General features: G+C 31.8%; 5 protein-coding genes and 1 pseudogene across 5 annotated transcripts; 5 read left to right on the top strand and 1 right to left on the bottom strand.

Annotated features, from left to right (window-relative positions):
• The first annotated feature begins 19819 nt into the window (after positions 1 to 19819).
• Positions 19820 to 21653, top strand: LOC130824196 (leucine-rich repeat extensin-like protein 4). The gene has a single exon (XM_057689094.1). The coding sequence runs from the start codon at positions 19988 to 19990 to the stop codon at positions 21236 to 21238; it is 1251 nt and encodes a 416-aa protein (XP_057545077.1). The 5' UTR covers positions 19820 to 19987; the 3' UTR covers positions 21239 to 21653.
• Positions 21654 to 22104: 451 nt separating this feature from the next.
• Positions 22105 to 26198, bottom strand: LOC130824197 (acid phosphatase 1-like). Its single transcript, XM_057689095.1, has 3 exons — positions 25723 to 26198; positions 24019 to 24228; positions 22105 to 22938 (listed from the first exon to the last, which is right to left on the bottom strand). Exons 1-3 carry the CDS (start codon positions 26052 to 26054, stop codon positions 22761 to 22763), a joined length of 720 nt encoding a protein of 239 aa, XP_057545078.1. The 5' UTR covers positions 26055 to 26198; the 3' UTR covers positions 22105 to 22760.
• Positions 26199 to 30834: 4636 nt separating this feature from the next.
• LOC130823364 (derlin-1-like) lies at positions 30835 to 34885 on the top strand (annotated as a pseudogene).
• Positions 34886 to 56271: 21386 nt separating this feature from the next.
• LOC130824647 (class V chitinase-like) lies at positions 56272 to 58492 on the top strand. Its single transcript, XM_057689734.1, has 2 exons — positions 56272 to 57381; positions 58129 to 58492. The coding sequence occupies exons 1-2, from the start codon at positions 56304 to 56306 to the stop codon at positions 58149 to 58151; spliced, it is 1101 nt and encodes a 366-aa protein (XP_057545717.1). The 5' UTR covers positions 56272 to 56303; the 3' UTR covers positions 58152 to 58492.
• Positions 58493 to 59697: 1205 nt separating this feature from the next.
• Positions 59698 to 64619, top strand: LOC130824646 (class V chitinase-like). Its single transcript, XM_057689732.1, has 2 exons — positions 59698 to 63244; positions 63952 to 64619. The coding sequence occupies exons 1-2, from the start codon at positions 62164 to 62166 to the stop codon at positions 63972 to 63974; spliced, it is 1104 nt and encodes a 367-aa protein (XP_057545715.1). The 5' UTR covers positions 59698 to 62163; the 3' UTR covers positions 63975 to 64619.
• A 2664-nt stretch (positions 64620 to 67283) lies between these two features.
• On the top strand, positions 67284 to 69842 carry LOC130824648 (profilin Sal k 4.0201-like). The gene is made up of 3 exons (XM_057689735.1): positions 67284 to 67558; positions 68468 to 68605; positions 69406 to 69842. Exons 1-3 carry the CDS (start codon positions 67427 to 67429, stop codon positions 69538 to 69540), a joined length of 405 nt encoding a protein of 134 aa, XP_057545718.1. The 5' UTR covers positions 67284 to 67426; the 3' UTR covers positions 69541 to 69842.
• The last annotated feature ends 974 nt before the right edge of the window (positions 69843 to 70816 follow it).

Raw genomic sequence — 70816 nt, 5'->3', positions numbered from 1 at the left:
AGTATTACAATTGAGTAAGAGAATAACAACGACTATGTGTTTAGGTTTAGGGGTTTGTGTATGATATATTTGGATGAACAAATGAGCTCCCTATTTATAGGGGAGATCACACTAAGCAACATTCAATACATTAAAGCCATGAATTAATAACATTGAAACAACTCCAAAGACTTGAAAAGTCAAAAACAGCATCCTAGGAACATCAGAGGAACCGCTCGACCAAAACAGAGAGCTCGCTCGGTCGAGCGACCTGATAGAGCGAAATATTGGTGGCTACTGGAAGCAGTCAGATTGTCTGCTCGACCCACCAAAAAGCCCGCTCGATCGAGCGCCTAGGTTGAGCGATGTACAGGTGTCTTTTGGATAGATTATGCTCGACTCACGTAGTAAAGCATCTTCAAAAACCTTTTGCACTTCTTCATTAAACCTCATCATGACCCATAACTCCCATGATTACTTCAAGTATTAATTCACACTTTAAACACCAACATCAATTACAAACATTAAGTTTCTAACTTAATTCACCCATTAACCAATCCTATAGGATTCTATCCCATTACTTACACATATAAATGCACACATCAATTGTACACTCAAGTTACATTATTCGCAACAATCTCCACCTTGACTTGAGTTCACCCAAGTCAAAGCATTCATCACTCCACTTCATCTTACAAGAACATAAACAAGCATAAAATCACATACACACCTCACATACCCCAAAGGGCATCATTTCAAGCAAGGAGTTAGACCAACCAAATCAACACACAAATCAAACTTGATTGTAGGCAATGGCTTTGTCATCATGTCGGCCGAGTTATCTTTAGTATCAATCTTCTTCAAAATTACCCTTTTGTGCTCAACTTCATCCATGATGAAACTTTACTTGATGTCAATGTGTTTGGACCTTCTATGAAATGTATTTTGATTCCTAGCCAAATGAATTACACTTTTTACTATCACAATGCACACTTACCGAACACACTTTGTTGCACATCTCACCAACTAGACCTTTGAGCCAATTTGCTTCTTTGAATGACTCGACAACGGCTATGTACTCCCCTTCGGTTGAAAGAGCAACCACATCTTGTAACGATGATTGCCAACTTATCGCCAAAGCACCCGATGTGAACACAACTCCACTTGTCGATTTTCTAGCATCAAGATCTCCTCCATAGTCCGAGTCACAAAACCCGGTTAGCTTGCTTGAATCCTTCCCATACATGAGACAAACATTAGAAGTACATTTCAAATACCTCAATAACCACTTTAATGCCTCCCAATGTCCCTTTCCTGGATTAGACATGTATCCACTTATCAAACTCACCGCATGAGCTATATCGAGCCTAAAACATACCATGGCACACATCACACTACCAACGACACTAGTGTACGGAATTCTTACCATTTGCTCTTCTTCCGCCTTTGTTTGTGGACACAACCTCTTGGAAAATTTATAATGAGAGGCAAGAGGAGTAGACACACCTTTAGCATCTTTTATGGAGAAACGTTGCACAAATTTCTCAATATACTTTCTTTGGCTAAGGTATAAGACACCCTTAGCCCGGTCTCTCAAAATCTCCATCCCAAGAATCATGTGAAATTTTATATTCATATTTATCCCAATTAAAACGACTAGGTTGTAAAACATGTGAAATTTTATTTGCCTACCACATCTACTCCATATGCGACTTATATTTGGTTTAAGTTCAAAAATAGTTCAGCTCATCCAGAAACTCAGTTTGGGTGGACAAGTTTATCCAACACATTTGAAAAGATGAACAGAACCTAATAAGCCCACCTAAAATCGTAATCTGATTCCCAAAGTTCTTGGACCTAGTCTATAAATTTCAACCCACATGCTAAAAAGTCTGTTAGGCCAGATTTCGGGCCTATCAGTTTGAATATGGAGTAGTGTTATGGAAGATAGAATTATAAAGACTTTTGTTTTAATAAAAATTTTAAAAATAAATTTGGCCTTAAAATAATTCCTAAAAAAGTGTACGAGCCTACGATCAGATTGTTATTAATAGTGAACAAGAGAAGATCATGTTAAAAGTCAAAAAAAGAATTTACTACAATTTTGTTCGAGAACAAAAGAAAGACAAAGCCTTAATTTTTATAGGAAAAAAATTAACCAAAGATTAGTTTGCTGTTGATAACAATGAACCAATAACAAGATGACCAAATCATGACTTTGTTTTCCTTTTGTTCAAAGTTTTTATTTTCGATGACCAAATCACTCCCCTTCCTTTCCCTCCATTTTTCTCAAGCCAAATACATTGTAAATGATACACCATATTTTCAGAAAAGCAGTTTCCTTGAACTGATTCCTAAAACTCCTCTCAATAAAAGTTATCGACATTAAACCCTAATTTACACAAACATTTCGCACAATAATACATCAAATTCTTAGAAAAGCTAATCAAATATCAAGAAGGAACAAGATGGAAGGATTAATTCACCAAAAAGTTATTGAAATTAGGAAGGAATAAGAACAAACAACTATTACTTTTGGCTACAAAATCAAAAATTCTCTCTTCAATGGAGTTGACTTTCAATTTTTTGTAATGGCTCATAGTATGTAATTTTAAACAAAGCAACTATAGTGATAAATATAGTAGGCATTTTTATCAGTAAAAGTAGGTATTTTAATTAGTCATATTAGTGATTTTTACCAGTAGAGGTAGGTATTATAATCATTTGCAGTAGGTATTTTACATGTACAAGTAGACACTACAAAAAAAAACACATTTTCGACTAGACGAAATAGTCGGAATTTATACCGACTAAATTCCGACTGTCTTAGTCTAGTCAGCTCAGAATGGTCGGAAATCTCGTTTAGTTGGTATATTGGTCAGAATTCCGACTAAATATTTACTGGTAGGAATTTAGTCAGAATTACGACAAAATAAGCTGGTAGGAACTTGGTTGGAATTTCTGACTGATCACCTACTATATTTCAGTCAAAAATTTCCGACAAGATCTTAGTCGGAGATTAGTCGGTATGTTAGAAAATCAAAATTTCCTTGATTTTTCAGAAAAATGGATATTAAAATATTAATGTATTTTTCTGACTATTTTTCGACCAGATAGTAGTGGGTAATTAGTCGGAATTCAAAATTGACTTAATTTGACCAAAAAATGGCGGCTACGGATTCCGACTGATTTACTACTGGATTGTGGTCGGTAATTAGTTGGAAGAGTCAACCATGAAATTTGACTAAATAATACCAAGAAAAAGCAGCTAGATTTTTCGACTAAATTGCTACCACATATTTGTCGGAAAATATTATTGTTAAAATAATTAATCTGGTCAAATATGGTCAACATCATTGACCATATTTGACCAAAATTATTATTTAATCGATAAAATAAATTATCGATTAAACAAAACAATAAAACGATAAAAATAAGATCAAATACTGACAACACTAAATTTATATAGAAATTAACAAAAAAAATAAAAGTATCTGCCAAATAAATTATACAATTCCAAATTGTTTCGAACACAATTCAACTTTATGAAACTTAAAAACAATGGCTTAGGATGGTGGAGGTGGAGGAGGTTGTTGAAAAGTCGGGTTCTACTGAAACAGCGTGCGCACAAAGGATAGTAAATGGTTCACCTCTTCCCTCGTTTTGCGTTGCTCCTCCACAAGTCCAATATGCTCTTCCCTGGAAATGACATTGTTGAGGCGATCATCTATTTGATTCAGGACATGTTGAAGATGATCCAGCCTCTTATTAACCATTTAGGCCGGAGAATGAGCGACTTGGTGTTGGATTGCGGCGTCACAAACTCAGCATAATAATGTTATGCCGCATCACCAACACCAAAGACTGCCTTAGAAGGTTTTCTCTTCTTTGGCGCCTGTGATTCGATGGTTTTAGCGACCTAAAAATAGGCGTCGTTCAAACGTTCGACAGGCGCATTTACGGGGAGAGGTGCAATATGGCGCTTGCATTCATGCTACAAATCGAAATTATAAACATTTAAACAATGGATCTGTAAAAATTTCGGCAGAGTTTCCTCTGTAAATTAACAAAAGTCAAAACTTAAGTAACCCCTGAAATATAAACCAATATAGACATACTATGTATCTAATTCAAAACAGCTAAAAATCCAGCATTTCCTCAACATCAAACATCAACTATTCTAAAGAATGTTCTAAAATATATGTATATATAATATAATCTACAACAGCTAACCTACCAAAAGCTAATATAAATTTTTATGTTAACTAAAAATGCTAACAAAAAATAAGGTAGATAAGAAGTTAAACTTACACTTATAGCCTCGGACTTCTTGTTGACCCACTGCAAACCATCTCTGGTTCGCACTTTATGAGTGTGAAGAAACAACTCATAAGAAGGCGTCCATTGTTGCTCTTGCTCTTGAAATTAATTTCATGAATGATTATTATATTGAATCTCTTTCTCTCTCTCTATATATATATATATATATATATATATATATATATATATATATATATATATATATATATATATATATATGTATATGTATATGTATATGTATATGTATATGTATATGTATATGTATATGTATATGTATATGTATATGTATATGTATATGTATATGTATATGTATATGTATATGTATATGTATATGTATATGTATATATATATATATATATATATATATATATATATATATATATATATATATATATATATATATATATATATATATATATATATATATATATATATATATATATATATATATATATATATATATATATATATATATATATATAGCACCCTGTGGAATGTTTTCTCGATTGCTTGTGAGAATCAAAGCTCAGAATAAAATTGATGCACGCATTAGATTCCTCTTTGAACATGGTAGTTGTGACGTGTGGGTAAAGGAGAGCATCTGGTATAAGGGAAAACAACACAGAATGGATTTTGACAGTGCTCAAGAAGTAGAGGTTGCCTTTGAATCCATAACAAAAGAAAGTGCTTCTGTACTTGAGAATGCAAGAGTAAACAGTAGCAAACCTGCCTGTACCTCCTTCATTGACCCTCTGCTGGTAGAACTGTTGAATAGAACCAAATGGACTGATGAATATACGTGGTACGACCCCATTGTGGTGAACGAAAAAACCGGATGGCTTATGGCTAAATCAGATGCTGGACCTCGATCTTCATAGTCATCTATGTGAGGGGCTAGTTGAGCTCTGTGAGGATACCACGTCTTTGCGTAGTCAGACCAAAAACCCTCGAGGTAGAGGAAGGAAAAAAAGAAACCAACAATAGTGTGATACGCCAATACCGTCACTATCAAAGAGCTGCTTGGAGGCCATGGATACTTGGAATACCGCAAAGCTGTTAGGTATTTCATCATCTGATGAAGATGTTGTTATATCCGGTCTCAGGAAGTCGAAAAGGCTTCTGATCATGGATGGTAAATCCGATTGAAATGATAAAGATGGCTTGGTTTGTCCCTTTGGAGTCCTTCTGTGTCTGATTATTAGATGAATTGTCTTTTCTGGAATATACGTGGAATTGGAAAAGGTGAGAGGATATGTCTATTCGAAGGATCGTGGATAAAAAGAATGTATCATTCATGGGCCTTGTGGAGACAAAACATAAATGATCGATAGGAGCAGGATGAAGAGAATGTGGGGTAACGATGAATACGATATATGCGAAGTCTATGCTAGTAAAACGGAGGTGGGATGATTGCTACATGGGACACAAAAACCTTTAATGTCTCGAATAAACACTCGGGGAGTAGATGGATCCTGTTAGAAGGTCGTATAGAAAGTCACAACTTTGAATGTTGTGTGGGTGTGATTTATGGACACAATGATAGAGTAGGAAGATATGCTCTTTTTGAGGAAATTAAGCAAAAGGTAGTCGCTATCAATAAACCAATCCTACTAATGGGGGACTTTAATGTCGTGCTACACTCTAGAGAACGAATTGAATCCTTCAGGTGCAACCTGAGCATGAGAGAGTTCTCGGAATGGATAGAAGAATTGGGGTTGATTGATATACCATTACATGGATTGAAATTCACTTGGAGAAGGAATGAATCAAAAAGCAAATTAGATAGAGGCCTGTGCTGCCATGCTTGGCTAAGAATGTTCCCGAATTTGAATATGTTGGGTCTAGAAAGAAGCTTCTCTGATCACAATCCTCTACTCTTAACTTTAGAAACTGGAATTAACTGGGGTCCCAAACCTTTTAGATGCTATGATGCCTGGTTTTTGAATCCGAAATTTAAAGGCTTCCTGATCGATGAGTGGCGAAACATCCCGAATGAGTCCCTACATAACAAGTTGAAATTCCTTAAGGCTCCCCTGAGAACATGGCGAAAGGAAAATTTTGACTCCATGGATAATAAAATATCTGAGCTTAAATCAGTCATTCACGAACTGGAAAGTAGAAGCGATGACAGAGATCTTAATGAAATGGAGAGGGCAAGATTGAATGCGGCCAATAGCCTTCTGCACCAATGGCTTATAAAAAGAGAAAGAGTGTGGAGGCAAAGAGCCAGATTTTATGGTTTCAACTTGAAAGATCACAACACGAAAATTTTCCATGCTTCGACAATCTTTAAAAAAAAATAAAAAAGAGATTATCCAAACAATCATCAATGGCAGGAATGTACAGGGAGTCTCCATTCTCAAATACGAAGTCAGAAATTTCTTTTCACAGAGATTCACGCAAGAACATGTCCCGTCTTTTGACTTCAATATGAATAACCATCCGAAAATCACAGTCGCACAAGCAGCATTCCTAGAAACAATCCCATCCACTGAGGAAGTTAAGCAGGCGGTATGGGCATGTGGTATCGACAAAGCTCCGGGGTTCGATGGCTACAATTTCAAGTTCATTAGGGAGATGTGGGATATCCTCAAGGATGAAATCTACGAGTTCGTCATAGACTTCTTTGTTGTCGACTGCTCTGTGAGGCACCTGAACGTCACCTGGGTTACCCTGATTCCAAAGGTTGAAAACCCTTTTTCCATCGATGACTACAGGCCGATTAGCATGGTGGGTGCCCTCTACAAGATTATCTCCAAAATCCTATCCTCACGCCTCAAAGAAGTGATTGCTCCTCTGATTGATGAATCCCAGAGCGCTTTTGTGATGAACAGACAAATCCTAGATGGTGTATTGATTGCAAATGAATCCCTAAGATGGTTGAAAAAAAAGAAGATACCTGGTACTCTGATAAAGCTAGATTTCCAAAAGGCGTACGATTCGGTAAACTGGTCATTTTTGGAACTTGTCATGGAAAAGTTAGGTTTTGGTAGGACATGGATAAGATGGATTATGAATTGTGTCAGCTCTGCATCGATGTCTATCCTCCTAAATGGCTCACCCTTGAAACCATTCAAGATGGAAAAAGGCTTGAGACAAGGTGATCCCCTGTCACCGTATCTCTTTATCCTAGTTAGTGAAGCCCTGGTGTGCCTCCTGAAAAAAGCAGAAGACATGAATCTGATTGAGGCTGTTCATATTGGAAAGGAAAAGGTAAGTCTGAAACACCTTCAATTCGCTGACGATACACTTATCTTTGCTCCTAAAAAGTCCATGTGCATTACAAATTATTTCAGAATCCTTGATGTTTTTGCTTTGATGTCTGGTTTGAGTTTAAACTATAGCAAGTCTTCCTTCATATCTTGGCACTCAGTGATCATGAGTGGGCTAGGGCCATCGCTAGAGGTGTTGGATACCTCCATTCAACTTGTCCATTCACATACCTCGGCTTTCCCCTTGGAGATCATATGAATAAATGCTCTGCTTGGAAACCAGTGGTGGAGAAAATACAAAATAGGCTGGCCTCGTGGAAAGCAAAAATCTTATCTAAAGCGGGAAGATTAACTCTCATCAAAAGTGTTCTCAACGACTTATTATTATATGAGTATGTTTAAAATGCCAAAAGCCATTGCTCTGAAAATAGTTAAATTACAAAGAAGCTTCTTCTGGGGTGGGTCATCTGGTGAAAAGATGGGATGTTCTAGGATTAAATGGTCAGATATTCAACTTGCAAAAGAATTGGGAGGTCTTGGGGTAGGAAAATATTATGCATAAAAAACCGAGCCTTCTATTCAAATGGTGGTGGCGGTTCTCTGAATCCGATAATACTCTGTGGAAGAAAATACTGAAATCTGTATACGAAATCAAAGGGCTAAAAGCTTCTTCAGAAACATTTAATAGAGTAAGAGATGGTACATGGGCTCACTTGCTGAGTAATGAATCTGATCCTCCAAAATTAGATTGCTTATTGAAGAGGGCATGCTAGTTAAAATAGGAAACGGGAACTCCGTTCGCTTTTGGCACGATAGATGGTGTGAAGCAGGAATGCTAAAAATGGTCTTCCCAAGATTGTACTCAATATCAATGCAAAAGAACTTCCTCATAAGCCAAATGGGCAATTGGCACGAGGGATTGTGGACTTGGCATCTCACATGGCGTAGAAACCTGTACGACTGGGAAAATGACGAAGTCTTAAATCTCAAAATCCACATTGAACAGATAAGGTCGAACAGGGGAATGGAAGATGGTGTGATCTGGAAATACTCTGGGAGTTTGTGCTATCCTGTAAAGAGCATCGTTGCGAAAGTGAATGAAGCGTATGCCCCCACTCTACCCAAACCCATAATCAACATTGTATGGCAGAAATATATCCCTTCAAGAGCACAATTATATGTATGGTTGGCAAATCTGGAAAAACTTAAAACTGGTGATTTTCTTGCAGAAAAAGGGGATTATTGACTTCCACCAGGCCCTTTGCCTATTCTGTAACCTAGAAGCACAATCAAATTCTCACATTCTCTTTACATGTAGATTCTCTTAGAACTCTTGGATGAAAATGCTTGAATGGTGGAGTATTTCTGGGGCTCTCCATAATTGGTGTAGAAACTTCAGTGTGGAATGGTTTGGTCTGGTAAAAAGTCAAAAACGTCGAAAACTTTGGGGTCTTGTCCTAGGCTGCATTATATGGTCACTATGGTACGAAAGGAATAGAATAAAATTCGAAACGGGGTCTCCAAATATTCACAAGTTTGTTTACTCGTTGAAAATCAAGATAGGAATATGGGCTAAGGTGTAATGCCCCGAATTTTCTCTATGGCCTAATTTATTCCTCTTTCTAGTTACTTTTCTTTAAGTCTAGTCTTTAATTTAAAATAATTTATTATGATATTATTTGTGATTTATTATAACTATCTCTTTTATACTTTATAATGTGATTTAAAATGTGCGTAAGTTATTATTATTATTATTATTATTATTATTATTATGACTATTACTATTATTATTATTATTATTATTATTATTGTTGTTGTTGTTGTTGTTGTTGTTGTTGTTGTTGTTGTTGTTGTTGTTGTTGTTGTTGTTGTTGTTGAGTTAATATATTATTTTAATTAAATTTATGTACTATTATTATATGTCCTAGGTTATTTAATTTTTTTTTTGGACCAACTTGTGGTAACAAGTTTTAAATTAGAAGGACTATATATTTTTTTTAGTACATTATTATCATGATAGGCTTGTTAAATTAGTGTTTAATTAGGTTAATTGATTCTAATTCATGCTTAATTAATTGGTACATTCTAGAATGGAATGAATGCATGAACATCCTTCAAATCTTTTCATTTTCTTTTCCTCAAGTTGATTGAACTTCCTAATGCTCATAAATTTCAGCCATTATGAGAAGTCTTTTGGGATGGTTTTTCCCCTCCTATAAATACTAGCCTATTATTATGTAATTTTTCATTCATTCATAAACTAGCTCATAAACTTTCTTTCTCTCATTCTTTTCTCTTAAAAAAAAACATAATAAAATACTTGCTTTATTTTTTCTTCAAGTGCCAAAATATTATCATATTTTTGGGCTACCTTTGAAGACTTATTTTAAATTATTCAAGCTTACTTCAAAGAATTTATTTTGCAAATTATTTGGGAGATTTTCTTGGAGTTTTCTTTAATCTTCTAAAGATTATTACTTTCCTCCAATATCCAGGTAACTAGATTTTTCCTCACTTAGTTTCTTAATTAAACATAGAAGTCTTGTTTAGAATTAATTAAAATTTAAATTGATTAATTCGGTTTTAAATTGTAAATTTTGCTTTAATTATTTTCGTGCATATATTATTGTTATTTTAATCTTCTATGATGTGTTATAACATAGATTTAATTTAGGATTGGTTAAAATTTAATTTTCGTGATTTGAATAATTTTATTTTAAATTATTATGAAAATCTGAAAAATCTGCACTTTTTATTAATACTCCCTATGTTCTTTTTTGATATTCCACTTTGGGTTTTTCACACATATTAAGGAAGATAGAATCTTTGGGTTGTAGTGGGTATTATTTTAATTAAATAGTAGTGTGAAGTAATGATTGTATTGAAAGTATGAGAGAGAAAATAATTATAAAAGAAAGAAAAAAGGTACATTAAAAGAAAAGAGGGGGTTTTAAGGGGTAAAAGTGGGATAAAAACTTTCTAAAAATAGAATGTATTCTAAAGTGGAAGAACTTTTAAAACTACCCGTTATAGTAATGTGGAAGATAAAAAAAGAACGGAGGGAGTAGTAATTTGGCTGTAATTTATTGATTTTAATTTATTTCCACATTATTTTAACACTAAAATATGTTACAATCAGTAGGTAATAGTGTAAATTAATTTTGATGAATTTGGGTTTAATTTTACAAAATTATTACATAATAATGGCTTAAACTAGTTAATTTGAATTTTGTGAATTAATTAAGGTTAAGAGGAATTAAATCTGACTTAATTTATTAATTCATTAATTTTGATCATGTACCTAATTGCTTGGTTATGTGTTAATTTCATGTACTACTTATTTATTTTAGTTAAATAGTTTATGACCATTTGTTGTTAAAGTCATGTAAATAGAGAACTTGACTTTGGCATTAACTTGACCATGACCATTGACTTTTGTTGACTACTATAATGGTTATGTGATTTTATTGTGATGGTTAATAAAACTGTTTTGTTGCTTGTCGACAAGTTTATACTTAAGAATAAAATAACATTGTCTGTAGTATATTCTTGCCAAGAGTTGTTGTAAGGTGTATTCTTGATTAAGTTCGAATTATCCTTATTCCAAACTCAGACATTGCAACTTAAACTGTATGATTTTGATCTTGATTGGTTTTGAACTACTCCTTAGGAGATTTGGTATTTTGGAAATGGTCATTGTGGCCTTTGGGTTCTTAAGGGTAAATCCTTAGTGGTTCTTTATGAACATTTGATTTGGTTTTGGAATTTGACTTTTGGGTTCTTAAGGGTAAATCCATAGTGGTTCCTTATGAACATTGGTTTTGTTGTTATTTGGAAATCGTTGGGTAAGTCCATAGTGGTTCCTTCGATTGGACAGCACATCTATAGCAGATTGGTTTTAGATTTAGTTGTCGTTCTCGTTATGCTGGATCATTGGAAAACGAGAGAGATTAGCCATTCTTAGACAGGGTTATATCATTGTGGTTGACCCGAGGTTCGCCCTGACTTTATCTAGGCTTAGTGGGCCGCGAATTTGTTCACTGCGTCTGTTCCAAATACGACTTGAAAATATTGTTAACTTGACTTTGTTAAATTGTTTTCGAAACGTTATCTTTGGTATTAATTGATTTGGTTATCCTACGTTGGTATTAATTGAATTGATCAACATTATTTGACTCTATCGGTTTGGCTTGTATGGTTGGATCGTTGTTAATTGATTTGAATTTTAATTAAGCCTCACATTAGTTCTTTGTTTAAATTTGAATCTTGGTGTTAAGGACAGTCTAGTTACTTGCCACTAAGTGGTAATTTGTTGTTTAGTTGTTGCTGTTGGTGATTGAATTCACTCGGAGCGACTGGGGAATAAGACTGAGAGAGTGTAGGGTTACCTAGAACATTAAGTTGAAGTTTAGATGTTTTATCTTTTTATTTATGGGAGTGTTTTATTCCCTGGATTATTATGTTCTGACTTTTGATTTAGTTTATTCGAAGTTATAAAATAGTGACCCAACTTAATGTATTGTTTCCGTCAATACATCCTATATTAAGACGGGTCATTACATAAGGAGATGTTGGGATACTCTGGATTATCGCCTCATGATGTAACATATAATATACTCTGTTTTGATGCAGTTTTGAGGTCCTTGGAAAATACTACAGGAAAAAAAAGGTGTACGACAACACTTGAGGTGATTATTATATCCATAGACATGGTGTGTAAGGTGTAGATTTAGCCCATAGGTCTGTGGTGCTCAAACGCAGTGTTATGCCTCTTGTATTTTGCATAGCCCACCCCTATGCTGTTTCTGAGTGGCCTGTATCGAGCTCCCTTCTTCCCATGGCTTTTCCCCACCCGGGGTTTTTTATGCCGACGAGAGGGGTGCGACCTGGATACAGTGTGATGTCTTCGCTTCTTATATATATCATCCCTAATTTTCAAATATATATATATATATATATATATATATATATATATATATATATATATATATATATATATATATATATATATATATATATATATATATATATATATATATACATATATATATATATATGCATATATATATGTATATATATATATATACATATATATATATATATATATATATATATATATATATATATATATATATATATATATATATATATATATATACATATATATATATGCATATATATATATATATATATATATATATATATATATATATATATATATATATATATATATATATATATATATATATAAAATAATAAACTTAAAGAAATTAAAACTTATACCAAAATGCGCAACGTCCTGCACGCAAAAATCGAACCGCCGGTATGGGTGACTTCAGCCGCACCCTCTTTTTCCCCTCGGCGGCGGTTCCTCCTACCTCTGGACCGATGAGATTAAAACTCTCGGACTTCCAGAAACTGACCCACCATTCCAAAATCTCCTTCACCACTCAGCTGGGCTTGTAGTCATTATTTTTCTCATAGGTTTTCCTATGAGTAAAAATAATGTCCTTATGCCGGATCTTGGTCTCATTTTCCCACTCCTTATACACTAAGGGAGTAATAGAAGGATCCTAAGACCATTGTTTCTCAAACGATAAGATCAATTAGTATATTTATCAGAAGTTACAATGAAGTCAAATAGATAAATGATAAAGTAGTTATCCTTAGTTAAAACTTTTGCCAGTAGAACTCGATTGTTTGCATGTCTAGGTGCCTCCATGCCCATTCATTAGGATCTTGATAAGCCCCAAAGGACCTATGGATGGAGGTGACTAATTGGTTGCCACCGTCTGTGGCAGACCTTCAAAAATCAACAATTTTTAATTAGTTTATTGATTGAATATAACTATCAAAAAGCAACAAATAATAAAACGTACCCAGAATAATCAGGCATCCATGGGAGGCTCCGGTGTCCTAGACGGAAGTCACCAACCACATGACGTCACCGGAGAGGGAGTGACTTCCTCCCTCATAAATTCACTCATAATGTTGTCCAGTTCTTGGGTCAATCCTTTGTCCTTGGTTGTTTCTCATTCTAGGCATGGCTTGATAAAATAAAATTAATCATGTTAACAACTATTATTATTATTTTTATTACTTAATTAATTCACAAAACAAGTTAACATGTTTAACATAATCAACATAATATTTAACATAATTAACATATTAACATAATATGCAACAAAATTAACCCAACAAAAAACAGCCCACAACCGCCCCTTACAGCCCCCAAATCTGCCCCAATCACCCCCCACAATCGCCACCCAAACCACCCGCAAAACCTCCCAAAACCGCCCCCTAATATTTAACATAATTAACCCACCAAAAAACCCTAAAATTTAACATGTTTATGAATAAAAAAAAACCTAACAAGATTAATGACATACGCTTATCCAAAATAATCAATGGCATTTACAAAAATCATAAAAAAATTCATACATTTCGAAAATCATACATTTTGAAAATTCATACATTCAAAAATTCATACGAAAATCATAAAAAAAAAAACCAAAAACATTACCCATTCATACATATAATACAAGAAAATTCCAAAAAAAAAAAAAAATTCCAACATAAACATGAAAATCATCAACTAAGAATTGAAAAAAACCAAAAAAAAAAAATCCTATACATTTTGAAAATCATACAAAGATAAACCCTGATTTTCAATATTCATGTTCATAATCAACATTATATTCATTTTAAAAATCAAAATTAATCACTTAAAAAATTCAAAAAAAAAGACTAACCTTTCTGGTCGGAGAGTAGTATGAGATGTAATAGTCAGCAATCGTTGGAGTGTAGCCCAAAAACTCGTCGGAGAAGAAAAGAAACCAACAAATTCGTCGGAGAGGAAGAAGAGAAAGAGAGGTAAGTTAGAAAAGATTTAGGTTAAAATGAAAATGGCGTTTTTTGGGGAAATTTTCATAATTATATCATCAGCTTACCGACCAACCACCGACTAAATATTAGTCGGAATATAGTCGGTGAGATTTTTAACTGATTTTCCTCCTTTCACTCAATGCCCTCAGTAACTTTTCAGAAAGCCTTGGGAAGGAAAACGACCTTTTAGTATATCAACTAAATGTTAGTCGCAGGTCAGTCGGTACACTGAAAAGTTGTTTCACCTTTCCAAGGTTACAGTGATGTCAGTCCACCTCTCTAAGATTTTGAATTTCAAATTTCCGACTGAATTTCTACCAAAATGCAGTCGGTATACGGTCAGAAGTTTGAAAAAATATAAAAATACGCTCCTTTTGTTTTTCAGTTTATTAGAGTACTATTATTCAATATTATTATTATTAATTAAAACTTTGTTTTTCATTTATAATTAAAATTATTAATATTATTATAATTTAGTTAAAATAATAATAATAATAATAATAATAATAATAATAATAATAATAATAATTATTATTATTATTATTATTATTATTATTATTATTATTATTATTATTATTATTATTGTATTATACTTATAATTATTATTTTTTTTAATTTCAATAATTACTAAAATTGAAAATCGTACCAAATTTAAAAATAAATGTACTTAAATAAACATACGACTAAAAAAATATTGGATAACAAAATATTTATTGGGGTAAATATTTGTCATCGACATCATCGTTGTCAGATAATACAAGATCTTTGTCGGTGTCTTCATTTTCATCGACATCATCAACCATTTCTTGTAACACTAACAAATCACCAGCTGGATCACACAAAGGTGCAATTATTTCCTCTGAAACATCTTCATTTACCACAAAATTCGGTGATTTCTCTTCCAGTTGGAAAGCACTTTGCTCGAAATGCTTTGATCTGACTTTGCAAACAGCTCGCCAATCTTTCATGTTTTTCTTTAAACTCGGATAAGGTAGATAATAAACTTGGAAAGCTTGACTTGTTAGCACAAAAACATCGTATTTTCTATATGATCGATCAATATGATCGTCAACCAGCTTGTAACGTGGATGGATTCTCGTACCATGGCCATATCCGGTGGTAGTTTGATCATACCATTGACATTTGAACAGTGTGACCCTTTTAATTGGAAGTTCCTGATACTCAAGCTCAATAATGTCCTCTAACTTCCCATAAAATTCTGTTTCATTTGGATTGTTATCATTAGATTCAACGCACACCCCCCCTGTTTTCAGTAGATTTCTTTTTAGTAGAATAGGACATAGTGTGAAATCTATAACCATTCACCTAACAAACATCATAGCGACGTGCCTTTTGCAAAGGTCCCTCGACGATGTCCTTTAAAATGTCTTCATTCCCCACACCATCAAGAAACCCGTCTTTAGCCTGCACATTATTAATAATTTAAACTTAGTCTGTAATACTATTGACATTCAAAATTACAATGTTAAACGTATACTTACAATCTGTTGAAACCAACGTGCAAATTGGTTTTGGACCACATGGTCAACCTACTCTGGGTTTAAATTTAGTTCGTACTTTTTGATTAAGTGCACAAATTGATCATAAAAGTGATTGACTTTGGACAATTCGCAAAACATAAATCTGAGCAATGTTGAGATTTGCTTTATCCATTAGAAGAACCTTACCCCTCCCATGGAATTTGATTGGATGTGTGAATATGGACAAAACACCCGATCTAACGTTATTAAAGCCTCCGTCATCGTTTCTAGGAAGATCTCTAACTCTACATCGAACATCTTGCCCAAAGTAATGCGAGACAAAGTATGATGCTTCTTTTGTAAGATATGCATTACAGATCAAAGCCTCAACCTACGCTTTGTTTTTGACATTAAGCTTTAAATGTCGAAGGTACCTGTAATTTTGTTAAATAGTAATTATTAAGACTTGCGGACTCGTAAACTAAATAATAGTTAGTTTTAAAATTTACCTCTCAAATGGATACATCCACCTATATTGAACCGGACCAGTAATCCTTGCCTCATAAGCTAGATGAACAGGGAGATGTTCAATGACATTAAAGAAAGTTGAAGGAAATATAGTCTCTAATTTATGGAGCACCACAATCATTTCCTCATCCAACCTCCACATATCAACTGCAGAAATCTTTGGAGAAGTAAGATTCTAAAGAACATACTAACTTCTGTTAAAGCTTCCCATACTTTGGCTAGCAGCAATTCCCGAAATGCTATGGGAATTAGTCGTTGCATGAACACATAACAATCATGACTCTTTATCTCGAATATCTTATGTTTAGCCATATCGATGTTCCTGGCTAAATTTGAAACATAAACATCAGGAAATCTTTGAGTTTTAAGCCACTCTAAAAGGACAGCCATTTTTTGTCTATTAAGTGTATATGAGGCCTTGGGAATGGTTGAACCAACTGGATGCAATTCTGATCGGATGTCGAGCTCGGCTAAATCTTGACGTGCCTTCAGATGATCCTTAGTTTTTCCTGGCACACAAATTAATGTGTTGAAAATGTTTTCAAAAAAGTTCTTCTAAATGTGCATCACGTCCAAGTTGCGATAGATCATGTTTGTTCTCCAGTATGGTAGATCCCAAAAAATGCTTCTCTTCTTCCATCCAACACAATATTTGATGATTTCAGCGTTGTACTCAAATGCACCATCCTCAAATGCCCGTAAAAATCCAAAACGATCCAGCTCCTCTACCAGCTCATGTCCCGTATGTATGTCGGGTCTAATATCCTTCTCAACAGCTCCATGACTAAAATTTATCCGAGCTGTGCGGTACGGGTGCCTCCTATCTAAAAATCTCCGATGTGAGTCAAACCAACTCAAATTTCTACTGTATCTTAGATAGACGGCTTTAGAATCATCCATACAGTACGGACAAGCGTGCACGCCAGATGTACTCCACCCTGGCATCATCGAATAAGCTGAAAAGTCGTTGAGTGTCCATATCAAAGCCGCACGAATCTTTAATTTCTCCCTCTTAGATACATCGTATGTCTGGATCCCATCTTCCCACAATAGCTTCAACTCGTGCATCAATGGCTGTAGATACAGGTCAATCTTATTATTTGGATTGTTAGGACCGGGGACGATCATCGTTAAGAATATATATTGTTTATTCAAGCACATCAAGGGAGGAAGATTATATGGAGTAAATATTACGGGCCGACATGTATATTGTTGTCCCGAACTGCCAAATGGGTTGAAACCATTTGTACACAACCCCAGTCTCACATTTCTTGTCTCCCTAGCAAAATCCAGATGGGTTGCGTTGAATGTCAACGAGGCTTCACTGTCCGAGGGGTGACACATCTCTCCATCTTCAGAACGGTGCTCCGCATGCCACCTCATGTAACTGGCGGTAGACGCAGAAGCATACAACCGTTGTAGCCGAGGACCGAGGAGAAAGTAGTGGAACTGCTTTCTAGGGGTCTTATCTGTTATCCATCTAGAATACAATAGTCAATCTTCTCTACCGGCAATCCAAGAGTCGAAATTTGTTTCTTCGTATCATAAAAACTGGATGTCATCCGATTATCTTTCGGCAACATTAGCAACGACATCACAAGGAGGTAGAAAATGATGATGTGTATCAGGAAAATTAGTCGTTGCTGCATCATACACCATTTGTGCATATGGATTTTGAACTGTGTTCTGTTATTGCTCTACCGGAGCCAACACATTAATTAGTGCACCTTCAGAATATTTATGCAGGTACCAATAGTAGTAGTTTTCAACAAAGCCCTTCTTTAACAAATGATCTCTAACGACTTCTGGAGCAAACATTCTACGGTTATCACACCGATTACACGGACATCTAAGCTCATCTAGATTTTTTTCTTTGCAAATTTTATAAAATTCTTTGACCCCTCCTAAATATCTAATATTATAAACTCCTTTACAACTTTGCTTATACATCCAACTTCTTTCACTACGTAAGTCCATTACTCTGCGAAATAAGTAGCACGTATGACGTATGATATTAAAAAAAAAAAAAACTGACAAGTGTAGCAACAGCTTTTCAGAATACCGACTAATGAGCGACTGAAAGCTGATCGGTACTTGAAAAGTTGTTCCCGAAAATGAAGCTTGTCAGAGCATCTTTGACTGAATTTCAAAATTTGAAATTCAAGATTCCGACTGATTAGCGACGAAATGCTGGTCGGAATGTAGTCAGTATATCCTTAAAGAAAATTTTAATAAGCTTTTAGTACGACTATTTTTTGTAAAAATTAAAAGTACTAAATAGAAATAATAGTTTTTCTTAAATATATCCTCATATATACTATAAAAAGTGAAAATGTTAAATATATGTTTCCAAATCTAACGAAATTGAGCATCGTAAATTTTACTTATTTGTTTTGTTGCAACATCAAATTTTACTAAGAATAATTTGCGAATTAGAACTTAAAAATTGCGCTACTATGAATAAAAAAGTGGAAATATATATATATATATATATATATATATATATATATATATATATATATATATATATATGTAACGAATATACTAGCATAATCTCCTTTTTGTAATCTAACATAATTGTGTCAAAATGTATAAGTAAAAGGAATAAAGATTTCTGTCTTTGTGAATACACTAGCGCGAAGAGGGATGACAGTGAAGAGGTGAAAAGAGGAAAATTTTTAAATAATTTTTCTTTTTATTTAATTTTTTTAAAAAATAAAAACTATATGTTGTAACTGATTAGATATTTGCTAGTGATATTCTAGAAAAACACTTCTAAAATTCGAATTATCAAAAAATTAAAAATAAAATTAAGATAAAAAAAATTAATGAAATGTGACACTTTTATAAATCAATTACCTAAATGGCTAAAATTTAAGGATGTTTTCGCATTAAAAATATCTGTAGCACTATTATCATTGGATAAGTTTATAATAATCTTGCCACACCGAGTCATAAACTCTCCCCCACTTTAGAAAAAAAAGTCACCCTGACAAAACCCACACGAATATACACAAAGATTAATTAATAAGACCCACGAGCTTAGTACCAGTATTAATTACTCCTACAAGCACTCATTAAATACGTTTACAACACATATTTAATACACTCATTTAGCGTTTTCACCACCAATTTGAAAGAACTAACGCATTTAGGAGGTATTTTATTTGACGAAATAATTTATTATGTAATTTTAGCTTATTTTAATATAAATAAATTATAATTTTGTCAAATTAACCAATATTAATTTTTGATAAATTAACTAGTTAAAATAGTTTATTGCTAATTTGTTATAAATAAATTGTGTTTTTAACAAGATTCCTATAGCAAAAAATTTAAAATCAGCTATTTAAATTAATTAATAAATTCAATTGGTTAAATCAACCACTATAATCTGCTTTCGGTTACAACCATGGGCCGTTTACGAAACGCCCTCTACTCTGCATTCCCCACCATTTGTTGTCTCCACCTTCCCTTTCATTCATTCCTATTTCCTAGCAATGAAGCCCACTCTTCCATAACCACCAACCCAACAACCATGAACACATTAACCACCTAAAACAACCTTCAAAACTCATCAAAATGACCACATTTTCCTTCCTTTCTTCCCTTCTAACCCTCCTTTTCCTCTCTGCCGAATCCCCTTTCGGCCTCGGCATCGGCATTGGCATTGGTGTCGGTGGAGGAGCTGGTGTTTGGAGTGCTGGAGGCGCTAACACTCAAAATTTACCCCCACAACAATCACCATCATTAACCCCAAGTCTTGACAGAGCTTATACAGCTTTACAAGCATGGAAATCGGTAATTTCTGAAGACCCAAATGGGGTTTTAGCCTCTTGGGTTGGTCCAAATGTTTGTAATTATAAAGGGGTTTTTTGTTCTTCTTTACAAGATGACTATATTGGTGATTGCCCTTCTTATTCATCTGTTTCATCCATAGATCTCAATCATGCAAATCTCAAGGGGGTTTTAGTTAACGAACTCTCTTTAATCACTGAATTATCTCTACTCCATCTTAATAGCAACAGGTTTTCAGGTACAATTCCTGAAACTTTCAAGGAATTTGAGTATTTAACTGAATTAGACCTCAGTAACAACCAATTTTCTGGCACATTTCCTAATATTGTTCTTTATATGCCAAATTTGATGTATTTAGACATCAGATTTAACAATTTTTATGGGTTAATTCCTGATGAACTTTTCAATACCCAACTCGATGCAATTTTCATCAACAATAATCAATTTACTGGGCAAATTCCTCAAAATATGGGCATTTCTCCTGCTTCTGTGATTAACTTATCAAACAATAACTTTTCTGGGGGTATCCCTATAAGTTTAGGGTATGTAAATACAGCATTAAAAGAGATCCTTTTTCTCAACAATCAATTATCTGGGTGTATCCCAGATGGTTTCGGGTTGTTCTCAGAAATTACAGTTCTTGATGTTAGCTACAATTCATTAATGGGTCATTTACCTGATTCTTTGTCCTGTCTTGAAGGTATTGAAGTGTTGAATTTGGCACATAATAAGCTATCTGGGGAGTTACCAGATTTGGTTTGTTCACTCAGAAACTTACTAAATTTAAGTGTTGAATATAATTTCTTTTCTGGGTTTAGTCCAAGATGTACAAATTTGATCTTTAGAAGTGTTGGGTTTGATTTTTCATTGAATTGCATTCCAGGAAGAGGAATGCAGAGGCCTCCTCCACAGTGTTATGGTGTTCCTAGTATGATAGATAATTGCTTTAGAATACCTTCAGCTAAGCCTTTTCTTTGTGGGTCCAGCTTGCTTGATCTTATTCTAGGTATTGGAAATGTGCCATTTTCTCCTTGAATTTTAGGATAGCTTTAACAAGATTGTTGTAATTTGTAATTTTGTGTTGTAAAAGAGGTTGGTTGGTTGGTTGGGAGTATGCTATCTTATTTAGTATTGATAGTTGATGATGATTCTGACCTTGAGATCATAATGCCCTCATTTGTATGTAATCGATGACTTAGTAACTCGCTTTCCATGTCAATTTCATCATTGAAAATTGTAAGGAATTGTATAAAGTACTAGTATAAAAGATAAGCAATTTACTCATCATATGTAGAGGGATTTATTTTTTTTTATTCTTTGCATAATTGCATCTACTTGTATGGGATGTGGGTTTTAATTTTCATCTATATATGTAAAAGAATGATGATAGTTCCCATGAGTGAAATACGCTCGGTATGATGACGATGATGATATGTTAGTGAATAAATTGTGCTTTTTTTTTTCCATACACCAAAGTTCATTTGCACATAAATTAAGGTAGTGGATATATTGTCGGAAAATATTAATATCAATTACTCTTGTGAGAGACCATCTCTCGAATAGACGACCTCAAAACAAAAAGCTTACGTTCTTATCTATATTGAATTAAAGAGCTAATGACGGGACATTAAAATAGATGAATTAAAGTTTATGTGTGAAAAGTATGATAAATTTTGTTTGGTAGTGAAAAAAAAAATCAATATTATTCTTTTTTAAGGGTTATAGTGTAGGGCTGGAGATGTTTATTCAGGTCACAAGGTCAAATTTAATTCAGGTGTATTTTAAGTTTTGTTTAAAATCTGATTTTGTATACTTTCAGTAAACCAATCAAGACACTAAGAACAAAAAACATGATTGTAAAATTTGATACTCCATAATACAATATTTATTTTTGTGTCATTCTTTTGGATTTCTCACCAAATGCTTATGAGATAAATTTTTGTAAGATAGATGAAGTATATATATATATAATTCACAAACTTCACAATCTACAATCCTATAAAAATTGTCTCACCAATTAGTTGAGAATGTGATAATGACTTTTCTAATTTTGTCATTCTCCAATTCTTTATTCATAATTGAAATTTACGATAGTGAAAGACTTATTTTCAAACACAACCTTAATGAAATACTTCTATGACTTTGAGTTTGGATCTAGATTCTTTTATTTAAACCCTTAATATTATGATTCAGGGCTAAATCCAACCCTAAAAGTAGTCAATTTAAAGGCCGAGTTCAGACCCGACACGAACACTAACACGGACCCTTAAATGCCACCTATCTCTAGACATAACACAAGCATAGCACAAAATCAAGTGGGTAATGTCCATGCCTTATCAATGAAAAACGCTAGTGCGAAAGTACAATATAACACAATCAAATGGCATCACCAAATTTATTGGATTTATATCCTAATTCCTAGCCAGGGATTTCACAAATTTTACAATCAAATCAAGTGTTCCATTGGATCCTATAGAAAGTTGAAAATGATGTCTTATTGGGCAAGGGATAGGCAATCAATAAACCTTCGATGCCCAACACACAGAAGATGCGACAATCATGTTACGGCGTATGTTGGATTAGGCACTTTAAAAGATCGTTCAGCCATTGCAAATCCTCTCAAATCACTCCATTGATCACCTGAACTCCCATGGATTCTATAACCTTCATCTTGTAACTCCTTTCTCTTCTCCGATTTATACTCAGTTGCCGATTTGCTTAAATCAGTAGAATTCCTACTCCATTACAAGAATATGAAATATTAAACATAAAATAATTGAAGACCAAGAATATTAGGCCAGGACAATTCATCACATAACACCGTGGCCCACTCGTGTGAACACGGGACACCCGTGGGCTTAGGTCTACAAACCCACGGGTCAAGAGCGTTGACTTGCATATACACTCAGTGAGGTTTATTATTTCCCAAAACCATATGATAGTAAGAAGATTAGCTCACCCAATATATATGTAAGTCAACAACCGCTATTTTATCAATGTGGGATCTTGTCTCACATGTGCTTAAAGTGTAGGGCGCGGTAACTAACTATAGTTGGCAAGTTTGATTGTTGGTGTGGTATTAAATAATGTAATAAATATCATATTAATAAAGTTAGTCGTAAAAATTACTGAAAAGGTTTATAATCATGCTTATTATATTAGTTAGAATTTAGAAAATGAGTCTAGGCAATTTAAATAAGGGGGAGAAGAGGCAAGCCACGTGCAAAAAATTAGGTTCAATACTTCAACAAATGGATAGTCGAAGAATTTACTCTTCAAGTTTATAACTTGATATACCCTCTTCTCTGTCCAATATAAAACCACTCACATGTGGGTGCCTCATTGATAATATGAGCACTTTACCACTTACAAATCTCATTAGAAATGAACATTCAATTAAAAGCCCAGTGGTTAGATTAAACTCGTAGTCATAAAAGTCCAACAACAAATCTGGCTCTAATATCATGTTAAAATTTAGAAAATGAGTTTGGATAACCCAAACAAGGAGAATAAGAGAAAATCTACATACAACCCCCAAAAAAAATTCACTACTAAAACTAATTGGTAATAGTAGGAGTTACACCTTAAATTTATAAAGTGACATATCATATTCTCTTTCTCCGATGTTGAGAACTCACACGTAGGTGTTAATAGTGGAAACTTTTAACACCATTTTAATAATTTTTTTTAGATATCATTCGCATTCGATACTTCCATACAACTTCTATGGTATTAATTAAATGATGTCAAATGGTGCTTTTTCCGCAGGACAGATAGAGTACAGTAGGAGTAAGAGTTAGGACTTAGGAGTATACCTCAAAAGTAGTCTTTGCCAATGATCATATCCAGCATACCATAAATTGGACTCTGTAACGTTTCTAAGAGTTTCAGGTCTGCCTGTTAAAATGAAGATCGAGAACCCAAGTCGTTGTATTTCTTTGTATAGCCTCAAGCATGACTGCAGAGCAGGTACCTTACCTCGTAGCGCCCACCTTCTAAAGCCTTTTTTATTTTGTGCCTGTGCTCTTAAGTTTACAAGACCAAAACAAAAATTAATTTAATTTCGTAACTAGTGTAATCTATATTAATTATTGCCTCTTATTTTAATCAGATGTCTTATTTTGTGTTTTAACATATTCATCTTAAATATTTATTTTTTTCATATTTTATATTCATATTGAAAGAAATATGAGTTGATACAAATTAAAAGTTAGAAAGAACTATAATCTATATTTTTAGAGTCAATAACTCCTTTTTTTTTAAGGACAATACCATTCAAAAAACAACCAATGAGTAATTTCAAGGGAAATTGACCTTGTTTGTTAATGTTGACTAGTTAATATAACAATTAGGATGTATACATCATTAATAGAAGATATATCAATCCATTTTTATTTACAAATGCACAATATAGATATCACAAATTAATATGTATAAGCAATAAAGTATTTTTCAATAATTTTTGTATTAGACCGTCTCACAGTGAAACGGGTTTAAAGTGACTCTTTTAAATAACTAATTAAGTGAATGTTTTGATATTGAAATGTCTATTTTAACATTCATATTGATGTGTTAAGTATTAAACAACTAAAAATTTGTATTATAAATACTAAAATAAATATTGTAATTTATTTAATTGAACTAATTTAGAATTGCGTCACATAAAAATCGTTTTAAGTGAAAATTTGTGAATATATTGGGTGATGGCAAAATGGGTTCATAATCAACATTGATGCACAATTTGTGTTACTTGGACAATTTAAATAACTTATATTTCAAAGTTTGGTAAGTCTTAATATATTTTCAATATTATTCTATTCAATCGCACACAATGAAATAAAATGATAATGACAAATAATTGACGAACACATTTGTAAATATCGAATAAACATAATTAAGTAATGGAAATATATGTAGCAAAGTATCACATGTTATTTTTCCAACTGAATACAATGATGTATGTTACATTTTATAACATTTATCAAAGGCATTGCACTATATTCATCTTGAACCACCTCCATAAGTGTTTGTTTCATAATTATATATAAAAATATTCTAAATCTTGCTCCCTCTACCTTTAAAAATTGTCTCACCTTTTTTTTTATATGTGCCATTAAATTTACTTCATTTGACACTTTTACTCTAATTTTTGATATCATCTCATCCACATTTCTTATACAAGTTTATAAATATACCAGCTTATCCACTTTTCTTAATTTTGATGGAATATAGAGAGTACTACCTTTGTTCTGTTTTAGTTGCAATATAACAATTTTGCACAATATTTAAGAAACACTTTTTTTCAAAGCAAAATGACAATTTTGCCCTATTTCACATAGGTAAAATTGATAATAATATTTGGGAAAAGAAATAAAGTAGGGGGTAAAATATAGAATTGTATAGTTATTTTTGCCAAAAAGAATAATGTTACAAGTAATATGACACATAAGAAAAATAAGAAATATTGCAAGTAAATTGAAATGGAGAAAGTATATTATTAGTGATAAGAGCTTACATACCCAAAACCGTAAGTTTGATAGCCACGCAAGAAAGAAAGAAGAGTGTCATCAACGTCAAAGATCCAAGCATCCTTTCCATCACCAACAATGTGCACCATTTTTGCGTACTTCAATGCGTTTTCAGCAACCACGCTAATGTCGGACAAGTAACGATCACCATTCATATACTCCTTCACATACTCATAGCAACGTTCAGGAATGGTTGTCCAATTCCCTGCGTTGTTTGTTTCAACTGACAACCGCCAACTTCCGCAGTATACCAAATCATGAGATTGGGATAATACTGAAGATGCCAAACAAAATAGGCATAAAATGAGGAATTTTGGGATCATTTCAAATTTTCACATAAAAACATGGTTCTGGTGATGAGGAACATATTCATATATATCTTTGATTTAGGATAGAAGATTCTAAGTTGTTTCTTGTTGAATATAGATTAAGTCTCTTTTGAAAAGCACCATTTATCTTAAATTTTTGATAGATTTTTGGGTTAAATGAATATGAACAGTAGGAATATAAATTAATTTAATTGAATAAAAAGTAGGACAATAATACTCCTTTAGAAATTTATGTAGGTTACAAATTTTGACTGAATCAACAAGTCTATCATTTGATGTTTCTTTACGGAAGTTGAATTGCAACTTAAAGTGGTTGTGAAATATTTTATTTATGTTAGATGAGATGAATACATACAAATTTGCAAAACATATCCTTATGAATAGTAGCAAATTATGATGTAACAGTGCATGAATATTTGCCTTCTTGCTGTATTGCTATATACACGGAAGCATGAAAGTTTACCAATCTCTTATCAATCTCTTATACAAACTCTTAATCTTATATTCTCCCTACTTCTTAGCAATTTACTTATTATATTATATTTAACAAATAGTTATTGAATAGTACACTAGACGGATTGAGTATATATTATATTTTTCTTTGGATTTCAGTCATTTCAATCAGACTTTTAAAATTTTTACCGGATTTTTAACATATTGAACCTGATAAATTTTTTATAAGACTTGTATACAACAACACCCGTATAATAAGAGACTTGGCTACACACAATCCGATGAGATTCCAACTTATTGATTGGTACCCCTTCTATTCCTTAAAGAAGCTCACACCTTCCATTTTTGGTGTTTCATTTGTTCTTTCCATATAAATCTTTCCATTTATATCAAAAATTTTGGATAATAATAATCTTACTCATCCTCATTTAAATATTTTAATAATGCTTATGGTCCTCTTATATGTTCCACTAACTTCATTTTAACATTTTTATATTCCTTATGGTCCCACATGTTTCTCACTAGCTTAATAAAAATATTTTTTTATTACTTGTGGTCCTCATATTTTTTCTACTAACTTTCTTTTAATATTGCTTTAATATTTATGGTCCTCACTTTTCTTCCATCAAATTTATTATTTAATAAAATAATATCTCTACTATCTAAAATATTCTATCCTAATGTAAAATTCATTAAGAAACAGAGGGAGTATTAGAAAAAATAACCCGTCAAGTATATATGATAGTCGACCTCTTTAAAATTTTTTGATGTGAGATCACAAATGAGTAATTTTCCAAAAAAAATAGCAATTTTTAAAGTATATGTATAAAAGAATTATTCACAAAATGAAGAGAAAATTTGTTCCTTTTTATTATTGAGTCTTTCACCTACATAAAATATTAGAATCCACCGAAATTATCCCTACAAGCATACTTTCTAGAAACTAGGAAGGTGTTCTTAATAAATTATGAACTCCAACCAAAACAATCAACTACTTAGCTTGCGTTTCAAACCATCTCTTATATTCAACGTAAACAGCAACTTCTTCACATAACGCTATTTGTAATTGTGAAAACTTTGCTATGCCAAAAGGCTGAATTTCATTCACTACAAATCTGATAAACACAAGCCGTCATAACACAATATATTTGAATGATTTGCCAATATAATGTTAATAAAAGAAAAAATTCCTAATTTAGTGCTCACTAAAAAAAATTTCTCAAAATAGTGTTCATGTAGATGAGACTTGACACTATGCTACTATATTTTTGGTTTGGAACTTCCAAACCTTAATATGAGCTAAAACGATGGTTAGAATATTTTTTTTTTAAGGAATTGAAGAGTATTTGAAAGCATCTTCAATTTGCGATTCGCTTCTCTTGATAATTCCTATAGCAAGCTACAAATACTTGATACATTTGAAACTTGGATCAATCTGAGTAAACTAACAGTAAAACTAAAGAAAAAAACTATAACAAACATCATACATTCTATTAATTTTACTGTATAATAGAAAAAAAGAAGTTTGATTGTGAGCATGTTATTTGTCTTTTTTTATTGGTTAGTATTAATGGAATTTAACTAATTTGCATTTTTTACACTTATCATATTTATAAATTTATATTTTCGGAAAAACTCATACATTAATGGATGCAATAAATCACAATTATTCCAATTACACAGTTGTATATAAATACATTGTTTAAAAAATTATAATGGGAAATATATAATCTATTGTGTAGAATATTATATATTGTCCGATAAAATTTTGGAATTACACCGCGTAGAAAATTATACTGCAAATACATTTATTCCAGTGTAATTGGAATTACACAATTTAGAAAATTACACTGCAAAATTACACTGTGTATAAAATTATACAGCAATTTAGGAAATTATTTTAAGTTTATTATAATAGCCCCTTTTTCCATCAATTGTTATTTAAAACTAAAATGACATAAAATTCAATTAATTGATCATTAAAATCAGTCATTTATATTGTTAGACTACCATAATAACAATTTTGAATTTCAGAAAAATGTAAAGTATGGTTTGCAATCTAAAATTTCATTAAAATATTAACATATTTAAAATTCCGTGCATTGCATAGGTTTCTATCCTAGTTTAGATATAAAATTATTGGTGGACGTTGATTTACTTTTAGAAAAATTTGTTAGCAACAATTTTAACTTTGTCTTGACAATTCAAAAATATTCTTAGTATTGGTTAACTCAAAATTATCCTTAGGATTGGTGCACCCTTCTCATAAAGTAGATTAATTATAATTGACATTTTTGTTAAATTTTCCTCGTTTTTATTGGGAATAAGTTTTTTTTTTAATAAAGTAGATAAATAATTAAACTGCTTAATGCCGTCCTAAATGTGTTGCCCATACAATCCTAATTTTTTTTTCAAAATTCCCTTAACCCATTTAATTAAATGATATTTTTAGAGATATCTAAAGGAGAAAGGTGACTTTTAATTCTTTGTTGCGATTTTGTATCTATATTATTGTATCATAATTGATTCTATGTATTACATGTTATATATAGTTTATATACCAATTATTTTGTCGGTCTAATTTTTATATTTGAAGTTTCCAAATCAAATTCAGATAAATTTGGTTGAATTTCTTTCCTCTATAAAAAACTATTTTAGAAAATAAATTTAGTGAGGATTAGAGAATGTATTGTTTTATTTTCTAACTAGTATATGTTCCCGTGTGATGCACAGATATGTTAGTTTGTTAATTTTTATAAAAAAATTTATTGAATATAATTATTTATTTTCTAAATTAACAACTTTAATTAATTATAATTATGTTTACTAATTAAAAAGATTATTAATAAATGAATTTATTTCACTGATTAAAATAATTTTTAATATAATAAAAAATAATTTCTACTAATGAAAAATTTGTGTCTTTATATGAGTTTTCAATCTATTTCTTGTAACTCATTTTACTCCCAATATGGGGCTGTGTTTCATTAGTTACCCTTCCTTTTCACTTCTGAGTTTGTTGCACCAAACATTCTTGAAAAGGAATGGTGTAAGACCTAACAATGGTTAAATTAAAGTATGAACAAGAACAATCACATATATTGAAGCTTTGATGAACAAAGCACACACCCAAAGATAAATAGTGTTTTAGATTCCTTTCCCACAAATTGGATTATATTTTATTAATTATTCAACAATATATTATTGAAATACTACTCACAGTGCTTGATCACACATTATTAAGCTTTAAACTTCCACCTATAATGGAAGTCACAAATATCGATTGAGCACTCACTTTGGTGGCCTTTTGTGATCTATTAAAGGCACCCTTCGTCCTGCTGATTGCCTTTTTCTAGGCACACCTTGTGCACCTCCTTACCTTGCCCAAGACACTCCTCGCCTTGCTTAAAGTATCCTTCAAGAAGCTCTCTTCTTGCTTCAAGTAATGATCCAAGCCTCAAGCTTCCATCCCCATAGTTATTAGAATCTATCTACGATTCTATGATTCTACGATTCAAAATTAGGCGATCAATCTAGATCCTAGGTAGGATCTTATGTGGTAGAATCATGCGATTCTACTTAGCTCAAGAATTTAGGTGGTACGATCATAACACGATTCTATGATCCAGCGATCCAACGTCCCAATCCTATAAAGGAACTTTTAATCGTAAAATATTTTCATATAATCTAGATTTCACTTATGTATAAATATATATATATATATATATATATATATATATATATATATATATATATATATATATATATGTATATTTAAAATAATTATATCAATACCACAATAAAATTCAAGTTTTTCTTTGCAGTTAAAAATGATTATTAGAAGTATTCTTTTTCAAAACTTTACTAAGTTTTTACTTACACCTTAAACTTAAAAAAAAAACAAATATAATTGATAACCATTAATTCAGAGCACATTAATGCATATTTGTAGGATCCTACGATTCGATTATACTGATTTCAATCCAACCCCCTCTACGATCCTAGGAAAATCCTGATTTTAATAACCTTGCCCATGCCTCATTTAACACCCAACATTATCTTTAAATGTGCAAGCTATGGTGTGAGCAAAGAGATGATGAAACTCACCTCTATGCATAGGTGATTTGGGACTTGCACTAAAAATCTCCATTCAAAACCAAATCTCCCTCTATCAACAAATAACATCCTTTTTGGTGTCCCAATCACAACATCAGCATATGATTTTGTTCTTGGCTCCTTCTTAAGATCAAATTCATCTTCCATCATGGTAGTCATCATCAACAAACGTCAACCTCCTTGGTGACTTAAGTCTTGCACAAAGATGATGTAAGTCTTCACTCCTCAGCAACACCAATATGGTCATTGTTGCCCATCACTCCATTCAAGTCTACTAAACACCCCTTTGCCACCTCTAAAACTCCATCACTTTTGAGTCTATATGGTGTACCCCTTCATCTACAATCTTCTCAATGAGATTTGATTTCTCATCATCTTAGGTATGTACCTCACACCCTTAAGCTTCCTAACAATGCCATTGTGCTTCTTCAAATACACCCCACCAATGGCCTCAATAGCTCAGTCAAAACTTCCTCGTCACTGAGCAAGGTCACCCTCATGCTCACAGGACTTCACTCTTGTAAACAAGCTTTTATCTCTACAAATATAATATAGGTATACGGAATCAAACATCCAATAACCTTCATCATCACTCTTGACCATTAGCACATGAGCACCATTTACATTATCACAATTAGCCTTCAATCCTTGGCCCTCATCACTTGAGTTTCGGAGTTCTCTCTTCTTTATGGTTTTTTCAGAGGTTTTAATTTATTTTTCTCGTTTTGGGAAGCCTCATAACCTAAGAAAATTGACTTTGTATGACGCCAAAAGCCTATGCTTAGGACAACTAAGGTGAGAACAGTGGTGACATTGCTAAACAAGGCTACATCATATCGGTTGAGTCATCAAGGTTTTCAAATCTATCAAGTGTAAACGTGTAGAAAAACTATGTTTTAGGTCGCTACAAGGGATATCTTACAGTCCCGAACGATATTTGACACTACAATAATGAGATTTCCCCAATTAATCATCTTGACCAAAACTAAAATCATGATTGAAACCGCATTTTTGCACTATGCTTAAAGAGGAGGCATAATAGAGATAATGGATAGATAGAAAGCGGAGGGGAGAAGGGTTGGGGAAAGTCAGAAAAGTTGCCAATAACTAAAGTGTCGTTTCGTTTAAATTGAACATTGAACGTGCCAAGTTATGATTAACATGGCATAATTTTTTAAGTTGTGATCAGTGCTATATATTATGGGAAAGTAAGGAAGCTCGCTTCAACTGCTTAAGTTTTGCAAACATTCTTACTGATCTAGGGACAACTAGATCTTCCATTTTGCTTTTCTCAAATGGTGAAATTCATCCTGAAGAACCTGGAAAGACTTATTTATCATCAATTCCAGTGTTATTGGAGGGAAAGACATTTGGTGTGTAGTATTGGTGACACCAGTGGTCCCTACAATGGATTGGTGTGCTGGCAGTGGACTTGAAAGATGGCAGCATTGATAGTGCTTCAGGGAATCGATGGCTGGAGAGGTAGATAGTGTGTGAGGTTGTGATTGTGGTTAATGTTGGTTTAGGGTGGTAATAATGTGGACAGAAGATAATTTAGAGTTTTTGACAAAACACATGTCATGTTGGGATAGGAGGAAATGGAGTGAAAGGAAGAGGATTTAAATGGAGGGATTACAATTTTCTCATTTGTATACACATATGGAAAGGGAGGGAAATGGAGGTAAGAGAATTGGAAGGAGGAACTCCTTACAATTAAATCCTTGCAACATAGAAAATATTTGGAAGAAACACACACCGACCTCTAGTCCCTCCCCCTATCCCCTTTCAAATATGCTGTCCAAACAGTGTCAGGGAGAGAAAGGGGGTTAGGCTTGGAACTTGGTGGCTGTGTAGAGGCCTAGGAGGTGCTAGATACTTGAAATGGGGAAGAGGAAATTCCACCATGATCAACAACAAATAATCTAGTGCCAACAAAGGTTCTAATCTACTCGATGTCACCTAAACATAGGTCCGAGCTTTGTTATTCAAACTCGTATATTATGTTAGACATAGATAAATGTTCAAGTGTACTACTCGGCTATTTTGTGATAAGTTCCCAAGATTTTTAACCAAGTGTCCTTCCCATATTCTACTTGGGTACCAACTAACAACTACCGAGAATCTTCTTAACTTGGCCACTTGCGTAACAGGCTATAGAAGCTTTGGTTCTTTTTTGCTCTCAAGCATGAAAAATTACCCTTTTGATTTCATATTGGGTGTATATACATGAGAAATTTTCAATTATCTATTTTGTTTTATTTTTTTTTATCCTCCATATGATTTCTCAAAATAAAATATTTTTTTTATGCTGTTTGAATGCTCCATCATTCTGTTCTCTTGGACAGTTCAAAGTGCTTGGTTTTTTGTGGCTTTGAGAAATTTGTTGCTTCTTAATGTAACAGGGCAAGATACGGAGTTCAATTAGAACAGGCGCCATTTCAAAAGCGGACAGCAGACTTCTTCTGGATGATGATATTTCTGTGTTCTTGCACCCTGTGAAAAATTGTATTCCTAGGACTATAGTTATTACATGCAACTGCAGTTGACAGTATTCCGATGTTCTTCCATGTGACTAAAAATGGTGCAAATGATGGCCTCCTATTAACATGCCTCTACAAGTTAGAGGTGTTCCAATAGATTTATTTGGTATATAAATATCGGCATTCTATTACGATGAACATTAAATATGATAGATACTTAGGTTAGTGCTATTGGTAGCTGGGCATAGACTATATAATTAATCTGATCAACTATTAATTAATACGCCTCAACCGTGTTCAAGTCCAAGTGCATGGGATTTTTGAATCCACAACCTCACGAATAAAGGTTAGACGAACTAACCATCTAAGCTCTTACACGATTTGAAGTTATAGTCCATTATATACATATTTTGCCAATCTAGTTATGTGTCGGGTTGTGTTTTGTTTCTGGTTCAATTCCATCCAAAGGCATTGATATCAGTCTGCATTCAAGGTGGCTGTAGCCTGTAAGTATATGGCAGGGATAGGTCCTTTATTTCATGTTATTGATCAGGAATAAAATGTAGAGTTTTGGACCGTGTTTATTTTAAGATAAACTCTGCGGTTTTCCTTGAGTTATTGAGTTGATGTTTAGGGCAAATTGACCTTTGAGTTTCCCTCCCAATGCATTTTTATTTAATTACAATCCTAGAAATGACACAAATGTTTTGCCAGTTTTTGTCCTTGAAGAATTACTTAGCAAGAAAATATTTTTCTGTGCTATATACGATCATACTGAGTATATGTTTGTTAATTTGTCTGTTTTTCTCCTTCCCTTCAACTAATATCAATTGTGTCCTTTTAAGTTGTCGTTTGAGATTTGTGTTGACTGGTTTTTCATTTGTCTCGTTTCCATGATTCTCAGGCATTATCAGCCATTCCCTTCTTCAATTATGGATTTGGTGCAATATCGCTTGTCTTCATGTTTCTTTATGTATGGAGTAGAGAATTCCCCAATGCCACCATCAATATGTATGGACTCTTTACCCTTAAGGTAAGTGAAAATTTACTGCTCCTGAATTCTTGTATTGCTCTTTCTACCTGTACATCATGCCAATTCAAAAATTGCGAGTACTTATTTTCTTGATCGTAGACATTTTACCTGCCTTGGATGTTATTTTCGGTTCTCCTGTTTGGCCTGATGTTGCTGGACACCTTTTTTACTTCTTGACTTTACTTTATCCTCTTGCTGGTGGCAAGAATATTCTGAAGACTCCTGTGTGGGTGTATCCTTTTTGAAACAAATTTCTTTGTATTTAGCTCTGATTCCCTGGAGTAAGCTATGGAAGAGCGACTAGTCACTCTTGGTTCTTTCTTTCTTCGTCTTCTGTTTATCTTGATAGTAAGGACTGAGACTCATATTGTAAATATGTGGCAACGGTGATAAAGAGCTAAATGCATTTCTTTCGACACGTTCACAATGCGGAAAATTTTCGTTTGTTTTGAAAACCTTTATATTGCGGCCGATGCGAGGCGAGCAATCATAGAAATATTCATTGGGAATAATATTCTCATGCAGACGTTCCTTACATGTTTCGGACGTCCATTGTTATTTATTACTATTGCTTTCTTGAAGGAAATTTTCTTAACTGTGATTCGTACAGACATAAGATAGTCGCAAGATGGAGACTTGGAGCTCCCGCACCCTCTCGACCTTCAGCAGCAGGCCGTGCTTCTGCTCAACAGGAAAGGAATACAGGTGCTTTCAGTGGGAGAGCTTACCGTCTGAGTGATTGAACAAACTTGCAGCTGTGAACCGATACAAAATGATTCCATTTGAAGCTTTCCTCGGTACAGAATACAGTCAATGGTTCCTACAGAAACTTTCTGCTGAATCAACACAAAATCGACCTCCAACTTGATCTAGAACTATTAATGGATGCTCTTTTTTGGTTTCCTCATAAATTCTAAAGCGGAAGAAAAAATCAAGTTCCTGTTCAATTTTTGTTGCTGAATCGATCCAATCTATTATGCTCTTTTTGTTGTAGAGTTTAAGCAGTTGGGGGTAATGAAATAGGATGAAAAACAATTGTACTTTTAGCTCGTGTTTGTTCGTTGTTAGAGCTGGTCAAACAAAATTAGCCTTTCTTTCTTTATTTGATATCAGTAACATCCAATAAGCGCTTGTTGACTTTTTCACTTTTTAAATTAACTTCTATTATTTGCTTTTACTAAGAGTAAATAATTAAATTCTTATTTTGAAAATGAATTTCTAAAATAGCTTTTTAAAAATTTTAACAATAAATTTATTTAATTTTAAAGTTTGAAAAATAATTGTACCACCAATTCAACAATTCAAAATTTATCCAAGTGTGCTCACTGGTCTCACTGCATCAAAGCGGGAATTTGGGGGCGTTTAATAACAAATGGTGATAATCCATCCATTCATGCGAATCATATCATCATAAATCATAAATACTAATAAAAAAACTGAAAAATAATATATGACAATTTTTTAAAATTTCATCAAATATATTAATTTAATAAGCTATAATTAATTACATGACAATTTATTTTTCTTAAATAATTTAAAGTTAAATTAGATAAGTATTTTTAGTAAGGCTATAATTGATTGCGTCACATTTTATTTTCCTAAATAAAATAATTAGATAAGATAATAATTGTATAAAAGATTTCATTACATTAATTCTTTATACCAAAATAAGTATCTTTAAGAAATTAATTGTTTAAAAAAATATTTTATACATATGTAAAAAAATTATATTTAAAAATATATTTATTCAAATTATTAAATATTTTTTGAATTAAGTTAAAATTAAAACCAAATAAATTAGTTTAAATCGACTAAAAATAAGCTCAATTCGTTCAAATAGTTAGTTTATTTTATTTAATTGAATTTTAAAAGACTATCAAAAATATAAATTTAGTAAAATTTACGTGCTAAATTAAATTAAATATTTTAGTAAATAAATTATATAGTTGTCCAAAGTAATTATTTGATTAACATACATAGCATTTACATACTTTTCTTAAACTAAAGATTTTTTTTCTTGCATTAATCATTGAAAAGTTTATCTATATATGACTCTATACTAAACTATGTATATTATACGAACTTTTAAACTAGTAATCTTTAAATTCACAAAAATTCACAAGGAAAAAAATAAGCGTTAGACAAATAGAGAAGCAATTTATATACTTTAATGGTTGAAGACGTCATAGATAATTAATATAAATAAATAAGCTTATAACTATTTATTAAGTGCTTTGACCTATGAAAAGTTGTGAACTAATGACTTCTTTTAAGTTATAATATTTGTTTTTTGCATAGTTTTTAAATTATAGTTTGAGTCTCAATATTTATAAATACGGTATATAAAAAATAATAAAACTTGTATATTAAAATCTTATGCATCTAAACAAATCCAATAAGATTTCACATAATTATAATTTTAAGTGTTATAAATTCTTGAAAATAAATATTTAAATTTCTCTCCATGTATAGAAAATTTTAAACATAACCAAAAAATGAAACTGAGGGAATAATTAATACTCCTAAAATATCAGTTACAAAGTTGATATCACCTACAGGCTACAAGTATGTTCTCTGACAAAACCATCCAATGGCGTACAAATTAGTCGGCAAACAAACATGTGTCACAAACTTTGTGTTGTATCTGTGGGAATTATTATTTGTCGTTATTTTTTTCATTTTATCGCCACCCCTCTAATGAAATTACGATATTACCTTTGAAGTTAAAAAATTACAAAAATGCCACTTCACTTAAAAAATGTTTAAGAAATGTAAATGGCACTTAATAACATTGTTGTCGCTTAATAACATTATTATCGGAACTATATATATATTGAATTTTCAGAGGCGTTATTGTAGTATATTCGAATTCAAACACAGTACTTTCTCTCTAAAAACTCTCTAAAAACACTACGTTAACTTAAACAAGCTAGAACTCTACATCAAACATCAATGGCATACCAAGACGAGCATGATAACGATTCGGTAAGTAATTAACCGGTTCGATTTTTGTCTTGAAAAAAAAAAATTGGGAAACAATCGCACAAACCAGTCGCACAAAACGTGCGACTGGACCTAGGCTGAGTCGCACGTTTTGTGCGACTGCTTCCCAATTATTATTTTTTTTTTTTAAAAAAAATTTTGTGTTTTTCAATTTCGAAATTTAAAATATCTTGCATGTAATTAATTTATTGTTTAAGTTGTTGTTAATTAATATATTTTAATTTATTATATTATGATAATGTTATTATAATAATTAGTGTAGTAGTGTTGAATATTAAAAATTCGAAAATTAAAAAAAAAATACATATATATATATAACCAGTCGCACAAAACGTGCGACTGAACCTAGGTGGAGTCGCACTTTTTGTGCGACTGGAGTTTAAATTTTATTTTATTTTATTATTATTTTTTTTATTTGTTTGAACTTCGAATTATAAAATTGTAAAATGGACCAAATGTAAAAATTTAAAAATTTGAAAAAAATTAATCAATTGTCATTTGAATTTTTAATTTATGAATTTTAATACCAAAATTAAATTCTTCGTTTTTAAGTTTCATATTGTCAAAAACTACCTCACATAATACATAAAAGTTATACAAAAATCATTTATAATTAAATTATTTTTTAAGTTATTTTTATTTCATAAATGTTGTAATATATTATTTTATTTTAATGTATTATTGTGCTATAATAATGTTATTTTATTTTAATTATTTTATAGAAAAATTAATTCTTCTGATTTTTTATAATTATTTTTGAAGTTATTATTATTTTGATATATTATGATAATGTTATTATAATTATTATTTACAGGACTTTGAAAATTTAGGGGATAATGTAGATTATTCTGATAGATTTGTTACCGATAGAGAATTTAATTCAATACAAAACAAAAAGTTGTTCATCTATAAAGATTAAAAACAAAAATTGTTCATTCATTACAAAACAGGCAAATGTCTATTAAGGGCTGCGCCCTCTACACTCTAGCCATTCGGCAAACAACTCTCTAAGATCATCTAAATACATATCAGCAGCATCTCTTTCCCGAGGCGTCATTTGAGCAATAGCTGGCATCCTGAGCAATGGCGCAAGTCGAGTTGGAAATTCAGCAGCAAACTGTAAAAACCAGACAATTGCATTGTCAAAAAATTACAAAGTCAATACCTGTTATGAAACATAAAAATGAAATAGATAATTAGAAACACTAACGTATTCGACTCTGTTATCCGCTACACCAAACGCAGCAGCAGGTCCTTCACCTGGGATGAGAAAACAGTGTGAAGACACTCTAAATCAGTCCACGTAATCAGGGGCAGCCTCTGATGGAACCGATGCCCGACGCAGTGCCTGCTCAACTACACGGGCAGAGTAAGGGAACCTACTCCACATCTTCGTAAACATACAAGAAGAAGCGAATGTAACTGAGTAGGAGCCCTGTGCTGGTCGCACAACTTGGGTAGGTCTCAGCGGAGCGGGGGGAATGTCCTGTGCAAAACCGAGCTGCCTCACTGTCCTCTCAGGCAAATAGACCTCCACGATATCGAAACAGGTGATACCACCGATATAGGCGGTACGTGGGTGCTCGTTCGATAAAGCCCTAGCAGAAGTCATGTACGGAGTCCACTCCACCTGCTCACAACGAAAATAAACATAATCGACATAACATGAAATTAAAATAATAAGCATAATGATGTGTGAGGTCATGTACAAAACCTGTGTCTCTGTCATGGCGTCCAGTATGCTCCTACAGTCTCTCAGTCTGCTCAGCTCACGGATTGGCTTCTGCGGGGACCACATCTCTGCCCTTGTCTTGTTCGGCATGTCAGCTTGACGCAGATGGGGGCGGAAGGCTGGGAAGTACTCGTAAATACATGTCTACAACAGTGTCAGACAACCAGCAATAGTCTTGCACCCAGTCCTTGTCGCCATACCCAGTTGTCGATACAAGTGAGCAAGCGTCAATGCACCCCAAGCAATGTCAGCCTGATCAGCGGTGACAGCAACAACAGGGTGAGGACACATCCCGACTCTAGTCTTATCCACGAGCAACGTGGAACCCACTATAGCCATGTAGTAGGCAGTAGCTTGAGTATCCATAGACTAAGAACGGTGGCATAGCTGCAACAGTGCACCAACGTTAATGTTGGTGAAGTGCCCCTTCCCACGCAGCTCCGACAATGGCTCCCCAAAAAGGCCAGCCAGGCCAAGCTGCCAGTCACCATTAGACGGTTCCACGGGAAATGAACCGTCAATGCCAATTCCTAAGATGCATTGCACGTCGTGCAACATTATGGTCATCTTCCCCACGGCATGTGGAAGGTGTTGGTGTCAGGCTGCCACCTTTCCACAAATTCCATTATGAGAGCACTGTCGATGTGCTGGTGCATTATATACGGCAGACGACCAAGGGGACTGCCAGGTAACACCCTGTACAATTCATCAGACATGTCCTGAAGTCTGATGATTGAATCCAACGTCTTCTTCCGAGCACGACATTCCAAAATCGGAGGGGTGCGCTCCGATCCCTCAAATATAACCTTTGCTACGTGCCCACCGTAGCTGGGTATTAAAGTGGTATCAACAGGGCCCCCGGGCTGGGGTGATGTGATCAACCAGTCCGTGTCCGCCGACTGCGAGCGCCTCCTCCCCCGTGGAGCCGCATCCTCAGCCTGGCTTACTCCTGCCTGATCAGAAGTGTCACCCGAGCCCTGCCCTCTAATCCTGAACTTACCAGCATGGCCTCTTACGATCGTCCAATCAATAGGATGACATGCAGACTCATCCTGACCGAGAGACTCTTCCCGACTAAGAGACTCGTCGTAATCAGTATCATCGTCACCTGAGCCGACCGTATGACTATGTAGGCTACTCTGGTGCTCAAAGCGACTACGCACTTGCACTAGGGTACTTGAACGTTGGGTCTGACTATGTATGGCCGCCTGTTCTTGCCTTGCTCGCCTTGCAGATCCCGTAACCCCCCTCTCATGGGGATCCCCTCTCAGTAAAGTTGGCCTAGATCTATTGCCGCTTAATAACCCTCTAAAAAAACCCTTTTCCGTTACCTTGATTTCCAGCCATTTACTACAATTTTCATATTTTAAATTAAGACGACATTCCAAAGTTAATTTAATAAACACTTAGAATCATATAAATTACAAACAAGTAATAACAAAAATAATTCACAATTACAAACAATTAAACAATTATTATATTCATAAATATTTAAACAACTAAAATTTAATAAATTAATTACACTAAATAAATTCATTCCAAATAAAAAAAATAATTAATTCAAAAAAATTAATTCAAAATTCTGATTCCAAAAAAAAATAATAATAAAAAAAAATTAAATACCAGTCGCACAACCCAGTCGCACAAAAAGTGCGACTACACCTAGGTACAGTCGCACTTTTTGTGCGATTGGATTGTGCGACTGGGTTTTAAATTTTTTTTTTCTTTTTCACAAATCCAAATTAAAAACTACTTCTTCCAATAACATTATCATAATACATTCTATTACAACATTTACTAAATAACTTTAACTAAGAAAATAAATTAATTAAACACAACAAACACTTTCGAAATTTAAAAAAATAAATAAATAAATAAATAAAATCGGTTCATCACAGTCGCACAAAACGTGCGACTGTACAGTCGCACGTTTTGTGCGACAGTGATGAACTGATTTTTTTTTTCTTCGAATAAATTAAAATAAAACTTACCTCGAATTTTTGTTGACGACTTCGATTCCAAAGTTTTAGCTCCGATTACTTTTATGTGAAGAATTTGAATTTATGGAAGTGATGAGAGTGTTATTGAGTGAATTTGAAGTGTTTTTATAGAGGTTTTAAGGTTAGTGGCATTTTCGTAATTTTTAAAATTCTAGGGGCAAATTCATAATTTCATTCAAGGGGTGACGATAAAATGAAAATGGTGGCGATAAATAAGAATCGGGTTAATTATATATGGTTCCTTTTTGTCCCATGACTCATAAGGAGATATATTATTGGCTTTTGTGGGAACCTATTAAGAGTAAAAATAGTTTAATTTATAGTTGTAAAGAGTTAATTAGTAGAATTAGAGGGAAAGAGTGGGAAAGAGTTGAGGAATAAGGGTGTTATATTACGACAATGGGTGAAAGAAGTTAATCTTGAAATTGATTTGCAATATTTAATTTTTTTTTAATTAAATTTCTGATTTTTATTTATTAATTTGTTTTATTTTATTTTTATTATATTTTTTTTCTTTAAGAAAACACCGGATATTACAGTGTTAGTTTGTCTATACTGCTTGACACTAAAGACTTCATCCATTTTTATCTTATGATGTTTTAAGTTAGAATAGATGCGTTGAATTTCATGAAATTGATCCAATATAGGCCTTGAATTCACTATTTTATAGTCATTAGAACTACTAATAAGGAAGTTTATACTAGTTGCATCTATGAACATGTATTTGCCTTCAAGTAATTCCCATAGATCATTAGTGGATTCAATATATTGATAAACATCAAATAAGAGTCAACCATATTGTTTAAAATGTTTCCACGACATATGAAATCATCTTTATCTTATTTGCCACTCTTGCGAATTTTCTACATGGTTTAATCTTCACGTTCCTCCGGCCTTAGAGTACTTACGACATAGGCCACATTCAAAATAGTGAGGAGAAATAGCATCTTATTTTGCCAACGACCGAAGTCTACACCCACAAACTTCTCTAACTTGATGATGTTTGTTGTCATATCCTTCAAACTTGCCATCTTTCTTGACTTTTACGCTATAAGATTGTTCGAACTTAGAAGTTATATACACTTGGGAGATAGGATAAGCACCAAAAGAATTCTGATTTTACAAGTTTGAAGCAACCTATATATTACAATGACTAGAAATAAAACTTATGAAAATGCAATCTACACTTAACCTTATAATACCAACACAATACTAAAGATCATTTAGACTTTAAAGTCTTCAGAAACTCGATATCAAACCGAGACACATTTATATGTTTTCCTTATAGCGTTACTTTGCCCACAACAGTGCTTGGGTTTAACTTCAATAATACGCTATTGAGATGTAATTTCAAAAAATATGATAATAGAGATTGCAAAATTCTAAAACCATAAACATGTAGAAAGAAAAGAGAGAAAACAAGGACAAGATGAACATAAAATCAGAAAAAGAGATTATGCAACAACAATCATTTCTCACATGCAACTTCCACAATACATAATAGTGTTTGCATGCCTTGATACCACTCATTCAATCATATAACTGATTTATAATCAGTTTTGACGAAAGAATATAAGCTTACATAACCATTATAACCAACAAAACAAGAGAAAAAAGTGTCCCTTCAAGACAAAAGCGACGAGTCGTTGTTCTGAGCGACAAGTCGTCGCCTTTCCTGTTATTATAATTTGTTGCAGAGGAAGGTGATGAGTCGCTGTTTATGAGTGATGAGTAATTGCTTTTTCTCTATTTACGTAATTTCCTTGCAGAGAAAAGCGACGAGTCGCTACTTATGAGCGACAAGTCATCGCTTTTCTCTATTTATTTATATTGATTTTACTTTGTTTTGCTTTTATTTTGGACTTAAGTTGTAACAAGACTTATATGTCCCACTAATTTACATAGTATATGATATATACAAATACATTCAATGATACAACAGCAACAAGGACTAATCTCATCAGTTACCCTTTCTTTCTAACCCTCCTCTAACACTTAAAGTATTTTAATTAAATCTAGCTAACAAGTGGTGAGAATTTGTTTATAAGAATAGTCTTAGAAGTGGCAAAGAAGAGAGAAGAAATGAGTTTAGACACAAGAAGAAGCAACTTTAAGCCCCTTGTAGATTGTGGTGAGATTTGCACCTTCTCATATTCCAATTTGCTGGCATTCATTCATGATTTTGTAATTAGAAAATAGTCCTTTATTTATGTTGTTGGCCACATTAAACAAGTTTTTCGACTCAGAAGTCCAATACTTTAATTTATTAGTACTATATTGAGCTACTTGGTCTTTTCATGACATCATTTACATTGTATTCATTGATTTCAACTAGACCTGGGAAAATTTGATCCGACCCGAAAATGAACCTGGGACCCGACCCGACAAAACCCGAACCCGACCGACCCGAAAGCGACTTAATCCGAAACATGACAGACTCGATAATTACCCGACCGAAAATGAACCGACCGGAAATCGACCCGTTTTGACCGATTTAATATCAATTTTTAGAGTAATTTCAATGTTAGAATTCATTTCAAATAAAATTTTAGTTTTCAAAGTATCTCAACATATTGAGTATATCACTTGAACCCTAAACCTCATCAATAGATCTCAAAAAACACGTATTTAACGTCTTTTTAGCCATCGTAATTATTTTTCTTTAAAAACAGGACGTTATAATCATCTTAATTGAATACATGTATCTTGTTAAATCAGTCAAATGAGTTTTTAATTCTTCTACATTTCAGTAAGCAAATCAATATAATTTATACGAACGTTTCGCACGTTTGAATGAGCTTTTCAAAAAGCGAATGTCGCTACCCTAAATTATAAAACGCATATCTTATAAGACGAAATAAGTATTTAGTTATTGTATATCTTTCCAACATGAAAATTGTGAAGGTAATTTTAACGTCATTTTTATTTAACGTTACAATTATAATAAACAAAATAACTTTTATAAAGCGCGTATCTTACAAGTCTTTCAAAATAAGTATTAATTCCCCTATTTTTCTTGCACTTAAATGAACCTGACATACCAACTATTTTTTGAAAATCGTACATGTAATTCCTCTAATGAATTTTTTTAGACATTTTAATGATTTTTTTTTTGTTGAATTAGTCGATTGGATATTCTAATGTTTTATGGTAACCCGTTGGGTCAATCTGAATCTACCCAAAACCCAGAGTGATCCGACCTGAAACTGACCTGATCCGAAACTGACCCGACCCGAAAATGACCCGACCGAAATTGATCCGACCCAAAACCCGACCGACCGACCGTTTTCCCAGGTCTAATTGCAACTTGCCAAAAAAATATATAAAAACAATATAAATTTTAAAAAATCTATTAAAACTATATAAATAAAAATATCTATAAAAACTATATAAACGAAAAAAAAAAACTATAAAAACTATATAAATAAAAAAATTCTATAAAAACTATATAAACAGCAAGACTTTAGTGGTTGTTATCTGTGTGCAAGGAGTTTTCACCTATATAAAATACAAGTAAAGACTTTGTAAAAGTCTTAAAAAAAATATAACAAATCTGATCATTGGAAAAAATTACTTTCGTATTCAATTTTGTATTATTATTGTTGATATAAGTTATGGCCTGTTTTATAATCGATATTAAATAAAGCAAATGGTAATGAAAATTATTTTGGTGGGAAATATCTTAACCGATACAATTGTCAGGCTCATTTCACTTAACACACATTTTTGTGAGAGACAATCTCTTTTAGAACAAATGTTTATTTTATTAATGAATTCAACAATAAATAATAAAATAACCCTTCCATTTGAGAACAAACTCTCAAGCCAAATATCTCCCCAACGATAGAGATCACTCAATTACTAATACAAAAAAAGATTAAGCTCTTGCTGTTGCTCTCATGCTGCTCGAACGAGCCCAAGAGGTGCTCGAACAAGTAGCCCTTCTACTCACCTTTTGTTTGTTGTTCACTTGTTGCCTCGATCAAGCAACCTTTTTCCCATGTCTTGCATCGTTCAAGGCATAGTCCAAAACCCTTAGTGAAGTATCTTTATGCCTTGTTCAAAGCTTTCCTTGCATTCTCCACAGCATCTCACATCGATCACCTCTTGTGTGGATCCAAACTAGGGATGGTTATGGGTCCAGGACCATGTTGGACCTGCCACGGACTCGCCCCTTTTTTAAGGGTCTGGATCTTAATTTTTGAGACCCATCGGATCCGAATCCGGGTCTGGATCTAAAAAAATCTGACGGGTCCGGGTCCGGACCCGGACCCGGACCCTAAACTTTTAAATTTTATATTTTGAATTAGGTCTTTTAAATTTATTGCTTTGAATTGATGTCTAAATTTTACTTGAGATCTAATGGAATTTTGCTTTTCTTTGTGTTCTATCTCAGAATCGCCATAAACTCTGGCCTCTGCAAGAAGAACAGATTGAGGTAAAAACCACCTTTCTGTTTAATTTTTGTGTTTTCTTTCATTTACAAAGCTTCAAGGTTTGGATGCGAGCTGATTTTGTGTCTACGAAAACTCAAATTTGATTTTTGCTCTCAATTGGAACAAGGTATTTTTTTTCAGAATTTTATCAGATTTCAAAATGTAGAACAAACTACGAATAACCCAGATTTGATTTCGATGATGTCGGTCTTTGAATTTGCTTATTCAGTCTCCTACTGAACATTGAGAAGGTTTTGTTCTGTTTTTTGGTCAAACCCCACCTTTTTTTCTTGGAACAAAATATTAGTATGAATGAATAATACTTCTTCTATCACTAAAGTAAGTAAGCTTCATTGATTATTTGTTTTTTTATTTACTTGATAATTGTTTTGAATTCTAAGTATTTTTTTGATTGTGATACAAAAATACAAAAAGACTCGAAAAAGGTTCAATTTTGACAAATCAAAGAGGCTTTGTATAAGACCCATTAAGGACCGATTAAGGACCCTAGACCCGTCAAATCCGTAGGGTCCGGGTCCGGGTCTGAAAATTTTGGACCCTTAGGGTCCGAATCCGGGTCTGGATCCAAAAAAATAAAAGGGTCCGGGTCCGGGTCTGGCCAGACCCGCTCCAGACCCACCCCATGACCATTCCTAATCCAAACCACATCTCACCACAATTCGACGCAGAGCCGTCTTAGAAAATTTGAGGGCCCTGTGCTAAACTTTTATTTTGCGTCTTATTTATAGTAAATATATATTTTATTAATAAACTTAATATATTTCTTTTTTTGATTAATTTTTCATATACGAACAAAGAGGGGTCATGTGCGGTCGATCACCTAGCACACCCTCAAAGACCCCTCTGGTTGTATGCATATATACCATGCATTGTAGTACCCTTTGATAATCTTTCTTTTGGAGAGAGACAAATCATCAAAGGATATGAACAATCCATATTATGTAGGCTAGATCAATAAATTAGCTTATTATCTTTCTATTACATTTTACTTTATGGTTGGATAATAAATTGTGAGAGAAAGAAAGGGAAGGGAAAGAGAAAAAAAGGGGACAAGTAAGAAGAAAGAATGCATTTTATTTGTTTAGAAGAAATAAAAGGAAAAGAAAGGGAAAAGGAGGACAATAAATGTTTTTCCTCCAAATCTTTCCACATTAGGAGAGATTGTAATCTTAACAATAGTTGTCGATGATTTTCCTCCAAACTCCTTCCCTTAAAATTTTTTCCCTCTCTTTTTATTATCCAAACAAGAGAATCTCACTCCTTCCAAATCTCTCTTATTTTTTCCCCTTTATTTCTCTCTGTCCAAATACAATGTTAGTGTTAATTGAATTTTTTATCGATAGAACCTGCAATAACTAGCACTTGAGACTATGGATTGAGTTAGAGTTGTTCAAAAGTGACCCGACCCGAAAATACGACTCAAAACCGAAAGGAAATCGACCCGAAAATGTGTTCCTTTTTTAGGTTTATCGAACCGACATTACCTGACCCGAAACTATACCCAAACCGGTTGACAATCGAAAATGGAAAAACTGAACCCGAGCTGTAACCGATTTTTCTAACCGACAAGTAACTGTTAACCGAGATTACTCGAACTTAATACTGACCCACCCGAGTCATATCCGACCCGAATCATGCTCAAAACCGAACTCGATCCGGCTAAAACCGACTTAACCCGAACGAAGTTTAGATCGAACTACTGTAAACCTGAACTAATTTTTTACATAGAAGTATGATTGACTCATATTCAATCATCTTATTAGCTATTCTAATAAAGTCATAAATATTTTAATAAAATAAATTTTATAAATACATGGTTTCACATATTTAGAGTTAATAATTAATGGTCAATGTTTATTTAACTACTTTTAATCGAATTATATGAAAATTGATAGAACTTTATAATTTTAATTTCCGGTCAAACAAGTAAAAGTAACAATATAATAATGATCACTAATTGATTTGCATTTTCACTATTTTCCTTTAAGTAAAGGAACCTAATCATCAATTAAAAAATGATTAAAACTTAATCTGATAATGACTCAATCAACAGTAGTTAGTAATTTACAATTCATAGTCGAATTCTACTTGAAATATACCCGAACTCGATCTGTACTTGGTAAAATCGAACCAATTATTAACCGATGACAACCCGAGACCGATTGAAACTCGACAAGTACTTCAACCGACACCAAACTGAAGCTAACCCAAAAGCTCGAATAATCGTTCTTCAACCGAACCGTGACTAACCGACCCGACCCAAGTATGACCCATCGCAACACGCATCCGAAATATAACCGATCCGAAATACAACCGAATCGAATGATACCCGTTCGAAATCGATCCGATTACCCGAATGAACACCTCTAGATTAAATATACCTCAATACGTAACCCTAACTGACAATCACGAATGGATAAATCAGTCTAGAACCAATCGACTTATGTTCTAGATGATGTCAACCCCTAAGAAATGTTAAAGTGATGATTTATTTGAATTATTATCATCTTAATAAATTACACTATTTTAAACAAAACTATAGTACGTAGTGTAAACACATGGAAAGTTTGGGTTCAATGAACAAACTTAAATTTCATAACTAAATTTCTGTTAAAACTTAGAGAGATAAGGAGGAAGTAGAATGAGTAAAAGTTAGAAGATAGAGATGTTTTACTCATTGGTGTAGTTTTTACAATGGTGAACTTCCATATTTATAAGCAAGTTCATCCACAATTACATTGAATGCATTCACATTAGGGTAAATTCATTAATTACCTTTCACACTATATTCATTAATTACCTTTCACACTATATTTCAACACTCCCTTTTGAATGCATTCTAATTATGTAAAAAAATATATATATTATTACAATATTTCTATTTAATACTGCCTCGTTAAAAACCTTTTCAGGAAAAACCCAATGGGATAAAAACCTGAACGAAAGGAAAAAGAGTGCAGTAAATATGATTCTCCCCCTGAATTCAACAGATATCTCATAGATGACACATTCCAATTTTATATACAAGTTGCTCGAATCTCTTTGATGGAAGGGACTTTGTGAATAGATCTGCAAGATTTTCACTTGATTGAATTTGTTTGACTTTTACTATTTTGTACTTCTGGAGGTCATGTGCAAAGAAGAATTTTGGTGCTATGTGTTTGGTTTTATCCCCTTTTATGAAGCCTTCACTAACTTGTTCAATGCAACCGGTATTATCTTCAAAAATTACAGTTGGAGAATTTATTATCGAGTTTATCCCACATTCTTCTAGAATGTGACCAATTACTGACCTTAACCAAACGCATTCTCTACTTGTTTCATAAAGGGCGATCAATTCTGCGTGGTTTGATGATGTAGCTGTCAGTGTTTATTTCGTGGATCTCCAAGATATTGCGGTACCTCCTTATGTGAATACATATCCATTTTGTGATTTAGCCTTATGGGGATCTGATAAGTATCCAGCATCTGCATATCCAACAAGAGTAGCATGTTGCTTTGATCTATAAAATAGTCCAAGATCTTTAGTTCCTCGAAAGTAGCGCAACAAATGTTTTATTCCGCTCCAATGTCTCTTTGTTGGTGAATTACTATATCTAGCTAATAAATTAACAGAGAAAGCAATATCAGGTCTTGTATTATTAGCTAGATACATCAGAGTTCCAATTGCGCTTAAATATGGCACTTCAGGGCCAAGAATCTCCTCGTCTTCTTTACAAGGTCGAAATGGATCATCTTTTAGCTTTAATGATCGCACTATCATTGGAGAGCTCAGCGGATGAGCTTTGTCCATATGATATTTTTTTAGCACTTTTTCTGTATAGTTGGATTGGTGCACAAAGATTCCACCCCTTAGGTGCTCCATTTGTAATCTAAGGCAAAACTTTGTTTTCCCAAGATCTTTCATTTCAAATTCTTTCATCAAATATTTTGCAGTTTGTTCAAGCTCTTTGGGAGTTCCAATGATATTTAAATCATCAACATAAACTGCAATTATAGAAAAACCTGATTGAGTCCGTTTAATAAATACACAAGGACTGATTTGGTCATTTTTGAATCCTTCTTTCAGGAGATATTCACTAAGACGGTTATACCACATTCTTCCAGATTGTTTTAGTCCATAAAGTGACCTTTTCAGTTTTATGGAAAACATTTCTCGTGGTTAGTGGTTTTCTGGCAACTTAAGTCCTTCAGGGACTTTCATATAAATGTCTGTATCAAGTGAACCATATAAATATGCAGTCACAACATCCATAAGTCGCATTTGCAAACTGTTTGAGACAGTTAGACTTATCAAGAATCTTAGTGTAGTCGCATCTACTACTGAAGAATACGTTTCTTCATAATCAATCTCTAGTCTTTGGGAAAAACCTTGTGTTACAAGTCGTACCTTATATCTGACCACTTCATCTTTTTCATTTCTTTTTCTTACAAACACCCATTTATAGCCGACCGGTTTTATACCATTTGGTGTTTGGGTAATTTGACCAAAAACTTCTCGTTTTTCAAGTGACTTTATTTCGCTTGAATAGCACCTTTCCATTTTGACCAATCATTTCTACGCCGACATTCTTGTATCGTTCTTGGTTCTATATCATTTTCATTAAGTGTTATTTCAGTGGCGATTGAATGAGCAAGTGCATCATTGACAATAACATTCTTTTGATTTATTTTTCTTTTAGTTGAAATGTAATTAATCGAAATTTCATTGTTATCTTTGATATTATTATTTTCTTCTTCTCTGAGATTTTCATCCTCATCTCCAACTTGTTTCTTTACGATTCATTGAAGAAGTAATATTGATAACATTTGCCATTTCATTCAACCTTTTGGATTTTCTTTGTTTCAAATCCTTTGAACCAAGTGGTCTTCCACGCTTCCGGCGTGCAATAGATTCATTTTCAGTGGTTTTGTTATCAGTGGGAATTTCAATTCGTGCCGGAATATTTGCGGCAGGAATATATGATTTTGTCACTTGCTTTGTTTCTACAAATGCATCAGGTAATCTGTTTTCAATATATTGATTATGGACAATTTTTCTAACTTCTTGTTCAGAAGCATTCGTTTTTGGATCATATATTTTCAAATGCATTGCATTCCATGTGAAATCTATTTCCTTCTTATTTGGGTCCACTTTCTCTCCTTCTAAGGATGGGAATATTGTCTCATTAAAATGACAATCTGCAAATCTAGCATTAAATAAATCACCAGTCATTGGTTCTAAATATTTGATAATTGATGGGCATTCAAATCCAACATAAATTCTCATCCTTCTTTGTGGATCCATTTTTGTACGTTGGGGTGGCGCAATAGGGACATATACTGCACATCCAAATATTTTCAAGTGTGATATATTTGGTTCTCGACCATGCACTAATTGTTGTGTTGAATATTTGTGATAAGCACTTGGTCTCAATCTTATCAATGACGATGCATGTATTATTGCATGTCCCCACGCAGATGATGGCAATTTCGACCTCATTAATAATGGTCTTGCTATTAATTGGAGTCTTTTAATCAATGATTCAGCCAAACCATTTTGAGTATGAACATGAGCTACTGGATGTTCTACGTCAATTCCAATTGACGTGCAATAATCATTAAAAGTTTGAGATGTAAATTCTCCAGCATTGTCAAGCCTTATTCACTTAATTGTATAATCTGGAAATTGATTTCTCAATCGAATGATTTGAGCAAGTAATTTCGCAAATGCCACATTTCTAGTTTGTAGGAGACTTACATGTGACCATCGTGTTGAGGCATCAATCAATACCATAAAATATCTAAATGGCCCAGAAGCAAGATTCATTGACCCACATATATCTCCATGAATTCTTTCTAGAAATTTAGGAGTTTCAGTAGCAATTTTATTTAAAGATGGTCTGATTATCAATTTGCCTTGTGAGCATGCAGAACATGATAATTCATTTGGTTGTGAAATTCTCATTTTCTTCATTGGATGCCCAATTGAATTTTCAATAATTTTTCGCATCATTCCCACACCAGGATGACCCAATCAGTCATGCCATAAATTTATCATTTCTTTATTATCTAACTTCTAATTAGACACCATGTTTCTCTCAACCGGTTTTATATTAATGCGATATAATCCCGATGAGTATGCTGGTAATTTTCATGAATGCTTTTCTTGCCGCATTTTTCAGATGTGATGCATAAATATTCAATATGATTTTCGGTCATTGTTTCTAAATGATAACCATTTTGGCGTACATCTTTGAAACTTATGAGATTTCGTCGAGATTTACTCGAATATAAAGCATCATTAATTGCTAGCTTTGTCCCATTAGGAAGTATTATTTGAGCTTTTCCATATCCCTCTATTAGTGTAGTGGTTCCAGAGATTGTGGTGACATCTGCTTTCACCATCTTCGACTCAGAAAAGTATTCTTTGTGCTTTAGAATAGTGTGAGTTGTTCCACTATCTAGGAGGCATTGATATTTGACTCTATTTTCAAACTGATCCATATATTCATATTTAATAAATAGATAGTTAAAATAAAACTTCATTAACATAAGGTGATATCAATACATAAAAAGGAGATTGCATATAAAAAGAAATACAACTAAATAAGCACCACAACATTGTTAAGAAAAATTCAAATATCTTCGTCATATTCTTTATCATTTTCATCGCTATCTAACTAGAAGTCTGAAAGGTCAAGATTAGGCATTGACGTGCTTGCTTTATTATAAGGATCGACATTAGGCATTGAGGTGCTTGCTTCATTAAAGTTTGCTTCCACACCTTTTCCCTTTTTCTTTTGGGAAGCTAGATACAGCTCCACCAAATGTTTGGCAGTACGACATGTACGTGCCCAATGCCCCGTCATGCCACATTTGTAACAAATACTTTGTTTTCCTTCTTGATGGCTATTTTTATTGTGATAACCAACTTGTTTTCCTCTTCGAGAATTATTATTGTAATGACCATTTTGATAATTTTGGGGAAAGTGGCATCTGCCAAATCCTTGAACCTTTCTACCATGTCCATTAAAATTTCCACGACCTTGTCCTCGTCCTCTTCCTCGGAAATTTCCGCGTCCTCTACCACGGTTATTATAATTTCCACGATCTTTATTTTCAACAGCATGTGCTTCAGGCACATGTGTTTTAGTAGGATGTGTCTCACGGATAGCTTGAGATCCAATAGGTCTCATATTATGATTTTTCCAGACAAGATCATTATGCTGTTCAGCTAGTGAGGGTACTACACTCAGATCTGAATATCTTTTGAAATTTCTTTCTCTATATTGTTGTTGCAGAATAATGTTTGAGTGAAAAGTAGATAATATGAGTTCAATCATTTCTGCATCAGTCACCGGGTGCTCACAATATTTCAACATTGATGCAATTCGGTATAATGTTGAATTGTACTCACTGAGAGTCTTAAAATCAAAAAATCTTAAATTCCTCCACTCATGGCTAGCTTGTGGAAGAAGCACCCTTTTGTGGTGATCAAATCTTTCAACAAGAAAGTCCCACAATGTTTTGGGATCTTTTATAAATAAATATTCAGATTTAAGGCTATCATGAATATGATGCCTCAAGAGGACTAAGGATTTTGGTAGCTTGAGTTCCATCTATTGGATCCTTTTCTTTTACTTCCAATACAGTATGTTCAAGTCCTTGAGCTTCTAAGTTCATGATGGCATCTTCTTTCCATTCTAATAATTTTTGTCTAGTTAAGTCTAATATGTTGAATAATATTTTGGTAATTTCTGTCATACTTGCTACATAATATATAATTGTTTTGTAAGTATATAACAATGCAATAATTCTTATATTTTCATAATAATAAACCATTAGAAAAATTATGATGTTTTAATTTCATAATCTTCTCCCCCTTGGTTTATTGTTATGAATTTGTTGTAGAAAATAAATTTAGGAATAAATCAAGAACAAGAGGAATGATAATAATAATAATAACAAGGAGAAGAAAGAAAAAAAATTAAAGACAATAAATTCTAAAGAGGGCAAAAAAAATAGCATTTACATAATATATTAGTATAATTTATCATACAAAATGCACTAACAAACAAAAGAAAATATGACAAAAAAAATCATGTGCATTTTGTACTTTCTTCTTCTTCAAAATAAATTATTTCTCCATAATTATTATAATTCCTAATGCTACAAGAAGGATCACCAAACCTATACTTAAGGAGATATATAATTTGAGTCTGACCAAATTTTCTTCAAATCTAAAAGTATGGGAAGAGGAAGAAGATGGATTGTTTTTGTGATGGTGGTACATTGCCGGTGGAAGGAAGAAGGAGAAGGGTTTTTGATGTAAAGAGTAAAGTTGAAAGGATTAGAGGTATGAGGTAAAAAAAATTGGGGTAATCCGATTTTATAGAGGGTTATCCCAAATTGTACAATATACCGTATTATTTATGTATACTTAAAAGAAATACGTAAATTAAAAGGTAAATAAAAAATGCACATGGATATAATTGCAAATATTGCAAATAAAAAATGCACATATAAATATACGAGAATAAAAATAATACTAACCGTCCATTTAGGCGGTAAAGGTAAAACAATTAACCAGCCATATAGGCGGTTTAAAGAATAACAAAAGAAATAAATAATACTAACCATCCATTTAGGCGGTAAAAAAGAAAAAAGTTAACCAGCCATATAGGCGGTATAAAATAAAACAATAACAAAAGCAATAAAGTGTCCTTGTCATCCGTAAAGGTGACGTATTGTCCAATAAATTATTTTATGGATCATTTAAATTTATCTTGCAACGTTTAGTATTTGTTTTTCCCTCATCATCTTTGGTTCTTTTATTACTTGGTGAGGGTTTATTTTCAGTTGTTATTGTTGGGGCATTATTAGTTGGTTGTGTTGATGAATTATTTGTTGGTCGTACCGATGGAATATTAGTCGGTGGAACTAGTGGATTATTAGTTGGTCGTACATGTGAATTACGAGTTGGTGGTACTAGTGGACCATTAGTATTATTGGGATTATTATGTCGGAGCTGATCTAAATCAGTCCTTGCTGGGTTTGTAGTGAAGGGTATGGAATTATGCTCAATTATAAAATATAAAAATGTGTTAGAAACACCTTGGATGATGATGTTAACACCATTTGATTGTTAGTCCATTTGTGGGTACCGATGGAGAAAAAAAATGCTTAATTAGGTTTTTAAAGATATTACCTTCTTGATTATTAAGGGTAGAGCTGGTGCTGATAACGTGTTAAAACTTAGAGAGATAAGGAGGAAGTAGAATGAGTAAAAGTTAGAAGACAAAGATGTTTTACTCATTGGTGTAGTTTTTACAATGGTGAACTTTCATATTTATAGGCAAGTTCATCCACAATTACATTGAATGCATTTACATTAGGGTAAATTCATTAATTACCTTTCACACTATATTCATTAATTACCTTTCATACTATATTTCAACAATTTTCATATTTTTTATTTTTTTCTTGTGAATTGACAATTTCAGTTTTTAAATATCCTACAGCGTAGAGCTCCTAAATCCTATCCGTTACTGCATAAAATAAAACAAACTCACCCTACACGTTAAATAACAAAAATACAAAATAGTTTACACGGTTCTTCTGAGTGAGGAATAACAAATTTCTTTGCCAACTTAAAAGTACAAGTTTTTGTAATTCAACTACAATATCTTATTCTAGCAAACACTAAAAAAATTAATCAATATTAGTTTTTTTGCCCCATTTGTTTTTACTACGAAGATTATAAGATTAGTTATACTGAGTTAAAATGGTGGAGTATTTAGTAATAGAAGAAAAAATATAACGAGTTTAACTGGTTAAATGGTAGAGTCATTTTTAAAAATATAAATAATAAATAATGCAAATTCATTGGAACAGATTTAAATAAAAATGAAAAAAATTCATCAAAACGATGAATAAGCACTATTAACTTGAAATGGATTTCATAAAGATGTTGGTCAACGCAGATCATGTAACTTTAATTCGACCTTTTTTAAATTTGTGTGTTTTTAATTTTGTTCATATTTTAGTATCATGTCAATGTTTTATTGTCATGACAAGATATTTCTAATAACTTTCATAAATTAAGCCTATATTTTGTTGATGAAACCATAAAGAATATAAGTGGTATATATTATCCATTTTAATATGGAAAATCATATAAAAATTTATATTATATGAATAAAATGCAAACTCATAACTCGTTAAATTCAGCTTATAAATTCGATAACAACGAACCATGAAAATAAATTTGAATAGCTCAACTAAGTCATAATGTGATCAAAATAATCCAATTTATAACTCGAATAATCGATTTGACAGTTTGTAGCATATAAAGTAATCATAAGTGATAACTTATAAGTCATACGATATTAGGCATAATCTTGCAATCAAATGACTTTTCAAAGTATGCAATTGAATTTTGTGGACTGTCGTGCAAGTTGCAAGAAGATTTTATGCACTACCGTTGAATTGTCAAAAACGTACTACAACGACAAATTCTCATAACATGGATTAATGTATATTTATAATTTTAAAATAATTAATTATAAACTTTAAACTATTAATTTTAATATTAAAATAATTAATTATAATCTTAAAATAAAATATTAAAATAACCATTTAAAATCTTAACGCAATTACTTACAATTTTAAAATAATCAATTTGAAAAATAAACTGATTATATGAGCTTGTATACTAGTGAAATCCTCCCATACAAACAAGACTTGTTGATTACAAAGAGAAGATTGTTGATTTTTAAGAAAAACGTGAATAATGATAATAAATAAAGTAAAAGAATGAATTGTATAGATGAAATTAAAAAATAATTAAATGTATAAATGTTATAAAAAAATAATTATAATTCAAAAATAAAATAAAATAATACAAATTAAATGAAAGTTTTATCCGATCTGACTATTATAAATAGTCTCCCTACTCATTTATCTTATCAACTCCAAGCTCATAACAATGGCTTCCTTCACAAACAACTCTCTAAAAACAACAATATCCATCATCACCCTCCTTTCCCTTCTCAATTTCCGCCATGCCGCCGCCGTAAAAGGAGGCTATTGGTTCCCAGGCACATCCATAACCTCATCAAACATAGACTCCACCCTTTTTACTCACCTCTTCTGCGCATTTGCAGACCTCAACACCCAAACAAATCAAATCACACTCCCTTCAGAATGCGCCTCATTTCCCAAAACAGTCAAACAAAAAAACCCATCAGTCAAAACCCTTCTCTCCATTGGAGGAGGAAGTGCAAAATCATCAGATTTCAACACCATGGCTAGTCAACCTTCTTCAAGAAAAACCTTCATTGATTCCACCATAACCCAAGCTTTAGCAAATGGGTATGACGGATTAGACCTAGATTGGGAACAACAATCCGAAATCGATGAAATGAACAATCTGGGTACTCTTCTAAATGAATGGAGATCCGCCATTAAAGCAAGATCCCCATCTCTGTTATTAACCGCAGCCCTCCATTACAGCCCAGATGCAAACTCAGTAGCCAAATTCCCAGCCCAATCAATAACCCTAAATCTAGATTTTGTTAATGTAATGGCGTATGATTTCTACGCACCAGCGTGGTCCCCACAACCGATTGTAACCCGGCCCCACGCAAATCTCCGTGACCCCACCAACAGTCAAGTAAGTGGAAGTAATGGGATTAGTAAATGGATTAGTGCAGGGGTTCCTGCTAATAAGCTTGTTTTGGGTTTTCCATATTATGGGTATGCTTGGAAATTGAGTAATGCTAATAATAATGGTATATTGGCACCTTCTACTGGTGGGGATACTTCTATTGGGGGTGGAACACCTAGTTATCAGCAGATTAGAAGTTTTATTAGTCAAAAGGGTGCTATTGTTAAGTATGATGCTAATTATGTTACCAATTATTGTTATTTTGGGACTACTTGGATTGCTTATGATGATTTACAGACTATCTCTGCTAAGGTTATGTATGCTAAAAATAGTGGTTTACTTGGGTATTTTACTTGGAATGTTGTTCAAGATAATAATTGGGCTCTTTCTAAACAAGGTATCTCTCCACTCTCCACCATTTACTTGCTACTAGGCCCTAGCTTAAATTTTTAAACTAATTTTGACTTAGTTCACAACAAAAGTAGGTAATTTTTTTAAAAAATAGTAATAAATTATAAGGGTGAACGAATTGTATGGATAAAATTAAAAGAGATTTAAAGATGTATAAATGAGATTAAAAGAATGTAATGTGTCGTGATCCTAAAATAAAAATAATGCTAATTAAGTGAGACGAATCAAAATGAAAAATAATGCAAATTCAATAGACTGTGAGGAGTAATGTGTAGTCTTTTCATTTAAACAATTAAATTATGTGATGTAAATAGAAAAGGATAAGCTTAAGATGGATACACATAAATAAAGTAGGTATCCACTTTGATATCTTAAGTAACTAACTCGTTCAAAAGTTTAAGATGATAGTTGAGATTCATGATAGGTTTACACAAATTCTCAAATTAAAAATTTCACGGTAAAATCATCTTTATTAGACTGATCTAATGTAGACTTATTGTTTTAAAATGATTAGAGAATTAAATGAGCTAATTATATAGATTCGTCTTATGATGAGACGATATTATACAAGATTTAATGTATATTTTATAATCTTACACGCCTGTTTAGAGACCTTTGGCTTTTAATACCATTTGAAGAGTCCTTCCTTCACATAATAGTTAATGGTAAAAAAAATGATTGGGTTTTTAAGAGTTAATTAATCTTACTTTATTTTGGTACATGACTGTTACAGCTTCACAGACATGGGGAGCATAAATGACCTACAATCAAGAAATAAAGGCATCAATCATCATATGATCAAATCAAGAATGTTTTAGGAATAAGTGGATTATAAAATGATAGAGTATACAATAAAGTTTAATCTTAACTTAATATACATGCAGTGTTTGTAGTAAATACAGTTATTGTAGATGAATACTGGCTCTTTTTTCGCTGGCGGGCGCCATGTACGACTACTGTTGAGTTGACTAATACTTCTATAAACTTACGAGTCGTAATGGTTGACGTCATAATAATAGCCGATTCATATTCATTTTAGTCATAATTCTATAAATCTATCTGTTATAATCTAAATATATTTCTACCGTTTTAATTTATTTGCAATACGCATTTAATGTAATAATTTAGTTATTAATATTTCTAATTAAAAACTAATTTTTGCAATACGAATCAAATACAATCTCACTTGACTATGTTTATTTTATAGATTAAAAATTAATTACAAATTAAAAGTGATGAATAAATAGTGTTATTTTTCTAATGTTGCAAGTAATTTGGAACAGAGGGAGTATATAAAAAAGAAAAAAACAGATTAATAACAAAAATCAGCCAAAATTTACCATGATTCACTAATAGAGCATTATTAGTTATGTCTACCCGGACACGGTGAACAAATAAAAAACGGAGAAAAACTAAGAAGAAATTTGAGAAAAAAAACAAGAGGAGTAAAATATTGAAGATAGGTGGTGACATGGACACTAGAAGAATAATAATAAGATAATAATAAATTTTGAAAAATGGTGAGTAACATGAGTACCCACATCAATTAAGTAATGAGTGGGTGTAACCACATATTTCATACATTCTGTTTTATTCACTACATAAAGAATTTGTAAAAAAATTAAAAATATTGTAATATTATTATTTCTAAAGCGATAAATATAAAAATAATAAGATACGAGATAGAAAAAAAAGTAAAAGTAAAAAAGACATTTACATAATTATATTTTACCATAAATAATAATGTTAAGTAATTAAAAATGATTAAATTGAAAATGCATAGTAAAAAGAAGTACAATAAAACGAGGAATTACTATTAAGTGATAGTAAGCCTATACGAGAAAAAGGCATAATCGGCCAAGCGATGACTTTCCAAAACATCAGATTTTAGTAGTGCGGTCGCTAGAAATGTTTGTACACAAGCGTTGAAATGTCAAAAGGGGTTTTCTACATTTGATTAATTTCTTCAAGTGCTACAATTCAACAATAATCCATATTTTGGCCCAATGATATCCATTCCACTACCCAAAATGCAAGGTGACTCTAAAGAACACTTAAATGGATTCCATCTATAACTTAAAACATTATCAGATCAAATATTGTTTTATTTATTTCAATATAAAAATTATTAATACTCCTTTCAATTCACTAGTAATGTCCCGTTTGTTTTTTGAACACTATTCATCTCTTACTTTTTATTTATATTTTATTATTAATCTATAAGTTAAAAGATAGTCAAGTCAGATCTTGTTTGATTCGTCTCAATGCACGGACTATTTATATTAACTTTTCATAATTTTTAATTATGCACAATTTGAAATATTAATAATTAAATAAATATATTAAATAGAATGCATAAAGTAAATGAGATATTTAATAAATTGGAGGAAGTATTAACTTTTTATAATTTTTATTATGTATAATTAAAGTAAAATATTAGGAATATTGAAAGTAATACGCATTAACTCTGATTCACATTTAAACCTGTCTGTAACCACCAATTATTTATTTTCTTATGCTTTGTATTAGTGCTTCAATTCAATAATGCACATTGACTCTAAACCGCACTTAAATAATTTAACTCTTGACCCCCTCCACATGATACTAGTATTATAAAAATATAAGGGTGCTCTCTTGAGAGACCGTCTTTTGTAAAGATGTTTCTCAAGGAGTCCAATCCATATCTGATAGTTTATTTGAAAAAAAAGCTACTACTTCAGAAAACTAAAGCGCGTGTATTGTGCTTGGGAATTGAAAACGTCTAATTATTAACTACCTATTCCAAAGCAATATATAACTTGAATTATGAATACATCAGTTTTTTCTTCTCCCTTTTACAACCTTTAACTGTATCCTCCTTCTGATGCTTGAATTCGATTGTGTTTTTTTTTTATTTTTAAATTAAGCTTCATCAAAGATGGAAAACACTAATGTTGAAGAAGACAACAATGTCTACTATTTGGGGAAGGTAATAAAAGCAATTGTGGTTTCTTCTGGTTTTTTCTTAAAATTTAAGGTTCATCAATGGTCATCAATGGTGGAAAACAGAAACAGTGATGTTGAAGAAGATAACTATGACTAATTTTTGGAGAATTGTAATAAAAGCATTTGTGGTTATAAATTCATATATTTGGGAATATAACCAAAATATAATTGTGAACATTTGACATAGGTTGATGTAGTTGGGAGTATAACATTGTGTAGTAACATTATATATTTGGGTTTATAACATAATATATTTGAAAGTATAACATAATATATTTGGGGTTATAACAACATATATTTAGTGTTATAACTACATATATTTAGGGTTATAACATAATATATTTGGTGTTAAAACAACATATATTTGGGGTTATAACATAATATATTTTGGGGCGATAACAACATATATTTAAGGTTATAACATAATATGTTTTGTATTATAAGAACATATATTTGTAGATATACCATAATATAATTGGTATTATAACTGTGAACATTTGATATTGATTGATGTAGATGAGAGTATAATATTGTAAAGTGTGGGTTATAACATTTTTAGTTGGTTTTATAACTTGATGTAGTGGGACTGTGCGAGTATAACAATGTTTAGTTGGGTTATAACATAGTTTAATTGTGATTATAACATTGTTTAGTTGGGGTATAACATTATATAGTTGGAATTATAACATTACTTTATAAATCCAAATATTATAACCTACACACAATTATAAACACAAATACATACTATTATAAACCCATATATACAATATTATAAATTCAAATACACAATATTATAAATTCAAATACACACTATTATGATTCCAACATAATCTCAAATATGAATACATAATAATACGACAGATATCACTATTATAAATCAAAACACACAATATTATAAATCCAAATACACAATATTATAATTCAAACTACTATAAGCCCTTTGCTTGAGTACTTAATCAACCACCTTTGATTGTTGAGAATTGTCATTTTGATTCTTAGAAGGAACCTTTTTGATCTTCTTTGCGAATACAGAAGCCAAGACAGCATCATCACTTATCTATTCCATTTTTAAACCCTAAAATCAAGAATAGGTAAAATCGAAAAACAAACAAATTTTAAATATTAAAATAGTAAACTACAAACTTTAATTAGGTTAAAACACCAACATACATTCCTTCTTTAGTCTCAATTTTATTGTCTTCTTCAATATCATCGTTTTCCACCATTGATGAAGCTTAAATAAAAAAATCACAGGATTGTAATTCCAATTAATATATAACACAGTTAACCCCAAAAAAATGAAAATAGAAGTTTTAAAAACGAAAATGGTGAAGATGAAGCACCAAATTTGACACCAAAATACAAAAATAGTGAAGATGATATGACAATGGTGAAGTTATTAAAATAAAACTCTTAATATATACATTTGATGAAAATCACAAATGGTAAAGACGAGAAAGAGAACTGAAGTACGATAATGAAAAAACCTGAGATCGAAAATTGAAAAGTTGAAAAAAAGAAACTAAAAGCAAGTGAAATTTAGAGGGATGTTGAAATGAAAGTTCAATGCTTTGGAAAAGTTCATTGGTTTTGTCACGCAAAAAATTTAAAAGGGAAACTTGAAAAGTTATATGAGAGTGTGAGATTTTTTTTTTTTTTTTTTAATAAAAAAAAAAATGAAATATGGGTCAAGTTAAAATATAAGCTTCTACGTTCTCAAACAAGACGGGCAAAAACCTTCTACTTATCCTAACTCCTCAACTCCATCCTTTATCTTCAACCAATGGCCTCTTTCACAAACAACACTCTTAAAACAACAATTATTTCCTTCTTCACCCTCCTTTCCCTTCTCCATATCCACCACACAACCGCCGTGAAAGGCGGTTATTGGTCGGAAGAAGACGCTATAACAGCACCCAACATAGACTCCACCCTTTTCACTCATCTCTTTTGCGCATTTGCAAACCTCAACACCCAAACCTATCAAATCACAGTACATCCAGAATGTTCCACATTTCCAAATATCATCAAACAAAAAAACCCATCCGTCAAAGCTCTTCTCTGTATAGGAGGAGGAAAAGCAAAATCATCAGATTACAACACCATGGCTAGTCAACCTTCTTCAAGAAAAACCTTCATCGATTCCACCATTAACCAAGCCATAGCTTATGGGTATGATGGTCTAGACCTAGACTGGGAACAACAGACCACGATCGAAGAAATGAACAACTATGGAGTCCTTCTTAAAGAATGGCGGGCCGCCATTAAAGCAAGATCGCTTCCTCTGTTACTAACAGCAGCAGTCCATTACATTCCTGATGCAAATTCAGTAGCAAGATTCCCAATCCAAGCCATAAGCCAGAATCTAGACTTTATCAATGTTATGGCGTATGATTTCTATGGTCCTGGGTGGGCCCCAAAACCTCTTGTAACCCGGCCCCACGCACCACTTCGAAACCCTAAAAGCCCAGTAAGTGGTAGTAATGGGATTAGTAAATGGATTAATGCTGGTGTTCCTGCTAAAATGTTGGTTTTAGGGATCCCATTTTATGGGTATGCTTGGAAACTGGAAAATGCTAATAACAATGGTATTTTAGCACCTTCAATTGGGGGAGATACTTCTTTTGGGGATGATGGAACACCTACATATAAGCAGATTAGGGATTTTATTAGTGAAAAGGGTGCTATTGTTAAATATAATTCTAGTTATGTTACTAATTATTGCTATTCTGGGACAACTTGGGTTGTATATGATGATTTACAGGCTATTTCTGGTAAGGTTGTGTACGTTAAGAATAGTGGTTTGCTTGGGTATTTTGCTTGGAATATTGTTCAAGATAGTAATTGGGCTCTTTCTAAACAAGGTATGTTCATTGTTCACCATTTACTTATTCCTAGATTCAATTTATGTGAATGTAACACTTAATGGCTTGTTTGATTGTTTCTATTTAATGGTGGAATTATAACCGAAAGTTACTGTAATTTTAGTAGTAAATGTTTTCACGAGTTAAAAGGTGATGCTTATTCAATTTCAATTATGTTAATTCTTTTGGATTTCAGTAGTTGTTACAGTTTCTGTAGCAACTATTGTTCATCAACTGATCTTATATGATATATGTTTCTTCATATATAATGTGAAACATAGTTAAGTGAGATATTATTTGATTCGCTTAATACATATTTTTATACTATTAACTTGTTAGAATTTTTATCATATGAAATTAAATTTATTTATAATTAAAAGCGTGCATTAGATAACGTGAAAAACAGAAGTGTAACGACTATTAAAAACCAGAGAAAATATTTTGTTTTAAAAAATCATTTCAATGTATTACCATTTAAAGATGAGCTATTTCGTCTCACTAGCGAACCACATAGGGGCCAACAGAGGCCCCAATCTACTTTCAAAGTCTATTTTTTATTCCCCATTACGTGCTAATAGAAAATTGTAAGAAAACAAAAAAAAATTTATGATCAAAAATTTCATCCCCAACCATTAATATCATTTAGTACCAACAATGAAACGAGTTATTTCGAAGTTAATCTTACATAACTTTAATGACTATTGCAGCTTCACAGACATGGGAAGCATAAGTAACTACTGAAAATTAGCAAGGAAGGCAGAAGGCATCACACTAATAAATCAACAATGTGAAGTATATATAAGTATCGAATCTCTGTATTATCATAAAGGGATAAAGGAAAATAATATGGAAAGAAGTTTAAATCCTAGCTAGTATTTGTGGAATGTATTGAAGAATAAGTTCTCATGCAAACCCCTACTAAGTTCTCATGTGGGTGTAATTAATTAGGATAAGAATATCATTTTTTTCAAACTTAAAATTTATTTTGATCAAATCATTGATTCTGATACCACATGTTAAATTAGGCTGGACTTATTGTTAATAACAGTATATAATTAGGAAAATATGAGGTATACGTACTTCATAAACCATTGAGATATTAACTCAAAACCATTTGACAGTGAAAGAAAGGAATTGAATGACTTATAATAAATGCATTACGTACCATCTCTAATTCATCAATCCGAAATAAATTATTCCAACATTTTTGTGCACTATTTTAGATATAATATAAATACAGAAAACTTAAACTCATTTGCGAGCACCGGCGAATTTAAGGGTGGGCCTGCCTATGCAAAAAGATGTAGAAACTGCAATAAAAAAAACCCGATTCTTATTTGTCGCCACCCTTTTTATTTTATCGCCACCCCCCTTCGAATGAAATTACGAATTTGACCCTGGACTTTAAAAATTTACAAAAGTGCCATTGGAGTTAATAACTTTTCATTTTCATTTTTTTTAATTTTTTTTATCTTTTTATTTATATTATTATTGTTATTATAATTATTATTATTTTTGTTATTATTATTATTATTATTATTATTATTATTATTATTATTATTATTATTATTATTATTAAACCACAATAATAATAATAATAATAATTACAAAAATAATAACAATTATAATAACAATAATAATAAAAATTTTTAAAAAAATAAACAATAAAAATTTTTTAAAAAAAAAAAAAAAAAACCAGTCGCACAGTTGAGTCGCAAGTTCTGTGCGACTGGTTTTTTTTTTTTTTAATTTTTTTTTTTTTTTTGAATTTCGACTTATAAAATTTCTTTTGTTTAATTAATTCATTTTTTAAGTTACTTTTATTTAAAAAATAATAATAATAATAATAATAATAATAATAATAATAATAATAACATTTAAAAATATAAATTAAATATAATAATTAAAACAAAAATAATAATTTAATAATAACAATAATAACAACCACAATAATAATAATAATAATAATAATAATAATAATAATTATTATTATTATTATTATTATAATAATAATTATAATAATAATAATAATAATAATAATAATAATAATAATAATAATATTAACAAAAATAATTATAATTATGATAACAATAATAATAAAAATTTTATAACAAAAAAAAAGAAAAAAAATAAAAAAATTAAAAAAACCAGTCGCACGTTCTGTGCGACTGGTTTTTTTTTAATTTTTTTTTTAATTTTTATTATTATTGTTATTATAATTATTATTATTTTTGTTATTATTATTATTATTATTATTATTATTATTGTTATTATTATTATTATTATTATTGTGGTTGTTATTATTATTATTATTAAATTATTATTTTTGTTTTAATTATTATATTTAATTTATATTTTTAAATGTTATTATTATTATTATTATTATTATTATTATTATTATTATTATTATTATTATTTAAATAAAAGTAACTTAAAAAATGAATTAATTAAACAAAAGAAATTTTATAAGTCGAAATTAAAAAAAAATTAAAAAAAAAAAAAAACTAGTCGCACAGAACGTGCGACTGGTTTTTTTTTTTTTTTTTTTTTAAATTTTAATTTTTAAAAAATTTTTTTTAAAATTTTTTTATTATTATTGTTATTATAATTATAATTATTATTGTTATTATTATTATTATTATTATTATTATTATTATTATTATTATTATTATTATTATTATTATTATTATTATTATACTAATCAATAAAATATACTAATAAAGAAATAATTTGTGACACGTGTCGCACTCTCATTAAAAATTTTCCCGCTCTTTTTTATTACTGACATAGAAAATTTTGATATTTGACTTGATATTTAAGGAAATGGTTAACTCATTAAAACATGTAGTATTTGTTGATTGACTATAAATGCATCAATAATCAATAAAATATCAATAAAATATACTAATAAAGAAATATTTTGTGACACGTGTCGCACTCTCATTAAAAAATTTTCCCGCTCTTTTTTATTACTGACATAGAAAATTTTGATATTTGAATTGATATTTAAGAAAATAGTTAACTCATTAAAACATGTAATATTTGTTGATTGACTATAAATGCATGTGATCTAATGATATACTATATTTAATTATATAAATATATAATTTTTTCATCCCAAATCTGAGAGAAAATTAAAGTTTGCTTTAGTAAACTGTTATCAAAACTGGAGTGACCCAATCAAAAAGAGACAAAAATAAAATAATTTAACTTTTTATTTTTATATACACGATTTTAAGTTTTATGCTCAGTATTTGTATTATATGTTTTTATAGTTTTATATGTTTTGTAATTCTTTTATAAATATTTGATATAAATTTACAAATTAAATTAAAATGTAATATATTGATGGAAAATCTAAATCTTTCAACGGCGATATTCTATTATATGTTAAAATTGTAGTAATTAAAATCTAATCTAAACTATTAACGAACATTTCTTGACTTAATTACTTGGGTTCTATGATTTCATCAATATAGCTTAACGATAATCAATTTGATAAAATGTTATTGATTACTGGTAATTTTTTGTCTATTTATTCACATATATTTTTTAATATAATTATAAATTATTTATTCGCTTTGATAATTATATTATCAATATAAAGATTTAACGATTAAGTTTATGTTGTAAATGAATTAATATGACAAAATAATATCAATATAATATTAATAAATATTCATAACATCCGTGTGTTATACGAGAATCTATCTAGTATTAAAGAAATCTTCAACAAATATTCATGCAAATTATTGACATAAAACTAAAAGGTTACCATTGAATAAAAAAATTTATCTATCATGTAAAAATTTTGAAACTAAAGAATTATCATAAGAATCATGATTGTTGTAACACCGAATTTAGAATGCAAAATAGTAAGGTCAAAATAAAGGAAATGAATAGAGAGGAGAGGAGAGGGGGAGGAGTGGGGGAGACCTAAAAAAGAGGAGAACGTGAATGCCACTAATTCAATTGTAAAACAAGTATGGGGCCAATAATGATGTTTAATTACATTCTCTAATAATTGATTTCTCAAAATTAATTAATATTTAATCTCTATCCTTCTATTTATGACCTGTGGCTGTGATCATAATACATACATTCCCAATTCTCATTGAAAAATCTCTCAAATTTGTTTAGAATATACAAAGCTTAAGATATATTATTATCAATAAATTAACAATGTCTTGGCAAACATACATTGATGAACATTTGATGTGCCAAATTGAAGAAACTGGCAATCATCTTAATTCAGCTGCAATTATTGGCTCTGAAGATGGTACCGTTTGGGCTCAAAGCTCCTCTTTCCCGCAGGTCTATCTTCTCTTCTTTCTTCATCTACATCTAACCATTTGATGAGGTTGAACGCTAAAATGTATTATGTTTTTTTTCAAGTCAGTCTTCGATCACCGGTCGACCATCTTCCACTAGTAGCTCGGTCGTTAATATATAGTCCATTCTTATGCCTATAACATTTCATAGCATATGTTGATTGATGTCTGTCCGGTCGAGCCTGCACGTGGTAGATTATATATCCGCATGCTAATCCTAGATTTTCAACTTTTTTATGTAGTAAAAAAAATATTAAATTTTTGGTTAAATTATGTACTCATTTCGATTCCATTACGAAATATATGATCTATTAGGGTGATTAGGATGTCTATTTTTTTTGAAAAAAAGTCATTATGTTAAGGAAAAATCGTGTAAAGTTGACAAAAATATTTTTCTTTTGCCTACCATGTGGAAAAGTTGGAAGCTTAAGTTCACCGCGTGGATTAAAAAAAAGTTTGTCTACCACGTGGAAAAATTGATAATTCAGGATTACCACGTGGAATTTCCCTATTTATACTTCTTATTTTGGTTTTATATTAAAGTGATTGGCTTATAAATAGTGTCGTTCTTGAAAATTTTGGAACCCTACTTATATTAAAGTTTCGATTATTTTTCTTGTAGTACAACAATAGTTTTGCGCTTAACTGAGAAACCTAATGTAGCAAGTTCGATCCATATTAAAAGATACTTATGCAAATACTAATTTTTAATTATAAAGATTAACTCAATTTAAGCCATTTCATAAATTGGGGCTATACGGTTACACTTCAAAACCACCCTCAGAAACGGCCATGCCTATAAAAATTGTTCAAGATCTGTTAATACTGATATATGATCTCAGCATAATGAAAAGATGGTAAGTTGTGTATATGTGTTTTGGATGATTTGCAGTTTAAACAAGAAGAGATAACGGCTATATTAAAGGAATTCGAAGAACCGAATACCTTGGCCCCTACTGGTCTTTATCTCGGAGGTGAAAAATACATGGTTATTGCCGGAGAACATGGTGCTGTTATTCGTGGAAAGAAGGTATAACATACTATATCTTATAACTTTGTATTAAATTGACTTTTAATAAAAATATACTTCTTTCCTTTTTCTTAATTGCACCCAAATGCACTTTTAAGACTATTTATCAAGTTTGAATTGTCATTTAAGATCTTTTTAGAATCGTCTCAATGTGAATTTAATTAATTTTTAATTTCTATAATTTTTTAATGTGTATAATTAGAGATATTAGCGATTGAATTAGTGTAAGTAAAAACAAAGAAAATATCTGCAACTTCACATGATAAATTAAATATAAATTTTAAAAGCCTCTGAGATGGCCGCATACGGGCGACCACTCACAGGTTCAACCCATAATTTTAAAGTTGTCATTTTAAAGCTTGAATTTGACATTTTGGATTTTGAAATAGGTGTTTTAAGTCTTAGATTTGACAAACTTTAAACCATAGGAATAAACATTCTATGTCTTGAAATGAATATTTTAAAGTTGTAGAGGTAAGTAAAATATAAAATTAAGAGTTGCAGTAGGGGTTTTAAGAGTTAGAATTGGCATTTTAAGTGGTGGGATGAGTGTTTTAAGAATTGAAATCGTTAGCTAAAAAATTAAATTTAGCCTAATAAAGTTTTTTTTGCCACACGCATGAGGCGGCCGCATACAAGTCTTTACGATTTTCAAATGAGTCAATATTTCTATTGGGTAGACCGAATATACATCTACTATCTCAAAGTGATTATTTACCTTCTTAAAGTGATCATTAATTGTTTAAAGTGATTAATTAGAAAAATAACTGATAGTGTTAGACTAATGTATGTGTGTTCAGGGACCTGGAGGAGTTTGTATTAAAAAGACAAACCAAGCTCTGGTGTTCGGAATCTACAACGAGCCAGTGACTCCAGGACAGTGCAACATGGTTGTTGAGAGGTTGGGTGACTACCTTATTGAACAGGGCATTTAGGCTCAACACACTATTTATTACTTATACATTTTAAGGACACTGAACTTAGGATTCTTTTGGGATACTTTTATTATTCTCTTGTTTATTTGATTACTTTTTATGTGTTATACTTCATTATTTAAGCGTGGAGCTTTGGTGCAAACGATAAATGTGTGGAAAACGTACTCATTCAATTTGTGTATACCATTGCCTATGAGCATGGTTATTTATTTATATGTTGTTTTCTTGTGACATTATAATTTTTTTTGAATGTCATTCTCAATTTTTTTTTTAGTGAAAATCAAGCCTAACTTATTGTATAATTTTTTGCTAGCTTTGTTTAATCGATGTTTTAATTGATCTAATTATTGTTTAATGTTTTGCCTCTATATTCAAAGATTTGATTTTATGTGAAAATAAAAAATACAAACTTTAAAAATGAAAGATTCGACTATAACAGAATTTAACAATAAAAAAATCGTGAGGGTAAATATTCTTATAAGAGGATGGTAAAGAGCACAATAAGAATTATGAGTTAATTGTTTTCGTATTAGGTCTCTTTGAATTAAAGCAATTTCATATCATCACTAGCAAGATTTCCCCTTTCATATAGCAATGTCTTTTGAAAATTCTTATGAGAGGATGGTAATGAACACAAATAAAAATATACTTAAATTCTGATCATCAAGAACAACATCAATATTATGTAAGTCCATTTATATAGTACAAAATTCATCCAAATCAGTCCTAAGAGAATTACCTTGTTCCAATCTAAGGTCATAAAGTCTACTCTTTAACAACAATCTAGTTGTCACGCTTTTAGCCATGTATAGGTATTAAAGCTTATCCCATATATCTTTGTGGTAGTTTCATTCACAACTTCTTTAAGCACTTCATTATAAAGACACAATTGTATGGCACTTTGAGCTAGCCTCTAAATCAATTTGTTCTGATACCAATTGTTGAAAGCCAGATTAAGATGTGCCATAGATCAATGTTTAGAAGACTTAATTGAATAGGGAAAAAATGAACATAAACACTAATTCCCGAATCAAACATGGTAATGCAAAATTAACAATCAAAATAACAACACGAGACAATTTAATGTGACTCACCCAATGTAGACTATGTTCATTATCTAGCCTAATTTTATAACGGTGTTTTGGGTAATAGAAAAGAAAAGAGATTATAGAGAGATTAGGGGTATGATTAAAGCTAGAGAGATATTAAGAAATTGATCAGCATATCTAATTAATGTAATTTGTGATTTATAGTACATAATCACAATTAATACATA

This window comes from Amaranthus tricolor, chromosome 9, assembly GCF_026212465.1.
Source record: "Amaranthus tricolor cultivar Red isolate AtriRed21 chromosome 9, ASM2621246v1, whole genome shotgun sequence".
Classification (NCBI taxonomy): domain Eukaryota; kingdom Viridiplantae; phylum Streptophyta; class Magnoliopsida; order Caryophyllales; family Amaranthaceae; genus Amaranthus; species Amaranthus tricolor.
This window is presented reverse-complemented; position numbering and strand designations above follow the sequence as displayed.

Excerpts from the sequence above, each read along its gene's own strand:
- LOC130824196 (XM_057689094.1), top strand. The coding sequence starts at position 19,988 with ATGACCACATTTTCCTTCCTTTCTTCCCTTCTAACCCTCCTTTTCCTC.
- LOC130824197 (XM_057689095.1), bottom strand. The coding sequence starts at position 26,054 with ATGATCCCAAAATTCCTCATTTTATGCCTATTTTGTTTGGCATCTTCA. Across the intron at positions 24,229-25,722 it reads TATCAAACTTACGGTTTTGG|AGCACAGGCACAAAATAAAA; the intron begins GTATGTAAGCTC and ends TGTAAACTTAAG. Across the intron at positions 22,939-24,018 it reads TGGCAAAGACTACTTTTGAG|GAATTCTACTGATTTAAGCA; the intron begins GTATACTCCTAA and ends GTAATGGAGTAG.
- LOC130824647 (XM_057689734.1), top strand. The coding sequence starts at position 56,304 with ATGGCTTCCTTCACAAACAACTCTCTAAAAACAACAATATCCATCATC. Across the intron at positions 57,382-58,128 it reads TTGGGCTCTTTCTAAACAAG|CTTCACAGACATGGGGAGCA; the intron begins GTATCTCTCCAC and ends TGACTGTTACAG.
- LOC130824646 (XM_057689732.1), top strand. The coding sequence starts at position 62,164 with ATGGCCTCTTTCACAAACAACACTCTTAAAACAACAATTATTTCCTTC. Across the intron at positions 63,245-63,951 it reads TTGGGCTCTTTCTAAACAAG|CTTCACAGACATGGGAAGCA; the intron begins GTATGTTCATTG and ends TGACTATTGCAG.
- LOC130824648 (XM_057689735.1), top strand. The coding sequence starts at position 67,427 with ATGTCTTGGCAAACATACATTGATGAACATTTGATGTGCCAAATTGAA. Across the intron at positions 67,559-68,467 it reads AAAGCTCCTCTTTCCCGCAG|TTTAAACAAGAAGAGATAAC; the intron begins GTCTATCTTCTC and ends GATGATTTGCAG. Across the intron at positions 68,606-69,405 it reads CTGTTATTCGTGGAAAGAAG|GGACCTGGAGGAGTTTGTAT; the intron begins GTATAACATACT and ends ATGTGTGTTCAG.